Source organism: Rosa chinensis, chromosome 2 (genome assembly GCF_002994745.2).
Source record: "Rosa chinensis cultivar Old Blush chromosome 2, RchiOBHm-V2, whole genome shotgun sequence".
NCBI lineage: Eukaryota > Viridiplantae > Streptophyta > Magnoliopsida > Rosales > Rosaceae > Rosa > Rosa chinensis.
Window position 1 is genome coordinate 78,193,830 of NC_037089.1, and position 69,790 is coordinate 78,263,619.

The window sequence follows — 69,790 nt, forward strand, 5'->3', positions numbered from 1 at the left end:
TATGTTTTTACGTTTTCTTTATTTTATTTATTTTAATTTTAATTTTAAGAATCCTAATCCCCCCTTATTTGTGTTTACTTGTATATATTTATTCTTTATTTTATTTTTGTAAATAATACATTATTATTTTAATTCTTTATTTGTTTATACAATTGTATATATTTTAATTCTTTATTTTATTTTTGTAAATAATACTTTTCTTTATTTGTTACACAATTACAGGTGTACCCTCAATCCCCGGAATAGAACGATCCCTATTTGCTTATACTACTAACGATATTTCAGGGTTAAATTGCGCGCTTGCTCAAAGCGCGTCAATTTTTGGCGCCGTTGCCGGGGAACGAACCCGGGTCACCCGCGTGACAGGCGGGCTTCCCAAGAGCGACATCAATTTTTGGCGCCGTTGCCGGGGAACGAACCCGGGTCACCCGCGTGACAGGCGGGCTTCCCAAGAGCGACATCAATTTTTGGCGCCGTTGCCGGGGATTGAAAAATCACTTGCTAAATTGTGTCATTTATTGTATATATTTGTTGTATATAAATTGTTTAAAACTTAGTTTAAATATTATTTATATTATTGAACACGAATTTTAATTGTAGGTTGTAAATTGAGAGGAATAGGTGAAGTCTCTTTTGTTAATATTGGCCTAAACCCCTTACTGGTACCTAGCTCAGGTCCCTTAAGGTTGAGGGCGGCCTTTATTAACACTTGTTGAACTGTCTTCACACTTATGAACTTTTTCATCTTAGTAAGCATAGCCTATGTGGAATGGTGTCTAGGAAGGGGACAACGTTCATGATGGGTTTTTGAATCCAGAAGTGCTTGCAAATGGGCCTAAACCACTATGTGGGAGTAGCTCATGCCAAAATGGATTTTTCCTCTCATGTTCGTCCTCCCCCACCTGGCCATTTCAGTAAGGTTGCCCAAAAGATTTGAAAGGGAGTTTGTGTCTAGGCGACTATACTTGGGCCGCACGTCCACTTGATTTACCGCTTGGAATTTGATTCGATATCAATAATGTTTATAATAAAAGAAATACCTGTGAATACTCTATACGTGTAAATTATTTTGTTGTTTCACACTTTAAACTTGTAAAAATACTTTTCACGTTTTATACTCACTTGTACTTAACTTGTGTCTTTTGTACAATATACTTGTTAATTATACTTGTAGTTTGTAATTAATAGTTATACTTGTTTTTATTTTGTATTTCTTTGTTAATTATAGTTACTAACTTTATTTAATGTAGGTATCGTCTGGCTGCAAGACGTAAAATACAAGCGCTACTTGGGAGGCAACCCAATTCAGATTATAATCAGATTTGCTTTCTCTTTCCCTATTTCTTTTTATTTTTCAATTTTTCTCTTTAGTTTTTATTTTAGGATTTGTTTTCGTAAATGTCTTCTATCTATGCTTACTTATTTCATTGCATGGTTTTAATTGATTACATTGAGGATAATGCAATATTTAAGTGTGGGGGAAGGGATTTATATTTTTGTCTTTCATTTTGAGTCCTATATATATTTTTGTCTTTTATTTTTTTGAGTCCTATATATTGAAAAAAAAAAAAAACTGCATTCATTCAGTCTTATTAAATTCAGCTATTTACAAAAAAAAAAAAAAAAAAAATTAAAATTAAAATTAAAATTAAAAAAAAAATAATAATAATAATAATAATAATACTCTATACTAAGCCATGTCTGCATCTCCGTAGGAGTTGAGGCTGAGCTCAAGGGAAATGCGAGAGCCACCGCCATAACCGCCACCTCCCTCGGAAGTAGTCTTCATGTTGCCCAAGATGTCCTCACCATGCATGGGGAATAGTGGAAGGGTTTCAATCTCCTGGTGATATTCTCCTCGTTGTTCCATGATCGATCCATCAGCACCATAGCCGACACTTGACCCAAAGTTTAGATCAATGGATCTGTCAGTGGATCTGTCATTACTAGTAGAACCAGTGGAACCAAAATTGAGATCGAGAGATCCACCAACCGGAACGTTCCGAAATTCCTTCAACTTCTGCCTCTCACGAGCCTTGAGGTTCTGGAACCAAAAGAAGACGTTTTTGTCCTCGATCTGCCCATACTGTTTCAGATGAAGGCAGATCTCTTGAATCTGCTCTGGAGTTGGGTACTTAAAACCCTTATCATAGTAAAGGCCCTTGAGGATTCTTAGTTGAGGCGGTGTGGGAGCCCACCGGTTACTACTCCCGGCTGCTTGGATGCTTCCTCCCTCCTCGGTTGGTTGCTGGGCTTGTAATTCCATTTGTTGCTGGGTTTGTAACTCCATTAGTTGCAGAGTTCGTGGTTCCATGTTGATGAAGAAAGGATTGGAGTTTCGAAAGAAAGGCTGAAGGGTTGAGAGAGAAAGGATGGAACTCGGAAGAATTTTCTTTTGGAGTGAATAGTCGCTCCCTCAGAATGCACCTAATTATAGAACGAGTGAGCAGATCTCCACCGTTGGATGGACGACCTCTGAGATTAAATCTACGCGTTGGATTAAAGTCACCCGCAAACACGGAAAAGCTGTTGCCGCGTGGAAGACACGTGGGGGAACCAAACGAATCTCGAGGAGCTGTGACAGACAAGCTACAACCGAAAGCAGGTTTAATTGCCGTGAATCAAGGAAAAGAAGGACGCGTGGGGGAGTCAAACGAATCTCGAGGAGCTATAGCCGAAAGCATGCCATAAATCCAGGAAAAGAAAGGAATATTTACACGTGGGGGAGTTTCTTGGGCCGTGAACTATCATAACTCTTCTCCTTCCCGGAGAAGCTTTGTTAAAACCGTGTGCCTTTTCAAATTCCTTCTACTTCCTCATGGCTCGAACTAAGGTTACCCCTCGCAGGGGCGTCAATCAACGCCGTGTTCTCTCTTTGGAAGAAGAAGGTCGTCAAGCGGCCACTAGAGCTGGACTTACTCGTCCATGGGACCATCGTCCTATCCGTGAGCGTACCCGCAGTCCCCCTCCTCTGCCTCGTCGCTCTCCCAGACTGCATCCCGGAGAGTCTTCTTCCTCACCAGCTGCTCATGCTCCTCGGCCTGTGGCCACCCTGGAAAGCTTGTCGGATTCAATTGATGATTTGCGCTCCTCTCTCCGCGATGGTATTATGGTGACAGATTGGAGAGTCAATTGCATGATCGATTACATCTCTGAGATGAACTGCTCTTTGATCCACTGTCACACTGCAATAAACAAGCTTGCTCAGGAAGTCAATAACTTGCAGAGTTATCCTCCTGGGTTTCCTCGCAAGGACGCTACTGCATCACAACATGAGGACCCGCCTCCGAAGGCTGAAACCAGCAAGAGGGCTGTCACTCGCCCGCATACCGCTCCTCCAAAGGAGTAAATGGAGGTACAAGTCTAGGCTGAAAGACTATAAACATTAAGCGCTGCTTGGGAGGCAACCCAATTCCAACGTAGCTGTGGAGGAGTCGTCAACGCAGATTTGCTTTCTCTTTCCCTTTTACTTCTCCAATTTTCCTTTGTTTTAGTAGTCATTTTCGTAAATTTCATCCCTATATGCTTAAGTGTCTCATTGCATGCTAATAATTGATTACATTGAGGACAATGCAATATTTAAGTGTGGGGGAAGGGATTTACACTTTTATCTTGAGTCATATATATTGAAAAATACAAAAAAAATCGAAAAATGTCAAAAATGTAAAAAAAAATTTGGTTACTTTTGTTTTTGTTTTTGAGTCTTAGGATGCTCCTAACGTCTAGGATGAACATGTCTCCGAATTCATGGCTGAAGGTTTTCACAATCAAAATAGGACTTAATTGAATTCTGTGGTTAATCGACATTGTGATGCTTGTATGAAGATTTGAGATAGGATTGTAACTTGGTTCATTAAGCATGCTAGGATTAAGTCTGATTCATTTGACCCAAATGAGTTGTTGAGCTAAAATACTTTCTTTTCGAGTGCTTAATTGATAATTCCAGAATTTCGTGGCTGTATTTGCAAAACCTCATCATTCTTTGAAAATCCAATGATCATGTGCCATAGATTTTAATGGACTAGAGAGTACTAGAACTCGGTTGTTGTGACTGTCAAAACTTGTATGCCATAATATGCACTGATCCTGGATAGGATAGAAGGCATTAGGGTAACCACCATAGCCAAACAAGCATGTGTCCCCAATTGTGCCCGTCGTGGGACTCCTTAGAATGAACCCCTTTGAGCCTACGTTGAAAACCTTTGTTTCATCACCCTCACTACCCTACCATGAGCTTAGTACAGGATATCTCTACCCTTGTCTTAAGGACTTAGTAGAGCATGACATAGTATGTAGGGGTGACGATGAAAGACAAGTATGGGGTGGGGAAAATCCAAGAAAAAAAAAATTTTGCCTTGAAAAAAAGAAAGAAAGAAAGAAAGAAAAGCGGCAAAAGAGAAGAAAAATTGAAAAGAAAACTCTTGGGAAAATGTTGAAGTATGGTTTTGGACTTGCAAATTTGTAGAAGGCTCAAAGTTGAAAATTATGCCTTTGTCCATTCTCATGTTGGTTAGAGTGAAGGTTTGGCCCAAAACAATGATATTTGGTCTACAAAAATGATGACATAAGGTGGTCCTTATATGCTCTGCTAGGTCCTTAGGATTTTTTGTATCCTTAATCTTCATTTCAAAAACCCTAGCTTAGCCCCATTACAACCTGTTTTAAGTGCTGACTTGATCCTTGAGATGGGCAGTCTTTGGTTAGTGGAGTCAGTTACGCAGTCGAGCTTATGGTTTAGGTCCATTTGTGCACTTAGTCATTTCATGAGGTCTTTAAAAATTCTTCACAAAATGTGTTTATTGATGAAATATGCAAGCTGTTTGTTGCCTTACAATTTGTTCTCTTACATATACTTGAGTGTGAAGCTTTTAAGCATAGCCATTTATGAGAGAAAAATCGAGAGTATGCCCTGTGAGTTTGGATTGGACTTGTTCGAAACATGCTATCATTCACTGTATAACTTAAGTTCTCCATATCTTGCTTAGTCATACGAATGTCACGAGTTTATTAACCATGGAATTCTCTTTGTGATTTTGATTAAGTGTTTAACGTGAAAGCCATGAGTTTGGAGTCTCTGAGACAACAGTTAGGAGCAATAGAGTCATTTACTTGCTTTTTGTCAAGTCTTTGTTCTGTTTTTGATTTTTTTTGTTTTGTTTTGCTAAGGGACTAGCAAAAGCTAAGTGTGGGGGAATTTGATAGGAGCATTTTAATGTGATATTTTAATAGTTAATTCCTCACATTTTGCTTAGTTAATTCCTTAACTAAATCGATTTTTAATTCAATTTCTATTTTTAGGTACATTGGAGTAGATGAAGGTGAAATGAGCGTTAGGTCCATAATTACCTGGAAATGATGGAGAAAAATGGAAATGTACTAAAAGATCAATTTTACACATATTCCTACTCCGGCTAGGAGAAACCAAGCCAAGCAAAGAAGAAGGAGCGGCCGCCTGACCAATTGAACTTCAAATGAGCTGAAACCTTCCAGATCCATTCTAGACACCCAAAGGATCATTTCTTATGAAGAGTGCCAGAGAAAAATATGAGTGGAAGACCTTCAAACAATCAGCCCAATTTTCTACAGAAGCAAAACCAGAAAACTGGACCTGTAAGAGGTCCAGCAGCATTTCCGGCCCAACCACATGGAATAAAGCTCTGAAAATTTGTGAGGATGATCTACACTCATAGTGGAACATTTTTTATGAAGAAGTCGAAGGCATATTCTGAAGTTTTGATGGAGAAATAATTGAAGGAATAAAGGGGAAGAAACTGATCTGAAAACAGCTCAACACCACATATTCATGTTTCCCACCCATATGAAGAAAGCATTTCTTTTTCCTTGGATACATTTTTCTACTCTAAAACATCATCATCACTTCCATATTTCTTCACCTTCATGCTTTGCTTTCATCATTACCTCATCTTTTACATATTTTACAAACCACTTTCATACTCCACTTTCATTATTTTTCTTCATCTCATCATTTCACTCTTCTTTTTCTTCCCTATTTAAACACATTCTCCTCTCACTCTCAATCACATTCCTTCATCCATCTCATCTTCTTTGTCTCTCCATTTCCTTTCCATTTTTCTAAACCAATTCCTTCATCCATCTCATCTTCTTTGTCTCTCCATTTCCTTTCCATTTTTCTCTCCATCCTCTAGTGCATTCAACGTTTCAAGCAAGGGAGAAGAAGAAGAAGAAGGAGCCGTGAGCATCATCATCCATCCTCCACCTTGAAGCTTGCTTTCGAGATTCAAGAATCCATAACGTTTCATCCTTCATCCCCATCTCCATCTCACGGTGTAATTCAACCTCTTTCTTTGTAATCTTGCTTAGTTTCGTGAGAATTGTTTTTAGTTAACATTTATGTTTGAACAAAGTTTATATTCTGAAATTTTATGATTGAATAAAGAATTTCGATTCTTATGTTGTGATTCCAAAGTTGCTTATGTGTGATTGTTCGATTGAATTTGCTTGATAGAAAACTTTTATATGTTTATCTTATTTGGGTCGACACTTATAGGATTTGCATGTAATTGGTGCTAGGTTTAAGAACATGAAATCGACTTTTCGTTTTGTGTAAACTTGAATCAAAGTAGTAAAGGTTTTGGACAAAAATCGAATTCAATTGAAGAGGATTGCAATTAGGTGAACTTATTCATACTAAGTTGTACACTTGAGTTGATAGCCTTTCTCTATGTGTAATGCATTAAACATGACATGATTGACTAGCTTTCTAGGGTTTGATTGCATGTTTAATAGGATTAATCTAGGTGCTTTCGCTTAGATTAATTAGCATTGAAAAGTAAAATATGGGAAATCGTTTGCTTTCGAATGTTTCACATGATCAACTCCTTTCACATGACTTGGAAGAACAATGTAGGGTTAATTCGAATTCAATGATAAACTTGGGTTTAATCTTTGTTTCTTATGTTTCATTCTTGTATATATGTTTTTACGTTTTCTTTATTTTATTTATTTTAATTTTAATTTTAAGAATCCTAATCCCCCCCTTATTTGTGTTTACTTGTATATATTTATTCTTTATTTTATTTTTGTAAATAATACATTATTATTTTAATTCTTTATTTGTTTATACAATTGTATATATTTTAATTCTTTATTTTATTTTTGTAAATAATACTTTTCTTTATTTGTTACACAATTACAGGTGTACCCTCAATCCCCGGAATAGAACGATCCCTATTTGCTTATACTACTAACGATATTTCAGGGTTAAATTGCGCGCTTGCTCAAAGCGCGTCAACGATTAAGTATTTATGTTGGATATGAATCCCCAACAATTATCCGCTATTTGGAACCATTGACAGGCGATCTCTTTACCGCTAGATTTGCGGATTGTCACTTTGATGAGACAGTCTTCCTGTCGTTAGGGGGAGATAGCAAAAATGATTTTCCAAGCGAACGACAGGAATTGTCATGGTTTGTCTCCACTCTATCTCATTTTGATCCCCACACTTCACAATGTGAAAGTGAAGTGAAAAGAATAATCGATCTTTAGAACATAGCAGATTCAATGCCTGATGCGTTTACTGATATCGCAAAAGTGACGAGATCACATATACCAGTTGCAAATGTGCCTGCAAGGTTAGAAGTCCTAACAAGGGGCACAGTGCCTCATATAGAAGCACTGCAACCACACTTAGTGGAGGTGTGGTTGAGGCCGTGGCTCCCCAAAGGAAGAGGGGGAGGCCACTTGGTTCGATTGACACTCACCCAAGGAAGAAGATGGTGAGTAAGGCACAAACCGATCCATTAATCATCAATGTAGAGAATCATTCTCATGAGATTGTCTCTGATTACAGTTATGTCCATGAATCAATATTGGAGGACCCTCCGATGTTTGAAATGATTCTAAAGAATAAAGAAATCTCAATGGATTATGAGAGTGCGTATGAGTTTATAGAAAGATTTTCCATACACATTGATGATGAATTTGCATACACTGTTGCTCAAGAAATCATAGAGCACGATGATATCAAACCATGCTCTGTTGTAGAATGTCAACAAAGAGCAGATATGCCTAAATGAAAAGAAGCAATCCGGGCAGAATTAGATTCTCTGACAAAGAGACAGGTATGTAGTCAGGTAGTGCTAACCCCACCAAGTGTAAAGCCTATAGGACATAAATGAGTATTTGTCCAAAAGCGTAATGAGAAGAATGAAGTCCTGAGGTACAAGGTTCTCCTTGTGGCGTAAGGTTTCTCACAACACCCTGGAATTGACTATGACGAGACATACTCTCCCGTAATGGACGTTATAACGTTCCGCTACTTATTTAGCTTAGCAGTTTCCAAAGGACTGGAAATACAGCTCATGGATGTGGTTACTGCATATCTCTATGGGGATCTAGATTCATATATATATATATATATATATATATATGAAAGTGTCTGATGGCCTTACATTACCCAAGTCAAGTGACTCTAAACCACGGAGTGCGTTTGCAATTAGGTTGAAACGCTCACTTTACGGATTGAAACAATCCGGGTGGATGTGGTATACCCGTCTAAGTGACTACTTGATTGGGAAGGGATATAAGAACGATGAATTATGCCCCTGCGTATTCATAAAGAAAACAAGTTTCGGATTTGCAATTGTAGCAGTATATGTCGATGATATGAACATAATAGGTACTCTTGATGAAATAAGAGAAACCGCGAGCTATTTGAAATCTGAATTTGAGATGAAGGATCTTGGGAAAACTCGATTCTGTCTAGGCCCTGAACTAGAACACCGAGTTTGTGGAATACTATTCCACCAGTCTGCGTATGTCCAAAAGTCAGGCAATTTAACATGGACAAAGCGCATCTTGCTAGCACTCCCATGATCGATCGAAGCTTGGATGCAAGGAAAGATCCATTTCGTCCAAAGGAAGATGACGAAGAGGTATTAGGAGCTGAATTTCCCTATCTAAGTGCAATAGGCGCATTATTATACTTAGCCCAATGTACTCAACCAGACATTGCATTCTCAGTGAACTTGTTAGCTAGATTTAGCTCAACGCCAACGCAGCGTCACTAGAATGGTATCAAGAACAATTTCCAATACCTAAAAAGAACCATTGACTTGAGACTATTCTTTCCCTACAGAGAGACAAGAGGGACCGCAGATGGAACTGCAATCCCTAAAGGAAATGTTGATGGCAAAAACACTACTCACTACACTAAAATGCCAAATGACGTTTTGGTCTGTTTTGCTGATGCTGGATACGTCTTTGACCCACATCAAGATCGTTCCCAAACTGGTTATGTATTTACCAATGGGAACACAGCGATATCTTGGAGATCAACCAAGCAAACCCTTGTGGCTACCTCCTCGAACTACTCAGAGATCATTGCTCTACATGAGGCGTTTCGTGAGTGTGTATGGTTACGAACTATCATTACACATATTCGAGGGACTAGTGGTTTGTGTATGGTTAAGAACTATCATTACACATATTCGAGGGACTAGTGATTTAAGTTCTACCACTGAAGAGCCTACTTGCATTTATGAAGACAATGCAGCTTGCATCGAACAGATGAAGCTAGGTTATATTAAGGGTGATAACACAAAACACATATCGCCAAAGTTGTTCTACAATCAGCAACAATAGGCTCTCCTCAAGATTCAAGTGAATCAAGTAAGGTCTGAGGAGAATGTGGCAGATTTGTTCACCAAATCATTGCTCAATGCCACATTTGAGAAACATGTGAAAAACATAGGAATGCGAAGTCTTTCCAAACTCCCTTGATTAATGCAAGTATTAGGGGGAGGTGTAGACGTCAGGGGAGTCTAACACACACATATCATCCTTAAATGTAGAAGGTGCGTTATGCTCTTTTCCTTCGACCAAGGTGTATTTTTTGTCCCACAAGGTTTTTGTTCTTACTTGGCAAGAGTTTTAGTGAGGCAACAACTCATGCACCATTTTGTCTTTGACTTGGCACAAGGGGGAGTGTTAAAGGAAAAGCACATTATCTGCCTTCGTCAAAGCAACTGACGAGGAGGGAATCAAGAAATTACAATCATAGCTCAATCAGCATTTAGTATCATTAATGTAATCGATATTTTCGTTGTAATTCTATCCCTATATAAAGGGACTATGAAATGAAATGAGTAGACCAATTCCAATTTGCATTTTAATTACTTTTACACATATATTTTTATTAGGGTTTTTTCTATTGTCAAACAATAAAAACTTCTTATTCTTATTTTCGGAAAATAATTTTATTATATTTTGGCATTTACTATTTTTGACCTTTTAGCATTGTTATGGCTATATGTATGTAAGTAGAAGGATTTTATGCCTAAGAACATCGAAAAACTAAAATTTCTTGTAAGACAATAAATTATTTCATTGTTGGACATGTTTAGATGGATAAAATTTCGCGTTTCTCATCTCGTAATATAACAATAAATAATCTTCCGAGCAAAATCCCTTATCCGGCAATACGTCGTAATGACAGCGAATGCAGTAAGTCTATAAATTTGGGAATATGGATGTGATGGTTGACTTTAGAATAGGGCTGTCAATTCCGACATGACCCAATAACATAACTCGAAACCAACACGAAATAAAGCGGGTTGGTCGTGGGTCAACCCGCCATGACCCATTTAATAAATGGCACTACTACAAAAAATGCATCACACAACAGTGGAAATCTGTTGTATGATTTGGGTCATGTCTGTCGTCTATCCCGGTGTTGTGTGATGAGCATCCTCTAACAACAGTGAAACACCGTTGTGTGTATATCATAGACACAACGCTTTAGTTATAACTGTTGCACCGATTTTGCGCATGTCAATGCCATAAATTGGATGCGGAGTATTCAATTGTTGTTTCGATGGTGGTCAGACAACAGAAGTAAGTACACGCTGTTGTGTGAGTACTAATGAGACAACAAAATTTTATAGGGACTGTTGTGTGATTACAAGTGATTTGTTGTGTGATTAACGTATTGTAATTCACTATTGTTTGTTTATTATCGATTTTTTACCTGAAATATTTGCACAATTATAATGCTCAATACATATTATGTAATGAAGTACTCTAATTCAAGCATACAATGTACCAAAAGAGCTATCATTTTCCAATCATCCATAGATTCAAGTATCCATACAATGAAACCAAAAAAGAAAGCAGCGAAATGGCTACTGCATTCTAACAATAAAAAACAGCAACTGGTAATATGGAGGTAGCGGACAATGTTATGAAATCTGAATGGTTCCTACAACAAGAAAACAGAACTTAATTACAGAAGCATATGCATCACACGACCCAAGCAGTTTTATGTGACATTAGAGTGTGATACAGCGGTAAATTAAATTAGGATCTCAGAACCAATTACTTTTCTCTGTTTCAAAAATCTACCTCATCCATCTTGTACTGAAATCCCATCCAGTCTCGGTAGTTGAAGCCACTTCATGGTAATGAGATTAGTCACAATTGCTTTTGTTGTATCATACGTTTTACAGGAATTTTACATGCTAGCAATCCCCTGCAACACAAAATGGAAGAGCCCGTTCATATTTTTTAGTAAAAGGAACAAAATTCTTGCAATTCCTAAATTCTGAGCATTAATTCATAGTATTGCCTATCTCCTACCTTGCCAGAAAAGACAAAACCCCACCATGCATATGTGGTTGGATTAAAATGGCAACATTACTCCTTGATAAACACACCTTTCTAATTAGTGCATTTGATTAATTATTTCATTTTCAGTTCCATCGACCCAACCTAACAGTGCCAAATAGTTCACCATTGCCTGTGGTAGATAGCCCATCTCCCTAAACTGTAAAGTTCTAGTAATTAGATATTTATATCATAGTAATACTTATCAATATTCCCAGCGAGTCTCTTAGAATAACGAAAACCAGTATAAAAAAGAAAAAAGTAAAAAAGAAGACAAAACTGGGGTTGGCCTTCAGGGAAACCAAGGCTGAAACATCTTGTATTCAACCTTTAGCAATGATTAAAAGTGAGTATAATGAAAAAATAACTACCTGGCCCACTGAAGTTGCTCCATGCCTTTTTGATAACTTACTTCTATCAGGTGCAAGAATTAAGGATACATGTGCAAAGTAAGGCATTGGAAATCCAAGTGCTTGTGTAAGAATGGAGTTTAGACAACAAAATCACCTCAACAATGTTGTTGAAAGATATATACTAGAATCCCAAAAACATGGAAAAGCATGACACAAGTCTAAAAAGTTACCTTATATATTAATGCATGCCTTAGAGTATTTGGTAAATGCTCCTCTGTTTTGAATGCAAGTTTTCAAAGAATCAAATGGCATAATATAACAAATGAGCTGAATATGTGTGTGTGGTACACACATATGTATAGATAGGAGAGCACAAATGTTAAAGTGGATATTATTACCTAATAACATGTGAGATAGCCATGCTAGCATCATCAACTGTGACACAAAAATTGTACACTTGTTGCCCATTGCTTCTCATAATTACAAAATCTCCAAGAGTGTCCAAGTTCCAACTGACCTTCAAGATACTATAAAAAGTTAACAGCCTAGAAAACTAGTTACATATTTGATGGTGGTTGTAGTGAATTGGTGAATACTTAAATTTGTAAGCAGCACACTTTACCCTAGTTGAACTATATATGTACAATATTCATATATCTAAATAATGAACTACACTTACCTCCCCTCTAATGAGATCATTGATTTTTAGACTTCTTCCTTTGGAACACAAAACCTATATGTGTAAGGACTTCCTTTTTCCAGTCTTCTTGTACTTCTACATCAGTTGCATTGGCCCACTTTCTTGAGTATACTAGAGGCAGTTGCTTCAGCTTTGCAATCTCCTTCATTTTTTCTAGTTCCTGGAGAGCATAAGGTTAGGAATGCAGAATTACAACAGTTTTTTGCTTACAGTAATTAGCAATGCAAAATGAACAAATAACAGGACTCATTACACTACTAAAAAACCGTAGAGAAAACATGAAACAGTTTGTTTATTGGTCATTTGCACACACAAAACTGACAAATGAATGGTGTTCAAATCAACCTAATTTTGTTTAGCCAATGAAAGTAAAAATTACAAACTTGATTGAAATAAGAGGAAAATTAGGAAAAACAAACTCCCCAAGGTTTCATGACACAGTATGAATCTAATAATACGAGGAACGGCAAATCTCCTATTTATATCCATTCTAAAACCTACTACAATCACAACTTTTCTTTAAGAGTAAGAGGTGATAACAAAAATCACCTCACTAGAGCAAAAGCAGCAATAAACATAACCACACTCTAAAAGCTTCTCAGCATATTGCTTGTACAAAGAATTTTCAAGAGTAACTAGAATAAACACTACCAAATGCACCAAAGTCGAAAACTTTACCTCAGTACCACCTCAGACTAACCCATTATACAAAGTCATTGCAAAGCAATACACAAATGCATTCATATATATATATATATATATATATATATATATATATATATAAGACCATAAAACACATAGTACCTTCATCCCAATCAAGACCAAGCCAAGAGAGATCCTGCAACACAACCTCCTTGGACTCCTTAGTAGACCTCTCCAAATCAGTGTCTTCAATTCTAAAAACAAACTTCCCTCCATTGGACTTGAACCCAACTCATACACTTAATCCTTAAAGCCCCAAACTCACCTTTGGATTGAAAAGAACACAAATAAGATTAGGAACCTGGCAAAGAGGTAATTGAAGAGGCCAGTTCTGGCTCCACCAACGTGGAGATTCCTAGTAGGAGAAGGAGCAAAGCGGATACGTACTTGGTCTTGGGTAGAAGAAGCCGAGACTGATAAGATTAAGCAAATTCAGAAGAGAAATCAGATCTAGAATATGATGGAATTCGCTGGAGATAGGGACTTTACCGGATTGAGAAGCCTTGAATTGATTTGGGTAACGCAAAGCGGAGCTTCAATTATCTATTAGGTAGATAGAATTGTAGGAGGGTTTGGAGAAGTGAAGAACGAGCCCCAATTCGAAGCCTGATTTCTCGCTAGAGACTAAAAACAACCGGTGTATTAGGGTTTCAAGGAGAAGAGTAAATCGGAGTAGAGGATTTAGGTCTGTATATAGAGGAAGAAAGAATTGAAGCGAGGAGCTGGACTGAGAGAGAGGCTTGGCTCAGCATTTTGACAGAGAGACGGGGGAAGGGAAGAGAGAGGAAAGAATGGGTTATGAGTGGTTCTAGCTCCCTTCTTCTTTTGTTTATTTCTTTCTTTCGAACATATGGGTTTGGTGGCCATAATTTTAGTTCATCCCACAACAGATGGTTAAAAAACTGTTGTAAGAGAGCAGGGGTGTAGCTAGGATTCGACAATGGGGTGGGCTAAATTTATTGTGGCAATTTTTTGGGCGAAGCCCAAATTTTGTTGTTGTTGTGACCTGCATAATATCAATGAATCTCATCAACCGATTCAACCCATTCCCAATTATCAATGAATCTCAGGCGGACTGAAACTCTGAAAAGGGGGGGTGGCACGGTGGCTGGAGCCTGGAACTCTGGAAGGTGGAATCAAAATTGAACTGAAGTTCTGAACGGGGAGACGAGGAGAGTGAGAGTAGGAGGTGACTCGATGGACTAAAACTCTGAGATTGGAGGTGGCTCTGTGGCTCGCAGCGATTGGAGCCTTGGAGGTGGCTCCGTGGCTGGAGCCTGGAAGTTGGAAGGTGGAACTCTGGAAGAGTGGAAGGCGGAACCGATCTGAAGTTCTGAAAGGGGAGACGGGGTTGGTGTTTGAGAGTCGGGACCGACTAACCAACAACAGCAACCCAACAACTCTTCGAAGCATTAGTATTTTTTTTTATTTTTTTATTTAGGCTATACCCATACTTGACGCATTTTGGGCGAAATTCTCCCTTGGGCTATAGCCCAAGTAGCCTTATGAGTGGCTACGCCCTTGTAAGAGAGTATACATAAAATGATATGTGTCAAAAAAAGGAAGAAAATTTGTCGCCTGCGTATGTTTGGTGGGAGGATTTCAAATCGATTTGAGACAAAATGAAAACATTGTTGCCGCCTATGTTACTCATTCAGACAATAGAATGACAATACCTGTTGTACAAGATTTTTCATCTTGCACTAGGTATACCTAGTAGAAATTGTCAATTTGTCATACATCGGAAACACCTAGACTATTGTACCATGCAACACATTTCCACAACAAAACATGCATAATTCTGTTGTGTGATAAAATTGGTGAACTTGTCTTCTGAGGGAATTTTGAGTTCAGTGATGGCAGGTTATCTGCCTCTAAATTTTGTAACATTCATACAACAGAACACACATAATTTTGTTGTGTGATAGAACTCTGGAGAAAAAGTTCTCAATTTGGTAGCATTCCCACAACAAAACTTCATTAACACCGTTGTACAATGAAGTTCACGTTATCAGACGACGGTCAACTTTTATTCTCTTGTCTGATGGGTGTTGTGTGATGCACTTTTTGTAGTAGTGTGGGTCGGCCATGGGTCAACCCGCCAACACGAAGCGAACCCGTATAACCCGATTATGCTATACTTCTTGAAATTTTGGAAGTTGGGAGTATTTCAGCTTAGGAATAGACAATTTGAAATATTTTTCTTTATAATTATTGGATTTAATTATTTATGAATTATGTATAATTATTTATATTCTTCGTCTTATAGAGTTTTTAGTGAATTTAATCATTTATGGATTTTTTTAGTTAAATGAGTCACATTGTTAATTCTTAAATTGGTCATTTTGTCTAACACGAAACGACCTATTTATTAAATGGGTTAAGTGGGTTGAAAACGGATAACCCGTTTAATAAATAGATTGGGTTTAGGTTTAAATTTTTGACACGATTATTAAATTGGTTGGGTTGAAATTTGTCTCTTGCGACACGACAAATACCTTAACCGGACACGACCCATTGATAGCCCTACTTCAGAATTGACATCACATCTAGTAGCTATAGCTACGAAACGAGGAACTAAACCAGCTCAGTTCAGAATCACATGCTACTTATTAGTGAAATTACTTAAGCTCACAGCTGAGGACTCCTAAAGTTGATGGTTTGGTATCTGTGAATAGGATTTCCTTCCTTAATCAATCAAAGCATTGCTCGTTATAAACGTGGTAAATCTTCCTTTTCCTGTCTTTTCGATCATTTCTTGTTCTTTTTGTTAAAAGGATGAGAGAATATGACTGGAATTGTCATGATGGCCGGATTCACAACGCACGTTTTGTTTCTGTGTTTATTAAGATCCAATGACAAAGGTTAAAATATCGAACAGAATCCAATGGGAACAACTCACGTAAAGTCATAATGGATTTTTGATGAGACCATGAAAGAGATCTCCCATTGTTTTATGCAGAGACCTTTGAATTCATTGAAATTTTTCCCGAGTCCAAGCACCGCACGTGCTAATGTTTTTCTGTACTACCAAAATGCTACTGGTACAACAGATTATAAGCTGGTAAATCTTGTATTCTCTGAGTATCTTCTAAAGATAGTTCTCTTTCCAACTGTGTCCGCGTTGCTTGCAGAACATCCTGAAGGATTCGAAAGCCCTATGAGTTAGTCATCTGGAGAGCTCATGAGAAGAAACAAAGAATTCAATGTTCACCAAATTTAGGATTCAGGAATGCTAAGTTCTAATAATAATGAGAAAGAGATTGTAAAAAAAAAAAGCTTGCTTTGTGTTAGTTGAGAGGTTACATTAAACTGCATGTAGGATGCATTCATAGCAAGCCATTGAGCATCCACCATTTCAAAAGCTATACAGAATAGTACATCAAAAGCAGCTTCATCTTCTGCATGCAAATCATAAGTATCAGATTCAGGTGGTTGAATTTCACATTATTAAACATAGTCGATCATCACTGTCTAATAGTGTGAGGTGTAAATTTGTTTACCTCCTAATAACTTCACGAAATTTATCCCGGGAAGACACCTTGGTCTTGCTGCAGGGTAACATGATGTCAATAAAACTTTAACCTACAAAGTTGTTTGTGTTATTAACATAATAGGAAACTCTAGGATGATAATTAAACTTGTTTACAAACCTGACCAAAGATCCAGCAATTGAATCAACATAAATGATATGTTTATGCCAGCAACAGCAAATGGGTATTCCCAAGTTGCTCGTCTCCCACCTTGCTTGAACAATAATCTCCGGAAAGATGCCTTCATTTTGAATTTTATAAAATTAGTACCAACTTATTTTTTATGCACTTCAGAAATAAGGAAGGTAAGAGCCACAAAACAGGATAGAGGCATACAGGATAAGTTCTGGCGAAGAAAAGCAAGTTCTCAAGGGCAATAACACCGCAACTCCTGAAGAGATCATTTCACCATAAGACAAAGAAAAAATGTAAAACAGTGCTAGTGTCAAGCGAGGAGTCATGATTTCGATGTCTTTTTGTTCTTCTTTTAGATTTTTCATTTGATCAAAAACTTCAAACGTTCATGTAAATTGTGAGAAATCCTAAAATCCAGGAATTGGACAGAAATTACCATACCTAAAGTCAGTAGATGGGTTAGGACCTTGCCACCCCATCTCTTTCCATTGCTCAGAGATCAAACCACTGATAGCAACATCTGGAAAGGCAGCATACCAGAGTGCTTTCAAGGCTTCCTGATATTTATATAAAATCATAAGTTTAATTAATGATATAACACCAAGCAAGAGAAAAGAGCTAATATTACGCACTTCTATTAAAGAGAGCATGAAAGGTATCAAAGTGATAACAAGATCTTCCTCTAACAACAGCTAAGATTATCAATTGAGAAGAGAGAAATATGACTCCTTTTTTTTGCCAGCAGTAATAAAATGTAAAAGCCTCTATCAGATCAATGATGACAGGTCATCAAATTTAAACATAGCTCAGTAATCGAATTGAAGCAAGATAATAGTGGAAAAAGGAATAAAAAAATGATTTAGAAACAGCATGAAGAATAATATACTTGATGATCAGGGCGAGTCTCGTCAAAAGGTACTTGTAGTCGTTCTTGAAGCCCCAAAAGTCTCTGCTCCTGTTAAGTTAAAAACACATTTTGAATCCCCAATGCTGAAGTCTTCAGTAAATCAATGTTACAACTGATGCTGAAGTCTTCATGACTAAATCAAAGAAGGTGCTAGAAATATTTGTGGTGGTAGTTTATGATAACGGAGTAAAAGACAGCAACATGAATAAATCATGAAACGAATGCCCTTAATCAATATGTCAAAACTTGTACACTAAGGAGTAAGGACAGTTTCAATTTTACATTTATCTATACATGAAGTCCAAATAATGGAAGCTTGCATTCATTAATATGATGAATATCAGAAGCAAAAGTTTAAAAACAGTTTATGTGGGAAGACTGATTACAGAAAAATATACCTGCATAGGACTCAAAGGGTAGTCAACATACTTCCCATTACGTTTGTTGCTTGAGCGGCTAAACAGTCCTGTCCATGATCGTGGTCCAACCATAGCATTAACTACAACCATAAACACTGATTAGTGAAATATAAGATTCTTTTGTCACCCGCAAAGCAATAGGATCAACAAAAAGAACTCCCATGACATAAGAAAAGTGACATTAAAATCTATTAAGTAGGGTTGGGCAAGATGAGGGAGTGTGGAGAACAGAACTAAGCATTGAATGGGTAAAACAAATATCAAGTACTCACTAAAACATTGAACTGACTGTGGTATCACACGAGTTGAACCACGTTGCTCCTTACTGCTTTTGCTCTTCTGTGTCCAATAAATCTCATCCTCATCAACCTACATTTGATATTTGAACATGCCTTTCGGTATTTATAAACTGCCGCATAACGGACACGAGGTAGCAATATAAAGGTTTCCACTCAAGTTTTGCAATCACTCATTTGGAAGCTAAAAGCATGAGGAACACCCTAACAAAAAGAAACATTAGATAACTATATAATGTAACAAATGCAGCACACAATCAAAATAAAAGCTTTCAACCAGTGCAAACACTTGGTAAAGACTCTCAGTAGCAGTCTAACAAACAGACCAGCTATTAATTCCCCTAGAATGAGAAATAGCTCATCATAATGAAACCAGATCGAAATGCAAGACATAGATAATGGCACCATACCTTAATGCTAGATATTAACAATGTTCAAAATCTTATAGCTTCATACACAGATACTCAGATCGAAAGAAAGAAAAACTTTCATAGACATACAGAGTAATTAAGGAGAGAGATGAGAATCATAAGATAGAGTTTACTTGGTGAAGAAAAGCGCACGAAGGAATGCTCTCCTTAATCTCATTAAGGGGGGTCCAAAATCAAGAGAAAGAGAGAATCTTTCACCCTTTTTAACCGAAAGCAAAAGAGTAAAAACCAAAACAAAAAGGGTGGCAAATGATTGCACCCAACTCATGTTCTTATTCCCCTACGATTCAACCTCAAATTTGTTCAACTTTTCTTTTCTTTTTAAGGAGAGACACAAAGAGTCAAAGCAAAGGAAGATAAGAAGAACCTTTTCAAATGGGAAAAGATTAATAGCACAATTAAAGGGTCTTCATTTGCATAATTTATGGTGTAACAGGTTTATGCAATTAAAGAAAGATTGAAAGTTTGATTAGAAAGTGAGGTGGGTGATGCTTCTGCCTCATGAACATTGACATTACTTGCATACAAGACAAATATAACATTACAGCTACCGTAGGAGGATTACCTGCTATGGCAACTGAGGAAACATGTTGGCTTGGGTGGTGGTGTTGTTGGTGATGATGATGGTGGTGGTTTGACGGCGGGGCCCACTTCAAGAAATGGGAGGGAGCAAGATTGATAGAGAAAGAAGAAGAAGACATTATGTGTTCTGAGAATGAAAAAAGTTTGTTTAGGGAAGGAGTGTGGAGTCTCCCTCTATCAATGGCAATGAAACCAGTCAGTTTCCTGCAAACCAGGCTACAACGTAGCTATCGGGTGCTAAAGAAATTTTTGAACCGACCCAAATAAATAAGTGAAAAACTAAAATTTATTTAGAAACACCACAAAAAAATAAACTATAATAATAATATCTGGAAAAATTTAAAAAGTTCCATTGCCGGGAATCGAACCCGGGTCTCCTGGGTGAAAGCCAGATATCCTAACCGCTGGACGACAATGGAATGTTATTCATGTGTCTATCTTATTATATATATCATTAATATCTTTCTATTCAAACTTGGAACTCCTTCGAGAATTTTTTTTTTCCTGCGAGGTTGAATATGCTTAATTTCCACATTTCATGTTTAAGAATAGAAATAATAATTTTTTTGATACTCATTGCATGACACCTTATATTGGAGTAGAAATAATAATTTTTTTGATACTCATTGCATGACACCTTATATTGGAGTGGACATGCACTCGCCTTTCGAGATTTTCTAGTCTCCCATTTTGTCATGTATTGTGCAAGACCAAGGACAAAATAGTGTTAATTACACCCTAGACACCTTAACGGCTAAACCTGATCATTAAAGTTTGGACCATGTTTATGACTTCTACATAAATTCAGCTCCGAGGATTTGGAATTTCTCCCACAAGTGCAAGTTTATGAATATGCATGATTCTTCTTCTTCTTTCTTCTTTACTGTGAAATGAATAGAAAAAACTCCCGGGAAAGAAAAAAAATTTCATCAAAATAGCACTGAGTTGTAGCAATCTAAGTATCATTACTCACAACAAGAAGATGGCATCAAGGATTGACTTCCCCATTAAGGAATAGGCAAATGCATAAGCAATGTACTGAGTTCCTTTCTTGATATATATGTATGAATGAGTTTTGTACATACCTCCAATAATATGGAGTATTTACTACATCACCAAGCATAAGTAACACCTACTTTGGGACATCCACAAAACATGGCAAGGCCCAACCGAGACATGCATCGTGTAGCCCTATGTTCAGGCTACGCAGCGGTATCCGGAAGTCGCAAATCCGCCACCGGGAAGCCACCTTTCCGCCCTTGCCAAGATGCCCCCATAACATAGCTTTCTACATGTTAAATAGACTAGAATAAGTAACTTTGCTTGTCCCACATCGAAGAACAAGTAAATGAGAAGCATTCCTTCATCTATAAAAGGAATGCCTCCTCCCACAACTCAACACATTCATTACATCTCTTGTAATCTTGTTGGGCCGCAAGGCTCGACACACTAGTATAGCTTTCAAGTGGACGTAGTCTCCCGCTCATGCGGAGGCGAACCACTATACATCTTGTGTCGTTCTCTCTCTCTCTTTTACTTATCGTTAATTAGATCCCAACGGATCCAAGCATTAACATTGGCGCCGTCTGTGGGAAGCCAACAAAAAGGCTTCGTCACCTACCACGAACTTTGACCCGAAAATGTCGATTCGACGCTCATTCAACATCAAATTGTGGCTGGTCAACGCCCAGCGGGGCTGGTCAACGCTCGGCAGGGCTGGTCAACGCCCAACTCACAAAAGTCAACGCTGACTGAAAAAAAAAAAAAAATTTGAAAAATTGCCTCCAAAGTTCTCTGGACACCCAGAGATTTGCTCTGGGCACCCAGCCACTTCCGCCAGATCTTCTTCTCCGCTACAACTTCTCCGGTCGATTCCGGAGCTCGGCTCTATGCCGGCTCTCCTCCGCCAGCAGCTCTGCTCAACTGGACAGCTCCGAAGGCTTGCACAGCTCGTCCGCTGGCTGACTGCAGATCCGCCGAACTTCACCGCTGGGGTGGAGCTCATACTCCGCCGGCAACCTCCGCTCCGCCGAACTTCTGCAGCGCCGCTGCGTACCCAAATGCAGCTCCGTCCAACTTCTTCGACCAAACTCGGTCTCCATCACAGCTCCGGCTCCGCCAGGCTTCGGTTCCGCCGAACTCAAATTCCGCTGTACTCTGAGCGCCACTAGCAGTAACCCGCCCAACTCTCAGCTCTGCTCCACCAGCCACAGCAGCCTCCACTGGCCAAGCACCGCTGACAATGCTCATCAGCCACAGTAAAGTGTTCTCCGCCACACTGTGCACCGCTACCAATTCCCAGCGGTCATCCCACCCGGTCATCCCACCCACGCAGACTGCCAGCACCGCTCCGTTAGCCAGTTCCGCGTAGCCCCGCTCCGCTGAACTTGGAGCTCCGCTCCGCCGAGATCGCCAAAACACTCCACTGCGCTCGCAGCACCGCTCCGCTGCACGCTCCGCCAAAACTACTATCAGCGGTACCGCCAAATGCCTACCTCAATGGTAGCACCGCTAGCCCCGGCAGCGATCACCGCTAGCAACCCTCCACCAGCCATTTTGACGCACTGTGCAAACCTCCGCTAGCACCAGCGGCTCCGCTCCGCCCAACTCCATCGAGTGCTCCGCTGGACTCCACTGCCAAGCTTCGGCTCCATAAATGTCTGACGGCCTTGCACCGCCAACCTTCTTCGTCAGCGGGTGGCGAACATGGCAGCGACCCAGCGGTATATATGGTCCGTTAATATTACGCCCTCCGTCAATGACAAGCTCGTCAACTAGCACACCAACGTGCCAGCAGCTTCAGCGGCAACTCACAAACACCACCGCTGACCACAACACCGCTGATCTGATTGACCTCTGCCGACCGCTAGCCATCTTCGTCGGATAATCCTCCGCTGCCATCCAGCTGCCTCCGCTAGGCATCTAGCGAGCTGGTCCGAGCGTTCGATAATACTCCCAGCAATCAAGATAAGTTTTTTTCAAACCTTTAAATATTGCCGCGGTAGAGAGCCAAGCTCGGTATCTATAATTGTTGTCGTTTACAACAGGGTATGGATAAGGCATGCTTGCACGTGGTATCTTTTGCTAAAATATATTTAACGTGGTTTGTTGCCTGTTATGCCAATTATGATGCCACGCATCAAGTGCATGCCACACTTGTCCGTTTAACGCATACTATGATCCCACAGCCCTACACATGCATTCACACTTGATTATAAAACTGTCTCAGTTTTGTCTTCTTCTTAAGAGCAATTCATATGATTACTATATATATTTATATATGTTTATATATGCATCGGGTTCGTGCACCAGTCTTGCCTTATCAACTTATGGACGCATAGCCATGCAATATTGAGATTAATTATCAATTTACACTATTTGAGCACATGCCCATATGTCCTGCATATGATACTCTCACCTAGTCTCCAGGCTACCTATTTTGCTGCCACTTAAGTCTTAAAGAAACAAATGCTAAACTAGCTTGCTGGCTACCTCCTAGTTTACCCATATTAATTTATATTATTGCACATACTTTTGTGGTTACCCACACCCAGCACCGCAATTTTACTTGGTAGATAATTATCTCGTGCACTATGCTCAATCCATTCAACAATATCCTGCATTTGATATCACTAGTTTTCTGTGATATAATACCACGTACCAACCACAAACTAGATCATAGTTCCATGCACTACTTCTTCTGCATCCATGATAATGTTGCAGGCGCCCTGCACATTTATTCAATGACACGGGGTGGGTACATATACATATTAAAACAAACATGCACATTGCCGCTGCACGGCATGCATGTCAAAATGGTTATCTCACTTATGCCATATGATTATTGCATGTGCATATAAATTATGCATTCTCACCATCACCACCATGCTTCAATGGTCATCGCACATAGGGAGAGTTTGTATGTTCCCCGTAAATTCGGCATTCAAATTGACATATATACATTTGTCATCAACCACCACGTTTACTTATACACTTTGCTTATAATTTTATCAAAGTACACATGCAAATTATTGTTGTTGATTTTACAAATCCACATATTAATCATCTATTTTGTTTCAAGGAAATTCAACTATTTCTATTGAGCATTCAACCTCAACTACTAGTTGACGGGTATTATCGGAGTACTTTATCCGCCACAAGCAATGGACCGTCATGCTCGACAACTCCGCTAACCTCCAAATCGGCATAAGATAAGTCATTATATCTTACATTTTATGCTCTTGCAATTAGAGCTACTACCATGCCAATACCATGCTTTTACTACTTCTAAGCATGCCTACAATATATCACACTTGGTATGCTTTTATATACTTCCATAAACTTTTGAGCATGCCCACAACATTTGGTAGATTTGGCAACACTTTCTAGATCTCACATACTAGATATGCCATGCTTCACATACCGATCTCAAACGATCTCTAAGCAAGTTTACAATAATACATAACGTTATTAGCATCCACATTACAAGTACATGCTATACACATATGCCATGCTTCTATTTTAATTGCAAAATTAAATAAGTATGGGACACTCAAACAAAATTTTATTACTTGCTCTATGTGTTTATCATTTTTCAACCAACCGCCAGGCGGTAAGGCAACGCCTCATAATGACAATGACCGCTACGCGGCATTGCAGTCAAGTTTCTCATTTGAGAAAACAGTAAGGGACTAGTTAACACAGCCTACGGCAGCCATTGATCCGGCAGTTAACCCCGACGCTTGGGTACCAAAGATTGGGCTCGCTACCCAACACCCTCTGCTCCGCGCAGCTCCCCTCATCAAACAATTTTCCGACCATCCGGAGGTCTATAGCCAGGAGTGGGGGACTCCTCGCAGGGCCTAGCAGGGGCCCACCCGAAAGGGCAAAAGCATTCGCTCCAACAATTCTAGATGGACGACGCACTCGCACTAATTATGCTTGATATACGGCACAAAGCTACGCTTTGGTATCAACCCGCAAGAACACCCTCCTTGACTGGGGACTTCGGGGACTTGTACATACAGCCCAGCATAATTAGCAACGGCCACGCTCATGCCCCAGGACATCACCATCGAGCTACCCGTTAGTGCCTCAGCGGCACCGCCTAGCTTTTGAGCTCATGCCTTCGCGGCAACCCACGAGCTTCCGCTCATGCGTTCCCGGCATCCCCGAGCTACCGCTCATGCCTTCGCGGCAACCCACGAGCTTCCGCTCATGCCTTCCCGGCACCCCCGAGCTCCCCGCTCATGCCTTCCCGGCAACCCTTGAGCTTCCGCTCATGCCTTCGCGGCACCCTTGAGCTTCCGCTCATGCCTTCGCGGCACCCACGAGCTTCCGCTCATGCCTTCCCGGCACCCCGAGCTTCCCGCTCATGCCTTCCCGGCACCCCCGAGCTTCCCGCTCATGCCTTCCCGGCACCCCCGAGCTTCCCGCTCATGCCTTCCCGGCACCCCCGAGCTTTCCGCTCATGCCTTCCCGGCACCCCGAGCTTCCGCTCATGCCTCCCCGGCAACCCTTGAGCTTCCGCTCACGAGCTTCCCGCTCATGCCTTCCCGGCACCCCCGAGCTTCCCGCTCATGCCTTCCCGGCACCCCGAGCTTTCCGCTCATGCCTTCCCGGCACCCCGAGCTTCCGCTCATGCCTCCCCGGCAACCCTTGAGCTTCCGCTCACGAGCTTCCCGCTCATGCCTTCCCGGCACCCCCGAGCTTCCCGCTCATGCCTTCCCGGCACCCCCGAGCTTCCCGCTCATGCCTTCCCGGCACCCCGAGCTTCCGCTCATGCCTCCCCGGCAACCCTTGAGCTTCCGCTCATGAGCTTCCCGCTCATGCCTACCCGGCACCCCGAGCTTCCGCTCATGCCTTCCCAGCAATCCTCGAGCTTTACGCTCATGTCTACTCGACACACCACACGTTAATGGAACATTGAATTTTTCTACCATTTGTCGTTTACTGACCGCGACAAATCAAATTCTTTTCGCGTTCCATTAATACGAGCGACAACCAAACAAACACAAGCGTTCAAGCACTCACGAATTACAAACGCTTACCTCCGCGGCCCTCATGCAACTTGCATCTCGCGAGCATAACCCCGTCAAAATCGACCTCGTTCGTCTCCTTGCGCGCGTCACGCATTTATCATATGCAATTCATTTTCTCACACGACCATATGCGCACTATTACGTTCATATATGCCAACGCATATCAGCGCAACTCACATTTGTTGCCCAATGCAACGAGCATTCTACATATGCCTATTTTTTGTCTTTGTTGTGCAGGTTAACGAGTCCCTTCTTGCTTACGGAGTTCGGGGACTTGTAGGGGCTCCGTGCCGCCCGGTTACTTATGCTTGATGACTTCGTGGTTATAACTCCCCAACCAAGAAGCTACTCTTACTCGGGGACTTCGGGGACTTGTACATACCTCCAATAATATGGAGTATTTACTACATCACCAAGCATAAGTAACACCTACTTTGGGACATCCACAAAACATGGCAAGGCCCAACCGAGACATGCATCGTGTAGCCCTATGTTCAGGCTACGCAGCGGTATCCGGAAGTCGCAAATCCGCCACCGGGAAGCCACCTTTCCGCCCTTGCCAAGATGCCCCCATAACATAGCTTTCTACATGTTAAATAGACTAGAATAAGTAACTTTGCTTGTCCCACATCGAAGAACAAGTAAATGAGAAGCATTCCTTCATCTATAAAAGGAATGCCTCCTCCCACAACTCAACACATTCATTACATCTCTTGTAATCTTGTTGGGCCGCAAGGCTCGACACACTAGTATAGCTTTCAAGTGGACGTAGTCTCCCGCTCATGCGGAGGCGAACCACTATACATCTTGTGTCGTTCTCTCTCTCTCTTTTACTTATCGTTAATTAGATCCCAACGGATCCAAGCATTAACAAGTTTCGAACTCCATTAGTCCTTACTCCTTAGGAGAGCTTGATACGCCTCAGTATGCACGACCACTATTTGATTGATCAAGACTATTGAATGTATTGATAGACTAGGAAACTAGACATACTAAGACAATGGCAACCTCGTTAATTTGACCCTAATTTGTAAGTTATACGCACGCCTAGCTAATTAATTGAAGAAATTAAAGGAGCAAAGACATGTTAATTTCAGAAGATCAATCTGAGGCGAGTAAAAATGTCCACGGTAATTGATGATTTCAAATGCAGTAAATTAAATTTGAACCATTGATTAGTATAAGAAGAGAAGCTCTCTGATTACACAGAGGAGCTAGCAAAGAAACTGGACGTCCAAAAAGAAAGCCTATAAGCAAACACATATGTTAGTGTTTACTAGTCTAACTAGCTAGCTAATTAAACTGCCTACAATTGACATTGGATCAATCAGTTCATTAATGAAGATCACGTTTACGGAACGGGGTAAGACTTGTTATTACACATGCACTTGTAAGCCATGGGGCAAGTCTCAGCTTCCTCTATCGACGCGCAAACGAAGCTCACCATCACCAGTCTACAGGGCGTGCAAGATCCGCAGGCGTGTGAACAATCCGGTAGCGAAGAGCCTGCCACTTGGAGTGTGTCCGGCCCCTTTCTGAGGAATTTTCCTGCAGCCACATGAGTACTCCGATGATCTTTTGTTGCGGTCATAGTAGTACTTGTTGGTACCGCAGATGAAGAACGCAGATTACGTACTTGACCTGCATTATGAATATTATTCATTAAGAAATTGTTAAAAATCACAAAATTCAAACTAGGAATGTTTTCTAAACTTCTTATAAAATTGTCCTCCTCGAAATTTTTTTGCATAGTTTTCCCTTCTAACTTTTCAAAAACTTAATGACAATATCTCTATTCACCTACTTTTTGGGTTTACATCCATCGTTCTGTTACATACAAGTAATGGAATACAGGCAAGATAGGATAGCTTTGAATTGGTTTTTTTTTTTCTTTGGTTTGTTTCCTGCAAAGTATATTGACAATGCGGTTAAAAATTTGGAACTTATTTTAACTATATACAAATTTGGGCACACTATGTACCTCTTTACACATGTGACTTGTAGAGATAAAAAGAGTAGAATAGTTGAGAGTTAAAAAGGAAGTAGGGTATTGTTGCCTAGATACATACGTGAGTGAGGGCGAGCTATATGCCTAGCAGACATGGCAGCTGGAACTAAAAGAAGAACAAGGAGAACTGCGATGACAGTAACATTGCAACCCTTCATGGCTTTTTCTTTCTGTGAACAACTAAGCTTAATTAACTATGCAAAGCTGGAAAAAGCTCTGTGAGAAGTATGGATAATGGTAAAAATAAAAGGATGAAGAAGATGAATATATAAAGGACGAGGAAGAAGCTAGCAAATAAAGGAAGAAAGAAAGTAGTATTGAAGCAAATCACAGGAGTGAGTAGTGTGAGAGAAGGGAGGGTTCACATGAAATACAAGATTCCTGGATTTCACATGAGACGCAGACAGAAGTCACAGGACTCAAGCTCTTAGCTTTTGTGGTTCCATGGAAGAAAGGGTGAGTATGCAGAAGCTCGAACAATATTTACTGAATTAATAATGCCTCTTTTACGTGAACACTGCTCTGTAAAGCCATAAATCATAAATGCGCGAGCTCTGTTATTTATTTTGTAAGAGTTAAGCTAATAAATTTGGGAGTGATAGAGGAGGGTACGTCTACATGCTGTGACTGCCATTAATAATATCCACTAGCTAGCTGCTAGGCCGGTAATACCAGGTCCTTCATGGACCGTATGTCTTAAATGTCAATTACGCCCCAGTGTTTGGTGGTCACTGGCTACTTACTGCACTGAATATATGATATATATATATGGATTCAATTATTTTACGAACTAATATATAGAGATGAATATGATCGATCACTAGCGCCGCAAGTATATAGCTTTGGAATTTAGTGGTGGTCCTCCTCTTCTCGTATGAGTCATAAAACCAGAATTTTCAGGTGATCAATGTTAATTATGAATAATTATGTATGTTTACTTGGGAATTAATTAAGTAAAAATCTAGTAACTTATTGTGAATCTAGAGTAAGAAATATCGGGATTCATATTACTTCTTATATTAATCCGATACGTATCGAGAATTTAAGTAGAAGTTTAGCTGGATTCTATATTAGGATTGTCTTTAACAACATATCTATAGAAGGTTGAGGTCTCTACAGACTTCATAGTAATTCCGGATTGGCCATAAAAAAAAGTCTTGCTGCAAAAGAGAAGACTCAAGGTGCACTTAAACATTAGATTTCTTATGATCATATAATGATTATTGTTGTGATCTGTTAAATTTTTACAAGATACTACTTTTCATTCTCAGTTATTGTATATATTGGATACATATAGCTCAACTGGTGAAGAGAGTTGAGAATTGGGATTAGGGCCAAGTTAAGGGATTCGATTCTTCTCCAATAGTGATGCAATAAGATTAAAACGAGTAGTTGGACTATTGAGTTATTATCTTAACTTTGAACTAATTGCATGTTGGCAAACTTGTTGCTTATGTCTTCGTATTTAACAAATTGTATTTTGTTTAGTGATAAGATATCATAATGATAACCTATTAGGCATTTTGATCAAGGGTATTGACATTTATGTTGCCATGATTTTTTTTTTTCAAAGAACGAATGTTACCATAATAGTTTAGAACGCATTAATACCATGATCAAAATATAATTAGTGGTATTGAAGCTGATATTGCAGTATTTGTATAGTCAGGTGACTGAAGTCATATAGCAAATGTTCCTACGAATAATTAATGATTGAGGACTTTTAAAAGGATTTATAATGTTATCGATTACGCTTAAACAGCATACTCAGAGAGGTAGTCAAACTTAACCCCACCTTTTCCACATTGAGCACGAAATGATGTCGATGTACAAATTGTTTAATGGGCACAAGCTGGCGGATTTATTAGTTTTTCTTTTCCAGGGGGCTTCCAGATACATATCACTATCCAGAAAGCAACTTACTTATTAGTATACATATGCTCCCCCTCCTCTTCAAAACTAAAATATTTTGCCTAAAAACTCATCAATGGTCAATACTTCGAACTACTAGATTTATCCGTTGCTTGTAGTTAACCTTCTTCCTTAATGGGTAGGTTTTAGAGAATTAAACACCCTCTTACTTTTTCTCATTCACTTTTATGTACAGCGCGCACCTAAGAGTGTGTTTTTCATTAGGTTAGTGCATGTAGTATGTTTGTTTTGGGCTCGTGATGTTTTTGAAAATGATATAATGAATAATTACTTTAGTGAAATTTTGACAAATCGTGAGTTTCCCATTCAAAAATTAAATCTGATTAGTAATTACAAGTTTCTTTTCAGAATTTAAATTTTTTATTTTTTATTTTTTATTTTATTTTTGGATTTGTTTTGGAATTACTTTCTTACCAAGAAAAGTTTTTAAGATTCCAATCCTAAGCAGATTTAGTTTGGGGCTTAATTAGCTATATAAGGACTGATCATGTTTTATATTACGTAGTTCAATCACAGAGTTTTCTCTTGTTACTAGAAGTACGTGTTTATCTTTCTAGGGTTTTGCTACTCCCAATCTTCTTTACCTGCTTTGCTGCGTCGATAAGGTGGATTACAAGCAACGGGTGCATGCCACATACATAAGCTAGTAGGATAGTGTATGCAGAATTAAGGAGCCTCTTCTCTAATCGGAAGTCGGAACGCTCCTGGTTGTTGAGCATATTTGACTTGCTTAACTGTTCAACTTCAAACGTACACTACTTGCTAGTTGCCACAGTTAAGGGGCCGCCAACAAAGACCAGAAAGAAAACAATAAAAATAACGGTCAACGGCCACCCAAATTTTCAAGCAAACCAACAAGAAAACGTGCAGAGGACAAGAGTTCTACAATTAATTATATAAAAGAGCTCAGATTGAGCAACTCAAAAGGTACTTCTTCTCCAACTTCATTTTACCAGTGTGCATAAGCTAGCTCATAGAGAAGCAGAGCCATGAATGGTCTAGCCCAAAACACCACCGTTAAGCGTCTGAGCAGGCGGTTCAATGGCTATGAGCCTTTGGATGAAGCGATGGGAAGCGAAAACGTGCAAGACCCGCCGCAGAGATCGATGTCGTTTAAGCGCAAGAAAGTGGCGGCTTTTCCTTTGAGGACTAGAGAGGATGAAGCCAAGCAACGACGGCAGATATTCCTCAACTCCTACAAGTTTGAAACGGCGGATAAAAAGCAGCGGTCGGTGTGTAGTCGGAAGATGAACAAGGTGGTTTGTAAGGTCAAGACATCAGCAGCGAAGCTCCTGTCATCGTTTTTGGGAGCTGGTGCTTTCAGATCTTGTAATTGTCGTTTGGCCATTCAAGCTTTCTCTCCTAGACCCCGTAGCAAGCGGTTTTGACGAGTATATCTTGCTCTTCTGGTTTATCAATGATTTTGATCACATCTGATATGTATCGCCATTCGAGTATAAATATTCATTAGTTCATACCCACCGAATCGTAACGGAACATACTGTCTTGTAAGAGAAAATTTTTAGAGTAAGAGCAACAAAATGGTAATTGTAAAGCACTAGTTATTTTTGCATATTTAATAATCAAAATAGATTATAAGTTTAATTTGCATTAAGAAAGTGCGCAGTTGATATCAATGGCGGATCCAGGATTGAAATCTTGGGCGGGCTTGGATTTCTCAAACACAAATATATATATATATATATATATATATATATATTATGGAGAATCTCGACGGTGCGACTGGAGACCCAAATTTGCTGTTTGAGGGTCTAAGCCCTTCGAATGAGGCCAAGCTCCTGACCGAGATAGCACAAAAATTGTCAATTGATAAGTATTGAAATAATTGCATATTTGCAGAACAAGCTCACGCATTTAGATTTGCAGAACAAGCTCACCAGATTTCCAGAGGCCAGAGCAAGAGAATTTGATGTCTTGATTCTTGAATCTTGATGTCTTGATCTGTTCTCTGAGAGAAGTGGAGAACTGGAGGACCGAGGACGACTGGAGAGTGGAGCAGAGACTCCAGTTCCTGTCGCTGGGTGTTTACAAATGGACTGGAGGAGGACGACTGGGTATTCTTTCTCAGTGCAGTCCCTCACTGAGTCTGTCGCTGGGCGCTTGGGCTATCCTCTGTTGCAGAGAAGGCGAGAGGAGGACTGGAGGAGGACGACTGGAGAGTGGAGGAGAGATGCAGATCAAACAGGCGAACAGCCCGAAGTGACGAAGTCGAGCTCTGGAGTCGGGCTAGGACACTCTAGGAGGGTACTTCGGGCGGGCTTCAAATGGACAACACCCATTTAAAAATATATATATATATATATATATATATATGTATACATCTAATTTTTTTTTTTAGGCCAAAATTCTCAGACTGGCTGGAGCTCGCCCAACCTTGTACCTGGATCCGCCAGTGGTTGATATGATATTAGGATATCGGGAAAAAAAAAAAAAAAGCCTCCTTTCTCTCTCCTAGCGCTAGGGTTTTCTTCGAAAAATTTTCTTCTCCATCTGTCGGCGTGTCCATGGACGCTGTTGTCGGACGGGCTTTGTTGGCAAGTGCATGTGGTAGGAGAGTTTAAGATCACTAGAGGGTTGGGTTTCGAATATGGCATGCCAAGGTTGTAGATCAAACTTGCATCGGAAGATCTCAGTCACTAGCTAGCTAGTTTGGGTTTGGAGGAGACAGCAGGCTGTGGGGCGAGGATTCGAGAAGGGTTTTTGACGGCAAAAGATTTTCGGTGCTAAACCCTACATTACACAAGGTCCACTGCTTGTCGTTGCTTAGCAGTGGGCCGGCCTCTGGCCAGAGCCGGCTTAGAGGCTATGCAAAGTGTGCGATAGAACAAGGCCCCCAAATTTTGGGGCCCTATATATACTTCTTTGTACATCTATATTATTTATGAAGGGGCCCTCACTACTTGAAAGATTTGTAGTTTAGTTGGCAATTAGCTCTTTTTCCAACTTAGTAGTACAAATTCGATTCTCATTGCAACTGTAAAAAGTTTCTTTTTTGGGCCCCTTTTCCTCATTGCAGGCGATTTGCTTTTTATTTCTTCTTTTTTTGGGCCCCTTTTTCTGCTTCCATTTTCTTGTTCTGGTATATATTACATTTATCCTTGATCCTTGTTTCATTTATTTATGTCTTTTGAATAGTATTGTATTTATCTTCGTTAATAATTCATAATTCAATTGTAATTTTGTCTGTAAATGGATTTTTGTTAACAAGTTTTAGTCCTCTTTCTCTCTAATTTTTTTTTAAAGAAGTGGAATAATAATATAAGATAAGAGGGCCAAACAAAAAAACTAAAGTAATTAATTATGTATTTATATTTGTTTGTACATAACAAAAATTTTCAATGATATATTCGTGTATAATCGCATAAAGAGGGCCATATTTTATATCTCGCACAGGGCCTCCAAAACTTTTGAGATGGCTCTGCCTCTGGCTGGTGCAAGGAAGACTGCAACACGATGGTGGTTGTTCAACCGAACTAGTGCTGCAGTAGAGGTGTTAGTGGCAGCTTTTTTTGGATCTAGGCCTGGCTTGTCTAGTGGGCTTGAGCATTCTCCTTGTGCCCTTTTTTTTTGGGCTTGGGCCTGGGATTTACTTTAGGGTGCTTGGGCTTAGGATTTTACTTTGGGTCTAGGTTGCTTAGGTTACTTTGTTGTTTATCTGATTTGGTGTTAACTTTGATCAGGTTGTGGCTTTATGTCCTAATAAGGAGATGTGGGTTTTGTCCCAGTTTGTGCACCTTGGGTATCTTATATGCTCTTGTTAGGAGGCGAATTCCTTACTTCGTCAAACCGTCGCAACCTCCCAGTAGCAGGATGAAACTCAATGCCATCGGGTTGTTTTTCTGGTGGCAACATAATAGGAATAATATTAGTAACTTATGGTTTCGCGTAAGCAAAATCTTTTCAGTACGTATGTCACCACAATTGTTAAGTAAATGAAGTATTTAGTAGAGCATTCTTCGCTAGTTAGTACTCATTAGAATACATGTATTTAGTTGAGACTCCTGTTATTATCTCGAGATATTCACTTAATACTTATTGTAATTTGAAATTTAATCTCTTTGTTCTATCCGTCCCCCACCTAAATGTATTCTGCAGATTATTTATGATATTAAGGTCGGATTTGGCCCTTCTCTAAAAAAAAAAAAGCGCAGTGAATATAATCTTTTTTGATTATTGGATCCATGAACCACCTGTATGATGTTGAACCACCTAAAATATAGAAAATTGAGGCAAATAAGGATAAACCACAAAACCCAGTTTGGAAATAAGAATATGTGCCACACATACGTATCGGAATCCTATTTTCTTGGCCTAATGTAACAAAACTTTCTGCTAGTCTTAATGTGCTATAGCCATTAGCAATATCTGTAGATTTCACATCTAGATTTCTGCTTAGGATTTCACGTCTTGTAAAAGAAGAAGAAGAAGAAAGAAAAGCATTTACAGAGTTCGAATTTCTCATCCTAGCTTTACAACTTGTAACGAAAGAAAAAGAAAAAAAAAAAGGCTTTCCCCTTTTTCTTCTATGCATGCACACCTTTTTATTTCAGAGAGGTTTAAGTACTCATCCTTCTATTAATTTGAGGGTTGAGGCTTACTTATCAATCCACTTAGTTTCCTAGGTTATCGTCAGCGACGATAATCCAACGTCCTGGCCCTAACCTATCCTCATATATGATGGTCCAAGATCAGCAGTTCCCAGGTCCCCACGGGCGTAACGCTCCTCGGTACGCTCCAGCCGGAGCTCACCGCTCAAGACATCCTTGCCTAAAATGCTATTGTTGGTGCTGTTGTGGCCTTTTTGTCCTCCTATTGCTATTCGCAGGCGTCGTTGCCGCTGGCTTTGCAATAATCAATCCCAGCTATCCCAAATACGTCATTTCTGACCTCACCTCCAATGCCTTCAACCTGACAGAGGATTTCAACCTCCACGCTCGCTTTGTGGTCACGGTCGTAGCCAACAACCCTAACAAATATATCAGCATTGTCTACGGGAAGGACAGCTCCCTAGACCTCTCTTTTAGAAACGAAACGTTTAGAAACGGATCGTCATCCTTTGTCAAGCTTTGTTCTGGGATGATCCCGGAGTTCAAGCAACCCACAACCAATATCACATCGATGAAAATTGACCTCAAAGGTGACTTAACCAAGGGTGACTTTACCACCGGTAAAAATAATTCCGTCGCCGCTGCTAACTTCAATGACAAGGTGAAGAGCAACAGCATCCCTTTGGTCGTTGCAGTCAAGACACGTTTAAACTTGATCATTTTAGGCAAGGAAATCAATCACATGCAGGTTGGGATTGCAACCAACTGCTCCATGGACGTTAATACTTTGTCTGCAGGCAAGGAAATAAAGATGTCAAACATCACATATTACTCGGTTGTTTTAAATTCTCATCCCTAACTGCATTGCAGGATTAAAGTGGTTCTTAATTACGCATACAAACATTTAATTTTTTTTCCAAATGTAAACAAAAATATTGCGTCCCTAACATTATTATAGTAGTTTGATTTTCCGAAGAGCGTTATGGATTTATCTGATAAAAATAACTTCCTGTACAGATGAATGTATACATAGATTTTTTTTGGAAATCTGTTGTTTGTCGATGTACTTTGTACTTTCAGAATCACTAACCAACTAAGAACAGTCGCATCGATCCATCGAGGAATATCATGTTGATCAAGAAAGAGAGGTCATCATTGGTATAAGCCTTCTTTAGAACTATTAATACTACCCCTTGGTTTTAACAGCCAAAGTTAGCGACAAAACTAATAATCTGATAATTCTATCATGTTTTAAACTTCTCCTAATTAATTACGGAATATGGATCCTAATTAGTAAAGAAATATTGACAGATTACTCCAACACTCCCCTCAAGTTGGTGGATAGATGTCAATCATGCCCAACTTGTCAAGTGAGCTATTAAATATTGTCCCTTATCTTGAGACACTTTTGAGGTAGCCATAGCAGCTTTGCTTCCAAGATTCTTCCGAGACTTCTTGGCGAAAATTTTAGGTTATACAACGATTTCCTCAAACTACAAACCTTACCCACATTAAAAGGGTTGCACTAGTTTCACGGGCATAGCTAGGGGTGATCGAGGAGGGTCAATTGACCCCTATCGCTTTAGCTTTTAAGATCAGTTATTTGATATTTCTAGTTTCACATAACTTGTAAAGTCTTCGTTGACCTCTCTACTTCTTTTCAAATTTTGTGACTTTCCATTATTTTTCGTTTACTTTTTAGTAAACCATCCAAGTTCCAACAAATTAAGCCACAAACATATAAAAAAAAACCATAAAACTATAATTTATTGTTTACCATGAAAATTCAATTCTTTTGTATGTAAGGTTAGTGAGCTATTTTGATCATGTTCTTTACCCACGCCACTGACTGGCTTCCTGGCCAGCGGCATGTCCATGTGGACTTCTTCTTCTAGTTCTCCGTGTAGGAATGCATTCTTAACATCAAACTGTTGTAATAACCAGTCATAGATGGCCGCCAAAGACATAAATACTCTAATGGTATTAATGATCTCTTTGATGCATCAATCTTTCTTCTACTTCTTTGATTTCAAAGAAAACATCCTGAGAATTCTCTTCTAGACACCCATTCTTCTCCTGAAGAGAAGAATCACATACTTTTCCTTTAAAGTATGCTTCATCTTCATGAAAAGAAACTGGTGAATTATTCTTATGGTATTGAACATGAACAGTTGGAACTGGAAGGACTGATTCTTATGTGGATGATGTTGATGGAAGTGTTTTTGGAGGAATGATGGAGTTTCCGTTAGCATCCATGATTGAACAAACTTCGAAATTCGGGTTAAGCCAACTGGTTGAATGGTCATTTTTGACTAGTCGAATTTAGGGGATTCAATCATTTTTTTTTTTTTTTGGGTTTTGGTTTTGGGATTTGTTTGATATTCGATATTTGTGTTTGCAGCAGAATGTAATGAGATTTTCTAACTTCAGAATATGCGATATGGAATTCAAAATTCGGAATTTAGGATTTGTATTTGATGAGATTTTCTAACTTCGAAATACGGGATTCGGAATCAGGGAATTGAGATCCGGGATTCAGAATTTGTGATTCGAAATTCGGGTAGGAGAGTGGTGTCTTGTGAGTCAGCATTAACCACGCTCTGATACCATGAAAAGTTAATCTAATAATTTTGTAGTGTTTTATTCTTTTTTTTTTTTTGAATAAGAGGCTACGGAGTTTTATTGAGAAATTAAGTAGCATGAGCTAGGTTATACTGGAGTACATCAGTAATAGAGTTTGGCGGTACATGAAACCAGACCTCACACTGGTTTGATTCAAAAGCAATAATAGCTAATCTATGTGCCACATTGTTACAAGTACCAGAGGCATGCTTAATCTCTACACCTGGAAGTGCAGTCATAAGGACAACAATGTCAGCCAACACAGCTCTTTGCTAGTCACAGTCATGGTCCTCACGAGTGATCAATTGTACTGCTTCCAAACAGTCACTTTCTAAAGTGACATTCTGCAGATTTAGTGATCGAACTATATCAAGACCCTCCCTAATAACTAAGAGCTCTGACTATTTTGTCGAGGCTACATGGGGCATAGTACGAGCAAAAGTTGCAGTAAAGAGACCTCGCTCAGCTCGAATGACACCGCATGTACCTCCTCTTTGCATGCCTGGAATGAAAGATCCATCCACATTCAACTTAACTTGGACCTCAGTTACCCGTTTCCAAGGCTGCTTGATACTTCTACTACCCGTGTTATTGTGCACATCATGAGCTTTGTGGAACTCTTCCAACCAAGCCATGGAGTATAGAAGAATATTAGGTGCTGTTTGAGCCACACCATCCCAAAGTTTACTGTTTGGATTCTTCCACACAAACCATAAGACCATCATCAACTTTTCAAAGGTAGCAAGATTCAGATTCAGTGCACAATCCAATAGCCATTCTTTGAAGTTTATAGAAGGTAGCAAGGGCTGCTGGAGATTAAGAAGAGGGGAAGATAGGAGCTCAACTACAATAGGGCATTTGCACAGTATATGAGATACATCTTCTAACCTCTAACTACAAAGGACGCAGCTAGTGTCACATGTGTGTATCCCTTTGTTGTTAGCCAGGCTCTTGTTAGAAAGAGATTGTTTGCAGCTCGCCAAATGCATATATGCACTTTACCAGGAACCTTTGCTCTCTATATAGTCTTCCAAAACATACTAAAAGGATTTCCACTCGAAGTACTAGTCAGAACATTTTCGAGTACAGATTCACGAGCAATCCAATATGCTGTCTTCACCTTAAAACAACCTTTCTTTTCTGGACTCTAACACATCTATCATGGATGGCATGTCGACTCAGCAGTGTAGCTAAGATACGACTATCAATATCCGGGCTGAAAAGAGAATGCACAATCGAAGGGATCCATGTACGATGATGAGAATTGATTAAGTCTGCAACCATGTCACAATCCGTGTGGTCAAGTCGCTATAGCAAAGAACCATTTTGTAGCCATCTATCCGTCCAAATGTTCACACAAGTGCCATCCCTAATTCTCCACATCACACACGCTTGCAACAGCGGTCTACCATTCATAATCCGCAAGAAGGATAGAGCATCTCCCATTTCAGCCTCCCTTAAACTGTAATGGGAAAATAACTAGCTTTGTACAACTATACAATGAGAGAATCCGGATTTGTAACAATTCTCCAACCTTGTTTCGCAAGCATGGCAAGATTGTAAGCATATAGATTCTTAAACTCCATGCCACCTTCTTGTTTCGTAAGGCATAATCCCTCCCAACTACACCAATGAATCTTTTTTTTTCTCTCATTCATATCACCCCAAAAGAAAGATGCACACAATTGATGCAACTCATCACACAAACCTTTAGGCAATAGATAACAATTCATAGTATATAACATCATTGTTTGAGCCAATGGCTTGATAAGAGTCTCCTTACCCGTCGAGCTAAGGATTTTGGTTTTCCACCCAATAAGCTTCTTACTGAGTTTCTCCTTCAGGTAAAAAAAAAAGGATTAACCTACCCGAAGTGGGAGACCCAAGTATCGATCATGTTCCTCTACACATTGCACTTCCAAAATTCTGACAAATTAGCCTAAACAAAAGCAGGTACATTTCTGCTGAAAACCATACTGCTTTTCTGGAAATTGACTTTCTGTCCTGAAGCTTGCTCATAGAGATTTAGCAGTTGTCTAACTTGTAAGCATTCAGTGGCAGTAGCAGCTTCAAAAAAGAAACTATCATCAACAAAAAATAAATGGTGCAAAGTAGGGGTCAGCACATTTTCAAACCTTTAATAAGGCTTTGATTAACATATTGATTCATCAGAGCTGAGAGTCCCTCGGCACAAAGAATGAAGAGGTAGTGTGATAAGGGATCACCCTGCCTAATGCCTCTTGTTGGAAGAATTTTCTGCGTCACCTCACCATTAACCAAAACTGCAGCAACTGTTGAACAGATTCTGTAAATAACATTACAGAGTGCTATGGGCCTATAGTGAGCTTCTTCAGTAGTGTTTTGAATTTTATGAATCAAACACAGGTGCGTAAAATTTGAATCAGCCCAGGCTTCATCTTTCTCCAAAAATATTTTGATAGCAACACAAACATCTATACCCACAATATGCCAATATTTTTGAAAGAAGAACAGAGACATACCATCAAGTCCCATGCTTTTTGTAGGGTGCATCTGAAACAATGTAGCTTTGATCTCATCCTCAATTTATGGTTGAAGAAGGGCTTCATTCATTTCCGTAGTAAACTTTGGAGTAGTGGCCGAAATCACCTCATTAATGACCTCCAAATTGGCAAGGGTGCTAGTGAATACATACTTGTAGTAATTCAATGATAGCCTATGTACAATGACAGGGTCGATTTTTGCCACTCACCTTGATTATCCTTCAAGCCCTTAATAGCATTCCTAATACGTCTATTAGTGGCCTTTCTATGAAAGAAAGCTGAATTACGATCTCCATCTTTGAGCCACATAGCTCTACTACATTGTCTCCAATATTTTTCTTACTGAGCCAGAAGCTAGCTCAGTTTGACATGGAGGATTCTTTGTTCCTCATATTGTTCAAGAGAATATAGTGTTTTCATTATGTCATTGTGCTTTTCTTGCACAACACGCAATTCAACCTTCTGCTTCTCAAACTCCACACTATGCCATTCAAATAACCTCTCACTAGTATATTGAATTTTCTGTCCCAACTATTGAAGAGCATTACCAGTGAGAGGACGCAACCAATTTTGCTTGATAATGTCCATACATTGATAGTTTCCATGCAACATCTCATCAAAACGAAAGCGTTTTTGTGCCCGTTTGGAGTTCTTTTTCTCTTCCCTCACCTCAACTAGAAGCGGACAGAGGGATTCAAGGTAATAACCCTGCTGTATAGGAACCCTGCAAGGTAATAACCCTGCAAGGTAATAACCCTGCTGTATAGGAACCTCGATCCAACCTTTCCTTAGTGAACTTATTTGACCAAGTGAATCTGCTTCCCACAAAACGCTTGTCTATCATACCACAATTGGCCATTATTTGCGTGAACATCAACATAGGAGCAGCAGCTCTAGGCACACCCCCAGACTTATCTGCATTGCTTAAAATCTCGTTGAAATCTTTCACCATAAGCCATGGTAGGTTACACTCCTCAGCAGCAAGGGTTTCAAATAGGTTCCAAGTTTGACGTCGTTCTGTTCTAGCTGCGACCCCATATATGCCTGTAAATCTCCATATTGCAGGTGCACCCACATGTTCAGAAATATCAGCATCAATGTGATTGGATGAGTATGTGCGTAGACTAACATGTAAATATGCATTCCAAAGTAAGGCAATACCCTGTTACCCATCTTCTTGAGGAAAACATAAGTTACCCTGGAAACCTAATCTGCCTTGGAGACAATCAATGATGTCCTGTTGAGCAAGGGTCTCAGCAAGAAAGATAAAAATCGGCCTCTTAGCTGGCACCAAATCAATGAGAGCGTGCTGCATTTCACCGTTAACCACACCTCTGTAATTCCACACCAGAATATTGCCATGTACCATGACTGGAGAAGATGATTTAGGATGACACAATGGTACTTATTACAGCGGCACACACCGGCTGGAGACCAACGACGTTGGTCACTACTGATGACGACACTTAAGGTAGGGAAGTTGTTTAATTCTTCTTCTTGTAGAGGTATATATAAAGATACATCATTCCTGCAAATCAACTAAATATAATAAGAAACAAAATTCTACTAATTAAACTACAAAATATTAAGGACTAAATACTGTTTAGTATCTTGTAGTTTGAGCCCAACATCGATTCAGTCCCTCGACTTTCAATTTCATCAAAAACACCCATGCATCATCAAATCTCATCTAATAGGTCATTCCGTCAATAATCCATCAATTGGAGCAGTTAACTCGCTAATGAGGCATGCCATGTCAGATCATGTGGGTCTCACCTATCAGGCAAAATTCTAAAATTGCCCATACCCTGCCCCTTTCCCAGCTCCAGAAGAACTCGGCTTTGGCTCGAAACTCTGCACTTTTCTCTTTGTCTCTGTATAATTTGGCTTGAAATTAGTAGTGTTGAAATCAGAAGCTAGCTTGATGAAAAAGAGAACAACTAACGATGTAGTAAATACTAATCAGAACATATATCTATTCTTACCCAATCTCTTACAGTCGTCTCAAGAATGTACCACTTTGAAAATCATGATCTCCTCTTTGCTGGAAGTCTCTGCTGAAAGACAAGAGATGGCACAAAGCTCGAGAAAAAGAAACAAAACCAAAAGAGGAAGTTTGTCATCAATTGGATATAAGAACCCACACATGAATGTTTAATTTGGTTAAACTAAAAGGACCACAACAACCCAATTCAATGTGCGGGTATGCAAAAAGCCAACGAGTCAGTCCTCTTAGAAACATAAATAGAAAGATTGGACCTTTTATTCTTGGGAATGAAGAAGGTCTTCTCCAAATGTGCGGCCAGTAATCCTTTCTTCTTTATAATCTTGAACTCCATCAACATCTGAATTGCAACATCCCAAGATTTCAAAGAAGAAGAAGAAGCCCTTGTGTTGGAATCAAAGCCAGCAAGATCTGTAACCTCCGAGAGGAAATTCAACCAGAAAATCAAACCCAGAATCGCTCATTGTTTCCGTCAAAAAAGTCAACGCAGATCAATCCCTAAATTCCTTATGGGTTGGGAATTAGGGTTTTCTGGATTGGGGAAATTTAAGTAGAGAGAGTAGTGCAGTGGGAAGTTGGGTTGGGTTACTTTATACACGACTAGCTAATTGTGGCCGTCGGTTCTCCGGCATCGTTTAAGAAGAACTTCTCCGACTGCGTGATGTAGCCGTCGACTTAGCCTAGGAGATTGTGAGCTTTGAATATGGTGGTCATCAGAAACTTCCAGATGGTGAAGTAGGAGGAGTCGAGTCTTATGGGTATAAGACTGGAGATGGAGGCGTAGAGAACGTCCGGCGTCTTGGGATAGCCAGAGGTCGGAGACGGAGTGGCAGACATTGCAGGAGAGGTGGAGGTTCTCTCTTTGTGGACTGGGCCTTGGCGGGGCAAGCCGAGTTCTTCTGGAGCTGGGAGAGAGGCACGAGCAATTTAAAATTATGCCTGATAGGTGGGGCCCACATGATCTGACAGGGGGGTCATGCCTCGTCAACGAGTTAACGGCTCCAATTGACAGATTATTGACTGAATGACCTATTAGATGAGATTTGATAATGCAAAGGTGTTTTTGATGAAATTGAAAATCAATGGACTGAATCGATGTTAGGCTCAAACCACAAGGTACTAAATAGTATCTAGCCCAAATATTAAATATTAATTATGGAATACGGAATATTAAATCTTAATTAATAAAAGAATATTGACAGTTCATTCCAACGGTTCAATAATACCAAACCCACTTAAGAGGCTCGACAAATATACCTTATGTAATCATTGTGATTGTGATCGATCAATAATACATGTCTTTCTCTGGAATCTACTATTCTAGCTCTTCCATCACCAATTTGGGTGGCTTATAGTTTTTTGAATTTGTGTAAGCTAACTTCTTCTTTTGTTGTAAGTAGTCCAACCCTTTCAGGCAAATGAAAAACTAATCATTTCAACGTAGGGTTCTAATATCTGATAATGCATATAAATTTTTTTTTTTTTAGGAAAAATTGTCAACTCTTTATTCAAGACTTAGCGAAATTACTATCAGAATAAAGAATAAAATTTGGGGGAATGTTTTCCCAAACTAGAGAAGATCTAATAACATTAGCAATAGTATGACTTCTCTATGGAGGCTCATCAGAAAGTATGAGGGTAGAGTTTCGAGTGTAGAAAGAGGCTGATAGTAAAGTGATTATGCATGTTGAGAAAAAGAATTGTTTAAATTTGGCAAGGAGAAACACAAGGCTGCAAATTGTATATTCCAATAAAATATTGAAGAATATATATTGTGATTGTTGGATTGCTTCAGTTCCATACCTGAAATTTTAAAGACCCAAGGCGAATTACAAATATGAGCTCCATGTTATAAATATGAGCTCCATGTTATAACAAGGACATAATTTTAAAGACCCAAGGCGAATTACAAATCTAGAATTTTATCTAAACAGTGCAAAAGAAAAAAAAAAGAGGAAAAAAATAAAGAAGAGAAAACAAGAAGAAAGAAACCAGCTTCTCCTTCATTTCGGATTCAAATTTGCTCACCATTTTTATTTTGTGGTGATATCACCGCCCAAGTAAAACTTGCCACGTCATGTAAAATTAATTTAATACTTAAAATTTATCTTTTTAATAAAACATTATGATTAACTATAATTATGTTTTATAACACATGGCAGTTTTATATTGAGTGGTGGTATCACCACCAAAATATTGGTGGTGAGCAAATTTGAATCCCTTCATTTCCTTCATACATGTCTTCAGGGAAGCTAACTTTGTAGCTGATGCAATAGCACATTAAGGACATTCCTCTTTGGACGGTTTTTCGTGGACTAATTCAATTCCGAGAAATGCGTCAAATGATTTGCTGTTTGATGTTGTAAATCACGGTTGCCATAGAGGTTTCCGTCTTTAATTATACTCTTTTCATATAAAAAAAAAATTAAGTGGAATTTAGTGTTGACCATATGGGGAACCCCAGATGTCAGTCGGTAAGCATTATACAACACCAATATTGGGCTACACTACCATTATGTTTTGGGCATTCACCACATTATATAAATATATTTAAAGCAATTTATCAGGCCTTTACATACATGGGGAGTGCTAGGCTCACACTCAGCTGAGTGTGTGTGAGCCACACTCGGACAAGTGGCGAGTTCTCACAATTTTCTAATATTAAATTACACAATAATTAAGAAAGCTGTTTTTAATTTATATGGTTCCATTTCTACCCTTAATCAATTTCCACAACATCATGAACTACTCTCATAATTGAGCCTCAGTCCCGGTACCATCTCGACGATTAGCTCCCACCGATCCGACAAGTCCTCGGAGAAGCTCACCCACGCGGCCACACCTACTCGAATAGCTTGTCCTCCGATGAAGTCCACCCAGCCAACGACTAAGTCCAATCAATTGAATCCAATCAATGGCGGCACCCTCCGATTCCGCGTCGTCGTTCAAGTCGCCGTCGCCTCTGCCGAGGGCAATGGGCTCAGGCAACTAGACTGAAACCCAATGCAAAGCTATGATCTTTGATCTTCATAAGTGGTTATGTTTGAAATTTGATAACATGGGTTTTGTGGGAAAAGAGAGGAGGATATATATGGTTTGATTGAGAGAGAAATGGGTGCCCAGAATTGGTGAGATGTTAATGTTTTTTTTTTTTTTTGATTATGAAAAAAAAATTACAACTTTGTGGTTAGATGTTAGTGTTGGTGAGCAGAATATGCTGGATTTGGTTTATGAAATGGTGGAGGAGGTGAGTCTCAGGTGGAAACATAATTAAGTTGCTTTTGTTTCAAGGGATTTTACTGTTTTTAGGTATCTGACTGAGACCTAGACCCACTCACCCACAATTCCCACTCATCAAAGCTCGGACCTTTCACCTCAATTCAGTTTAAGATTTCCATAATTTTACATGATCTGTGCGGAGTTTAAACAGTATAAGAGGAATCAATTTTAGGTTTTGCATCCTTTCTTAGAAATTCACAGTGTTTGTTATCATGGGATTGATCTTAAGGTTCCAGGATGAACGTGATGGGTTCATTTCGTGACTGCGGGATGAGAAAGACGTGGGTTTGGGAAGAGACAGATGCGAGGAGGGAAGAGAGGGTGAAAGAAAATTGAGGGCAAAAAGGGAATAATCTATATATAAAAAAAGAAACTGACATGTTTTGCTTTCCCTATGCTATTTTAATATCAGGAAACTATTAGAGATCGCCACTTGTCCGAGTGTGGCTCACACACACTCAGCTGAGTGTGAGCCTAGCACTCCCCTTACATACATATAGGCACGAGGCAATGGTCTCATGGAAAAAAATAAAAAATAAAAAATAAATAAAAAATTGGAGCTGGTTTAGGTTGCCATACCATAGCTTTGTCTCCTTGCTTTAGATATTTTGTCTCATTTCATAAAAAAATGTTATTCTTGAATTTCTTTTGTGCTTTTTTCTTTTTTTGTGCGAGAATATAATTATAACCGGTCATAACCAGGATTATTGGCAACCAGTTTTTTGCTTTTTCTTTTGAAAGTCCAAAAAGGTCTGTCCAAGACTTTTGGCTTTGTTAGCTTGTGCAAATTTTAAAATCATGTTTCATTATTCAGAGCTGTGTTGGAACAATTCAAGAAAAATGGGATTTGAAACGGCTTAGGCATATTTTGGTCGTGTTTATTGAATATTGGCTTTATTACATTGGTGGGCAAAATCCAATTTGAATGGCCCATGGTGATCACGTGGGCAAGGCACCCCTAGGTTAATTAGGAGAGGACATATATGTATGTATGTCTAGATTAATTAGGCAATACACATATATGCCGCCAGTATTGCAGAGAGAGAGACAGAGAGAGTTAATTAGGCATTGGTGTATTGGGATTTTGGGTACGTAGAGAGTTTATCATCAAACTCTAATTGTATTCTCTCCAATTGATTATAGTGGAATTTCTCGCCGGCTCCGAAAGTGGACGTAGCTCAATCACATTGATTGAGTGTACCACTATAAATTCTTGTGTTCTTGTGTTTGCTTTTTTTTTTTGTTGCTTGGTTGCTCATCTATTTCCATATCAATATTGTGTTTGTTACGCTTCCGCACAACAAACTAGCATCAGAGCTCTGGTTCTGAATTGAGAATTCATTGATTGGAAATCATGGTTGATTAGAAAAGGAAAGGGGCTGAGTCTTCAGGTTCTTCGCGTTGGTCGACTTCCAGGCCATCATTTGGTAATGCCAAATTTGAAGTTGAAAAGTTTAATGGCACCAACAATTTTGGCATGTGGCAGTGTGAGATGATGGATGTCTTGTGTCAACAAGAATTGGATATAGCTCTGGAAGATAACCCTGTAGACATAGATGATGTGGAGTGGGCAAGAATTAACAAGTGGGCTTGTGGTTCTATCAGAATGTGCCTTGCTAAAGATCAGAAATTCTTTGTCATGAAAGAAACTTCTGCAAAAGAGTTGTGGAAGAAATTAGAAGACCAATATATGATCAAGAGTGCTGAAAACCGGTTTCACCTGAAGAGGTTGCTTTTCCGATTTAATTATCGACAGTGTGTTTCTGTTTCTGAACACATCAGTGATTTCAATAAGATACTTGCAGATTTGGCTAATTTGGATGTGCACATTAGTGATGAGGATAAAGCTTTGTGTTTGCTAAATTCTCTTCCTGACGAGTATGAGCATTTGATTACAACTTTGTTGCATGGAAAGAATGATGTGAAATTTGATGATGTGTCTAATTCATTGATAAATAATGAGTGCCGAAAGAAAGAGAAGCAACTTCAGAATGTGTCAGGTGAAGCACTTCTAGTAAGGGGTAGATATGATGAGAGAAAACCTACTGGAAAAAGAGGTAAATCTCGTTTCAAGTCAAGAAGTAAATTTCCTGCAAAAGATGAGTGTGCTTTTTGTCGCAACAAACGTCATTGGAAGAAAGATTGTCCTAAGTTGAAGAATAAAGACAAGAAGGGTTCTGAAGTGAATGTTGTAAGAGATGATGAAGATGTCGACTTTGATTTTGCTTTGAGTTGTTCATCAGCTTTGGAAGATTTTGAAGAAGATGAGATTGAGTTTGCTTTGGCTAATTCATCTGCAGTTGGTTATTCTGACAAGTGGATTATGGATTCAGGTTGTTCACATCATATGTGTCCTAATAGGGAATGATTCTCTACTTTCAATGAGTTGAATGGTGGAGTAGTTTTGATGGGAGACAACAGTCCTTGCAGAACAAGAGGGATTGGTACAATTCGTCTCAAGATGCATGATTGAGTAGTCAGAGAGTTAACTAATGTCAGGTATGTTCCAAATTTGAAGAAAAATCTTATCTCTTTGGGAACTTTATAATCAAAAGGGCACATAATTACATTGAAAAGTGGAGTTGCTAAAGTTGTCTTTAGTTCACTTGTGATGATGAGAGGCGAAAGATTTAGAAATTTGTATTTTCTACAAGGGAGCACAGTGACAGGTGAAACAGCAATATCTGAGACTACAGATGATGATGATGCAGACAATACAAAATTATGGCATATGCGTCTTGGACATGCTGGTGAGAAAGCAAGGCAGGGATTAGTGAAGCAAGGTCTATTGAAAGGTGTAAAGACAGGAAAATTAGAATTTTGTGAACATTGTGTCTTGGGTAAACAGACTAGAGTTAAATTTGGCACCGCAGTTCATCAGACTAAAGGTACTCTATATTATGTTCACACTGATGTATGGGGACCTACCAAAACTGCATCTTTGGGAGGTAAGCATTATTATGTCTCTTTTGTTGATGACTTCTCTAGAAGAGTATGGGTGTACACCATGAAGCATAAAGATGAAGTCTTAGATATATTTGTGAAGTGGAAGAAGATGATTGAGACTCAGACCGGTCGAAAAATTAAGAGACTCAGGTCAGATAATGGTGGTGAATACAAATTTGATCAGTTCTTGAAACTATGTCAAGATGAGGGCATTGTGAGACACTTCATAGTTAGAGAGACGCCACAACAGAATGGGGTGACAGAGCGCATGAATCGGACTTTATTGGATAAAATTCGGTGTATGTTGTCTAATGCTGGATTAGGCAAAGAATTTTGGGCTGAGGCAGTTGTGTATGCAAGCCATCTCATTAATAGGCTACCTACTGCTGCACTTGAGGGAAAAACTCCCATGGAGGTATGGTCTGGTAAACATGCTACTGATTATCATTATTTACATATTTTTGGTTGTCCTGCTTATTTTCATGTTAGGGAAAGCAAGCTTAATCTAAGGGCCAAGAAAGCTATATTCTTGGGATTTAATGAGGGTGTTAAGGGATTTAAGCTTTGGTGTTCAGATGTGAAGAAAGTTGTTGTAAGCAGAGATGTGACTTTTGATGAGGCTATTATGGTTGATCAAAACAAGTAGAAAAATTCTGAAGAGCAAAGAATGACCGTAGAGAGTTTGCAGCAGGTGGAGTTAAAGAAAAAAATTGTTGAAACTCCAATTGATCCAATGAGTCCTAATGTTGATTCAGATGATTTAAATATTGAGGACATGAGTATTGAAGTAGAGGCTCCAACCCAAGAGCCTACACAGCAAGATGGACCAATTGCAACTACAAAGGGAAAAAAGAATGCTCAAAAGCCAGCTTGGCTTAATGATATGGTGACTTATGCACTTCCAGTTACTGAAGAATAAATTTCTAATACTTATGAAGAAGCTGTCATACATGCAGATTGTTTAGAGTGGGAAAATGCTATGGGTGAGGAGATGAAGTCTCTTCACAAGAATAAAACATGGGAGGTGGTTCAGTTACCGCATGGGAAGAGAGCAATTGGTTGCAAGTGGGTGTTTGCTAAAAAGGAAGGATCACGGTATAAGGTTAGATTGGTAGCTAAAGGCTATGCACAAAAAGAAGGAATTGACTACAATGAGGTATTTTCTCCTGTTGTTAAGCATTCTTCTATTCGTATTTTATTGGCCTTGGTTGCACAGTTTGATCTTGAGTTTGCACATCTTGATGTAAAAACTGCTTTCTTACATGGTGAATTAAAAGAAGAGATATATATGACTCAACCAGAAGGGTTTTAAATTGCTAGTAAAGAAAATTGGGTCTGCAAATTGCATAAATCATTATATGGTTTGAAACAATCTCCAAGGCAGTGGTACAAGCGGTTTGATACATTTATGTTCGGTTAGAAGTACACTAGGAGTCTTTATGATCCATGTGTTTATTTTCGCAAGCTACAAGATGGGACCTTCATTTATTTGCTCTTATATGTTGATGATATGTTAATTGCATCTAAGAGCAAGGTGGAGATAAATAAATTGAAATCACAATTGAGTGGTGAATTTGAGATGAAGGACTTGGGAGAAGCTAAAAAGATTTTGGGCATGGAAATTGAAAGAGATAAATTAAGAGGCAAAGTTTGTTTGTCACAGAAGCAATATTTGAAGAAGGTACTACATCGGTTTGGCATGAATGATAAATCTAAACATGTAAGTACACCTCTTGCTTCTCACTTTAAGCTTAAATCTACTATGTCTCCTAGCACAGATGATGATATGAAATATATGGCCAAAGTTCCTTATGCTAGTGTTGTTGGTAGCTTGATGTATTGTATGGTGTGTACTAGACCGGATATTTCACAGGCCTTAAGTGTGGTGAGCAGATATATGCATAACCCAGGTAAACGTCATTGGCAAGCAATGAAGTGGATTCTACGGTATATTCTTGGTACTGTGGATGTTGGATTAGTTTTTCAGCAGGATAAGACGAGTCAATGTGTTGTTGGATATGTGGACTCTGATTTCGCAGGTGATTTGGATAATTGCCGATCTACTACAGCTTATGTGTTTACTCTAACTAGTGGACCGGTGAGTTGGAAGTCGAATTTGCAATCTACAATTGCTTTGTCGACTACAGAAGCTGAATATATGGCAGTAACAGAGGATACAAAAGAAGCAGTTTGGTTTCGTGGTTTTCTTGAGGACTTGGGAATTATTCAAGAATATGTGGATATTTTTTGTGACAGTCAAAGTCTATTCATTTAGCAGAGAACCAAGTTACTCATGCTCGTACTAAACATATCAATGTCAAATTTCACAAGATTCGTCAGATGGTGGAGGATGGTGATGTTCAACTCCTCAAAATTGGAACTGCAAATAATCCTGCTGATATGTTGACAAAGTCGGTTCCATTGAGAATGCTTGAACTTGATTGGTATTTGTAGAATTTGAAATTCCCTACGAGGATGTCGAAGCAGTGATTGGTTTTGAAGTTCTACTTTGGAGAATTTACATCAAGTAAAGCCAAGGTGGAGATTATTGAATATTGGCTTTATTATATTGGTGGGCAAAATCCAATTTGAATGGCCCATGGTGATCACGTGGGCAAGGCACCCCTAGGTTAATTATGTAACACCCCAAGCTGCACCTCACCAGCTTAAGCACGTCACAGTGCCGCGAGACTCTAAAACATAAACCGAACGCTCGATTTACCTTCTAGAGAACCGCTAGGCATTTTGTTTGAAAAACTTTTTGTAAAACACAGCGGAAGCTACAAATATTTTTGGAGGTGAAAACTTGAATTGCTAGCAACTACTTTGTTTGTTCAAAACTTGGATAAAGACGTACACGGGGTACGGATTTCAATGAAAGAGAATCCAACTGAGTTTAACCCGAGGCTAGATAACAACAAGCTCCCAAGCACAAAGTTTGAGAAATAAGATCTAGCACAACTCCAGACAAGGGTTTACCGAACTTGTTATGCACACCCAGCTCCGTCCGCTAATGTCCCGTCACCAGTGCACAGTACCTGCATCCACACTGTTATAGGGGTGAGCTTTCGTCCTCGCTGCTCAACAGGAACTCTATCTCGACTAGATTTGAAACCAATAAATAGATTTTGGAGCTCCAGTATGAAAATAGGCTTAAACCAAGTATTTGAAAATGAACGACAAACTACAATCTTTTCAATTTGAAAACCGATGCATGATGCTTAAATAAATACGGCGCCAAATCCAAGTGTTACCTGATGGCCGATCCCATAGACCCACTACACGACCTTACCTCAAATTTATTCATCACCAGGTAAGCGTAGCGAGAACGTCCACTACCTAGCTACACACACGTACCGAGTCTGTGATTGCAGATACTCGGACGACCGGTATAGCTAACCCTCCGGAGGTTTAGGGGATTGAACCCAAGGAAGTCAGTGCCCCTTTCGCTCTCAAGCCATCACATCTCTCACAATTTGGTTAGTATGCATTGCATTTTAACATAACCAAACCGTATCACCCATCATGCATCATTTTAACACAAGATATAAGAAAACAACTAACCGAGGGGAGTCCTGAATCCCTACCTGGATTCCGATGCTTTCTCTCACGTACTCCGAGAGTCGCGAACCTTCTATTCCTCGGGTAACTGGAGTCCTAGATTCCGACATTTCGATAACTAATACTTTTTGAACAATTATTGGAAATCTCGACGATTAATAAATCGTCCAAACCAACTTTTCCGGTTTTGACCAACCTTTCCTGGTTTGACCAGGATTGACTATTTTGACCACGTTTGACCAAGATTGACCAAACATATATTCAGTGTACCCGATTACTAAGGCCACCCAATATATACAAATAGTTAATTTCTTTTCTTTACTTAACATTTGTGTCGCATAATAATTCAACGGAATTCTTAAGGACACCCAATATTTTCCCAACATAATTTCGACTCAATATGGGTGTACCTAATTTACTCTGGACACCCACATTAGGCAAAGCATAAACCATCAGTACCAAATCAATTACTCCTCTCTTTACGAGACTCAAAGATCCAGCCACCATAATCAAGACTCCTTATATAAATACATCACCTAAACATCAATTACCATTCTTAACGAGAAACGGGAATCAAGCTAACCCAATTTAATTCAAGTATTGACAACAACATGGTTCAAAGACCTTTACGTTTTTCTGCCAAAAGCTATCAAACAAGGAGTGGCTATACTCCCAGACAATGCTTATGGCTAATACCCATCCATGATTAAATCAACTCATAGCACTATAATTGTCAACAAGCAGACCCACTCATCTTTCTTTAGTCATTAGAGAATCAAAGTTATCAAACCAACCAGGCATGCTTCATGAATTTCATAAGTACGTTATCCATGAACCAAAAACCACAAATAATTATACCATTCATTGCCAGCTTACCTTCCTTGACCAATTTAGTGAATGGGTTCACTGATGCCCAACACCCGAAGTCCTCTTAACTCCAATTTCAGCACTGAACACTTGAACCCACTTCTCCAATTCTTATCTCCTCTTTCGTACAACCTCAATTTCCAACAAGACCAATATTATCAAAGTTGTACAACCTGATTTCAAATTCACCAAGAACATATATGGGCTCAAGGAAGCTTACCTTAATTGATTCCAAATCCAAGCTTAAGACGGTCCTCCTCAAATAATGGGTTAGACACCCCTATTTTCCTTCAGGTAGTAACCATCATAGCTGGTAGTACGGTGGTTGCAGGGGCGGATCCAGGATTGAAACTTTGGACGGGCTGGAATTTCTTCAACAAAAAAAAAAAAAATATATATATATATATATATATATTATAGAAAATCTCGACGGTGCGAGAGAATTTTATTAATTTAAGAAAAATATACACCTAGTCAAGGGAAGACGTAGTGGGCCTTACCCTTCAAATGCATATCTATACAAAACTAAAAAACCAAAATCAATAACAAAATAAATGTGCAATGCAATACAAAAACCTAAACTAACTAAATCTAACTCTACGAGTTCCACAAACTTCAAACTCTTTGATCACCGATTCATTGTCAATAGATTCAGCATATTCCTTCCCAATATGAAGGACCATACAATCACCAAGAAACTCATCTTCCATCTTGTTTCTAAGTCTATTCTTAATGATGTTCATAGCTGAAAATGCTCTTTCAGTGGTCGCCATAGAAACAAGAATAGTCAAAACTAGACAAATCAATCTATAAAGCATAGGGAAAAATTCTGACTTCCTTGTTTGAACCAACATTCTGCACAAATCAGAAATGGATTCCAAATTCTGGAACTTTGGATCACTAAGCAACTCAGATTCTCGTGAAACCGCTTGACAGTTAATCAATTAATCAACTTAATCAAACATTCAAACCCAATTCATCAACACATTATCTCCAGTCCGATCATCCACTTAATCTCCAGTCAGATCATCCACTTAATCAATTAATCAAACATTCAAACCCACTTACCCACATCACATTTAACCCACAGTCCACAACAATTAAACAATAAAATGTTAAATTGAATCATTGCATACCAGACGATGAGACGATGAGACGAAGATGAGTTCAATCCATGAAATCTTCATTCTTCAATGAGTTCAATCCATGAAATCTTCACCTGAATACAACCCAGGAACATGAATTTCACATCAATCCTTAAACCCTATAAATTGCCCCAAATTGGATTGATTCAATTAATTAAACAAAATCTTACATTGAATCATTGCCTCAAATTGATGTTGATGTCTTGGAGAAGCCGAGAATTCCAGAGCCCAGAGGCCAGAGCTGCAGATTTGCAGAAGTTTAGAAGAGGAGGAGGACTGGAATCGAAGTGATGAGGAGCTGCAATCGAAGTGATGAGGATTGAGGAGCCGAAGTGCAGTCGAAGAATCGAACTCCCAGAGGCCAGAGCTGCAATCGAAGTGATGAGGAGCCGAGGAGGAGGAGGCTGGGAGCCTGGGAGCCGAAGTGAGATGAGGAGGAGAGGGACTGACGAAGACACAAAGTGATGAAGGGCGAGTTAGTCGAATACTCGAACGGGCTGGAATTGTCTATAATACACTAATACCCAACTAAAATATATATATATATACATCTAGTTTTTTTTTTTGTCCAAAATCTTCGGACGGGCTATAGCCCGCCCCACTTACATACTAGATCCGCCCCTGGGTGGTTGGCGATGATTACACAAGTAGAGGAGTGAGATTGGTGAAACTTTTAATGGAACGCAAGGGAGAGTAAACCGATTCGATGAAGGAATCCAGACCCAAAGCGTTTAGCTTTTGCTCTCAGTGCATGGTTTTGCGGCAGACTAGAAGAGAGGAAGATGAAATAGGTGAGAGTGGGTCAGTGGTTAGGCGGGTAACCAGAAGTCTGGACGCGTGCTTCATTCCCAGATACACACCTCAACTATCTCATGCACTCTAACGTGTGTTTCATTCCCAGATACACACCTAAGCTTTCTCAATCTTTCAGGTTTTAATCTCACTGTTCACAGGCCTATAAAGTTGTCCAATTAACAGTGAACGGCCACGATCAAGCGGTGGATGGATGGCTGGCCACGATTGCACCGCAGAAATTTCTTTTTATTTAAATGAATTTCCATAATTTCCAAACTTCGGAAATTCATTATAAACACTTCGGGTGTCCGAAAAATCTTCCGAAAATTTCCACGAACTCGTCGTGTCGTGTACTTTATTATCCAACTCTTAAATCGAGGATTTCACTTTATGAAAATTTCGGAAAATTTCCTCGAGCATCTTGACATTTATCGAGGTCGTTGAAAAATTTCACGTATGATCTCCATTAAGCTCGATAAACTTTTCCGGGGCTCACAAATTAGGAGAGAACATATATGTATGTATGTCTAGATTAATTAGGCAATACACATATATGCCACCAGTATTGCAGAGAGAGAGAGAGTTAACTAGGTATTGGTGTATTGGGATTTTGGGTAGAGAGTTTATCATCAAACTCTAATTGTATTCTCTCCAATTGATTATAGTGGAATTTCTCGCCGGCTCCGAAAGTGGACGTAACTCAATCACATTGATTGAGTGAACCACTATAAATTCTTGTGTTCTTGTGTTTGCTTTTTTTTTTCGTTGCTTGGTTGCTCATCTAGTTCCATATTAATATTGTGTTTGTTACGCTTCCGCACAATAGTGTTGTGTTCAGGTCAGGAGCAAATTAAAGGGATGCCAAACAGTTGGTTTTTCCGAATGCAGGGCTTATAGGATTGTGTGATTAATACTAGATCGATGGATTGTACCGAAGATTCATTTCAATATATGGGAGCCTAATCTTGAGAGTCGAGCGAGTAAAACTCGGGTTGACGTACAATTACAATACCCCAAATGCATACATTGCCAGTGGTTTGTAGCTAGCAAGTCAATGTTTGACGATACCCGCACATATGTAACAAATTAAGTCCTCAATAAATGGAAACTTAATCCATCATATATCCCCATATGCATCACAATACCCCCCGTGATCTCGAATTAAGCTGATCATCACCCACACCCAAGAGGAGGAAGAAAGGAGGAGTCTAAATTTCTTTCTTCTTCTTCACGTACGTTTAAACCTACAGACGTACGTACTTATATCGACTAATAAGTTAATAACATATCATTACCGATCCGTCATCATGCACCCAGGGCCTTACAACCCGCCACCAGGTGCCTACCCGCCTCCTGGACCCTATGGCCGTAACGTTCCTCGCTATGGCCATCCTGGAGCAGGCAGTCGTAGAGGTGGCTGCAGTTGCTTAAAGGTGTATTGTTGTTGTTGCTGCTGCTTGTTCATAACCCTAGTTCTGATTATCGGTGGCATCGTTCTTGCCTACTTTATAATCAAGCCTCACACACCCAAATTCAGCATCGATAAGTTTGAAGTCAAATCCTTCAACATTAGCGACGATTTCAGCCTCAAGTCACACCTTGAGATCACTGCAAAAGCTGACAATCCCAACAAGTACATCGAAATCACATACGGAGAAGGAAAGGAGCCGAAGGACAACTCGGTCCAAGTCTTGTACTCAAATGTCACGCTTTGTTCCGGGACCATCCCAAATATCTTTCAACCCAAAAAGAACGTGACAATGATTAAAATCGATCTCAAAGGGGACTTGAAAAAAGAAGATTGGGCAGCAGGCTCCGGTGAATCACTTGCATCGAAATTGAAGAACAACGACAAGATCCCTTTGCTTGTTGCAATAAAAGCACCAGTTAAGGTAAAGCTTGGAAGTTGGTGGGTAGGGAAGGATGAGCCGTTGGTTGTTAGTATCAACGCCACCATGAACGTCAAGAATCTTGCTGAAGGCAAGAACCCAGAGATTTCAGACAAAAACTATTCTATAGGTCTTTTATTCGGCAAAACTTATACTAAGCTTTCCTAAAATGTATACACAAACTAATATTGCAGCTGTTATATTTATGACATCAGTGGTAACTTTTTTTCCCGACGAACAGATGTACTGCTTGTTTGTGCAATCATTATTCAAATTGAACATCAATGAAGGAAAGTTTCTGTTTTGGAATAGTTCAAGTTATCCAACTCTTATTGATCAGTACATATCATAATCCTACTCCTTTTTTATATCCTTTCTCAATTTACACCACCTCAACTGTCCCATGGCGGAAAAGAGATGAGTGATTAGCATGTAATTAAGCTGTCTATATTAGTCTTAAATCAGGTTGCCTCATAAAATGATATTAAATTAAAGAGTTGCAAAACTCAAAACAGGATTTTGGGTGGACGTACTCAGGTTCTGGGCTTCTATTTTTATTTTTAGTTTTATAATGGGCCTTCTTCAATTTTTTAAGAAATGATGATGGGCCTAGTTTTTTTTTTTTTTTCAATGAAGAGATTAGCAGGAAAAATAGACAACAGTTGTCTCATTTTATCCTCTTCGGAGATTGAGTTTTCCTTGTTTTGCACTTAATTTTAAAAGGTAGGTGTGTTAGGTAGTTTGCTCCTTTTGTTAAGGGTGAACTTTGTAGTGTACTCTTCGTAACGATTTTGATTGTCGTACTATATTTGTAATGAACTAGTGAAAGGACAATTATATATGCACTTGTGTAGTACTAAAAAATTATTGGGCGTAAAAATATGTGAATGCTCTATCTACTAAGAAATTATGCACTTACATAATATCTATCTACTTATATTTATAAAGAAAAACATTCAGATTTCACTAAAATATGGATCACTCAAAATACTCTTACTAAAATAAATAAATAGAACAAAAAAACATATATATAATTTAAAATAAATAAATAACTAAATGAGTGACAGTTGAAGGGACTTTACCAAACAGATGTACACCCCATGAGTATAACTGTATAAGGCTAGTATTATCTTTTTTTTTCTTTTTTTTTTAGAATAAGGCTAGTATTATCTTTAAAATAAAAGTTTTTTTATTAGAACCTTCAAATTTACTCACTTGACCTCCTATACTTTTTACACCTCCAATTAAATTTTCAAATACTAAATTTACTCACTAAACCTCACTAAAGTTCTTCAAATGACCTCACTCATATAATTTGCAAACAAACTATTATCTATAAAATAAAAAACTTAGTTATTTCGATGATATAATTACTCTATAAATCTTAATTATATATTCATTCCTTAATCAGACAACATAAATCTCTTTTTCAACAAAAAAAAATCAAACACAAGGTATTGAGTTTCAAAAATTATTTTCTAATCAACAAGAAAATAACATGAACTATTCTGTGATTTATTTTTCAACTTTTTTTTTTTAGCTGTGAAAAAAAATGAAGATTAATCATTATTTCCTTTTCCTTATGATTAATTATTAAAAAAAAAATTAATTGCTAGCTCTTTTTTATCACACAACTCTATCGGAGATAGAGAGCTGAGAGCCACAAGCGACAAAACCTAGTTTCCTCCTAGCCGTCTGGAGACGCGCTTTCGGGCTGACGTCGTCGGACGGACCTATCTACCTTGCGAGAGGAGCAGTGGGTTAGATGGGCGTGGGACAAGATCTTGACTGGCTTTTGGATGGACAGTGAGGGCTTCTTACTATTTCTGATATGGTTTTGTGCAGTGGTAGGTGATCGACAGGTCGGAGGACTAGGAAACTGGTGGCTGGACTCTATTTGTTGATTGGTGAGTGTTGGTGGCAAGTTGGCTGGGCGAGTGGAGACGTCTTTCTAGCTACCGATTTCTAATGTGGTTGCATCGTCCACAGAGGCAGCAGTCTCTTATCAGTGATGGTCATAGTGTTGCCTATTCTAGTTCGTCAGCCTTGTCTTCTAAGTTTTATGGCTATGGAAGGGAGTCGTCGTCGGAGCGGGGCAACAGTGTTGGATGGTTGCAACGCAGATCTGTGGTGGTGGTCTCTTGGTTTGGGGCCTGTGGATCTCCTTGATGGGTTGGGTTATGATTTTGGGCCATGGGCCGTTTGTTGTGCTTCTTGCAAGTCTTTAGTTTAGTTTTTAGCTATTTTTGTCTAGGTGGGCTTTCCCCCGTTCAACGCACTTGTGTGCATTATTTGGTCTAGTCTTTTTTGTCCTAGTTCTTAGGCTATCAATTGGGCTTGGTCTTTATCGGCTTAATTCTTGGTTTCTCTAGTTGTACACCAATTGAGGTCTCTAGGCAACTAGTTTTACTATGAAGGATAGTTAGGTTGTGAAGGTTTGGGTCCTTTTGGTTTTTAGGCTCAAATAAGTGAGCGCATTTTGTTAGCAATGAGAGTCATTACCTGTCAATTTGCTTGGCAGCTTGTATCAAATGTGATTTTGGTATAAGACAACATTTGATGTACATGTCTTATGGCTATGGATAAGTAATGAAATTATCTATTCTTAAAAAAAAAAACAAACAAACAAACATGTATATCATACATTTTTATGTCACATGATCTTAATCATAGTTTTAATTCTTATATATGCATATATATATATATATATATATATATATATATATATATATATACAGATCCTATCTAGAACGAGGCCTCGCTCTGAAATTAAAGTGCGAGGTTAGAGTTTAGGGTCAATTTTCGGTCGCATATCCACATCTCGACCGTTTAGTTGTTAGGTACTAATATATAGATCATCTCTGCAAAATTTCAGCCAAATTGATGATCTTTAAAGTATCTAACTCGCTTGAACAAATGGGCGATCTGAATCTGTCAAACCTAAACCGTACTAGCTTTAAGGTAGTTATCAATGTCTTAACGACTATCAATTTAATTAGCTGAAATTTTGCAGAGATGATCTATACATTAGTACCTAAACACTGAACGGTCGAGATGTGGATATGCGACCGAAAAGTGACCCTAAACTCTAACCTCGCACTTTAATTTCAGAGCGACGCCTCGCTCTGGATAGGATCTGTATATATATATATATATATATATATATATATATATATATATAATAATTAAAACTATAATTAAGATCATGTGACATAAAAATGTATGATATACATGTTTGCTTTTTTTTTTTTAAGAATAGATAATTTCATTACTTATCCATAACGAGGCCTCGCTCTCGATAGGATCTGTGTGTGTCTATATATATATATATATATATATATATATAAATGCTTTAATGAGTATATAGTGAAATTGAAAAATGAAAATAGATAAGGAAAATAATAAATAATGCAATCTAATATTATTGAATTGAAAAGTCTAGAGAAAATCAATATAATATCTTTTTGGTATAATTATTGTCCTTAATAGTTATTTTATAGTAGGTTAAATATGTCATTTAATAATTCGAAATAGAGTAGCTCAAATGAGCAAATTTGGAGTTTCCAATAGAAACTCTCTTAAAATAACTAGATTGGACAAAGTAGAAACATTAACAGGTGTGTACCATATATAAATTTAATATTTGAGGGGTACATTATGCTAAATAACAAAATAATTTTAATAAAAAAATTAAAAAAAAACCCTTAGTCCACTGTCCACCACATCCTTACATATGTCAGTAAGAATTGAACTTATAACATTTTCAATGTTAAAATTATAACTTACCAACAGGTCACAAACTCACAGCTCACCGACAATTAACAAAATAAAATTAAAAAAAGGGTATGATAATATATTTGTGTTAATTATTTACCTGCAATTAAATTTTCACATTTTTTTCTCTCAAATAACTTGCCACTACATATTTTAGATAATGTGATTGCAGTTCACACCATTAGGGTTCAGAGGAATACGGCTTCACCAAAATAAATTGTAGGTAAAATATGTAAAATATGTAGTGGGAATACTTTTCACATTTGTTTGGTTTCTGCACCGGAGTCTGTTTTGATTCTGATTGACTATTCGGGCGAGATGGTACTCGGGTGCATCGGACACCGACTAGGTCTTCAAGCGTGCTCGATCTAATTTGCTTTAGCCACTACATCTGTCAAGCGGTGGTGTAAAGCGTTGAGGTGCAAAGAAAGCCCATAGGTATAACGTGCGGCGACGGTTTATCGGCAGACGAAGATGGTACACTGGTCTGGGTGCCCAGATCAGTTCCAGGGGGCCTGGTTTTCATTTTTTCTTTTTGTTGAGTCCGGTTTAGGTTGTGGCCTTCAGGCCCATTCACTATTGGACCCGTATTTAGGACCCAGGAGATTTTGTATTAGTGTGAGTTTGTTCCCACTGTATTAGTGACTTCGTAGTCAGCCTCTGTACACTCTGACTCTGTTACATCAATACACACTAATTGACTTACATCTTTAACAAAATAAATAAATAAATAATTCTAACAAATGAACAAAAAATATAAATCTAATGATTTTATTGGATAAACAAATACAAAAGATTTGAAGCACCTGGCGGATATTTTATACTAGAAAAACCTTCCCTTTACCAAATGGACCATTCTCAATGATATACAAGCATGTTGTGAGAGTCTGCTAGTCACCTTTGTTTTCTCCCAGGGATCATCATCATTACAGTTCTAAGCATGCCATATATGAATACAACCTCAGCATGCCTGCACAATCAGTTGGTCACCCGCCCAATACCTAGTCCTTCCACTCCTTTGAGTATTAACCCACGCAGCCATTTGTGTTTTAGGTCACTTCTCTCCGACAAGGAGGAGAATGAGGCAGGTGGGTTTTATTCTACAGTGTCGGTGCGTGTGCCCCAAACTTCCATTCGAATATAATGGCCATCTTAGGCAGATTACAAGAGCATCAAATATTGTAGTGATCCAAAGGGCCAAGCACAAAGTTACAAACTTGATAATGAAATTCACTTTCTACTATTCAATTTTCATAACCACTTTGTCTTTTCTGTTGTAAATAGTGATGGTTAATATCATGTAAATAGATGGAGGGTCATGTATGTTTTTCACTATAGATTAGTGATTGATAGGATTGTGAATAGGAGTAATTGACGTTGCTATTAAACGTTGTCTATTTGTTTACATCATGTACTCCTATATAAACCCCCTTACGGTGAGATGAATAGACACACAATCTGATTCTCTGTGTCCAATCTCTCTCTCTCAAAATTTTTCTGTTTTACAACACGTTATCAGCACGAACCTCTAACCCAAGCCCTAGCCAGAGAAAAAAAAAAACCCCTGCTGCAACCTGTTTTCACGCCCCGAAACCTCTTGATCGGGACCTCAGATCAAAACCTTTCCTTCATCAAAATTGTTCGTCTCTGCCTCTTCTATCTGCCTCCAAATCCCAGCCCTATTGGAGTCATTTTGAGACCTGTACACCATTCGAAGTGGGAGCTGTCCAAAAGAGACGAATAGCTCTTGGATTGGCTGAGAAGACAACCTTCTCAGTTCTGCACATATAAACTGAAGATTCATCCGCTCTTCATCAAGTAATGTTTTCCAAAATCTAATTTTATATTCATGCTTCTTGCTTATTGAAACCTATTGATTGAACATGAAAAATCCTCCATGATGCATGAACCCTAAATTCTGATTGTTTTATTTGGAATATATATACATGTTCATGTTTTGAATTGTTTGATTGGAAAAGAAAAAAATTAGGATACTTTGGCTGCACTTGGTCCAGTAGCACCAATTCATAACTAGAGAGCATCAATCAATCATGCAAAAATAAATTCTGGTATTTCTGGGATTCAAACCCAGCCACAGTGTGTGCGTACCATCCTAGCATGTTGTCCACTGTGCCATTATGGCTAATTGATAATTATCATCACCATTTAATATTAATACTGCCAGAAGCAGATTCAACTCCATTTAATTGGTGATTGATCAATTGATTCAATTCATGTTTTGGTTTTGATTGACATTTATCCAAAACAATTGCCATAATAATTTCACAATATATCTTTTATTACTACATCTGAATATTGTGTATTGCGTGAATTATGGGCTTAATTTTTTGTTACACAAATTTGAATCTGTCATTATAATTCTTTATGCTAGAAGCATTATGGGCTAAATTATTACGCGATTATTACATAAACATTGTGCCAGAAGCATTTGCCAAATTTATTACCTGTACTTAATGCCAGAAGCATAAATGGGATTTGAACCCATTTCCTTAGGTATATAACCGCTGCATTAATTTATTTATGTTACGATTTAATAACATATATTGAATTTGGTTATGTTATAATTGTGAATATTAAGAGAGGCTGAGTCAGAAGCTCAAATCAAGTCCAAAGTCATAACAACAAATTCGAGCCAGAAGCTCAGGCCCAAGTTGCAAGGCCAGAATAGAAGCTCACTACATGTTACCATGGCAAAAGTTATGAATCTTCTCAAACTAGGCTCATCTAGTTGGATGCGATGTCTAGGAAAGGTTCAGATGAGGTGGTGTACTTAAGCGAGCCTCGCTCCACCTAAACCTCATCTTTCATTACATGATCGTATTTAATTGGAGTTACCGAAATGGTTGAGTAATAACTTTTCATTCCTTGGCAGACTAGCCTGAACCCAGCAGGCCCACTTTCCCTCTGCAGGACCTAGCAGCCCAGCAAGCCTTACATACTCTTTGACTAGCACATGAAAGCCTAGGTCACGAGCCCGCAGACTAAGCCCGATAGGCTTTACTATCAAGCCCACTCCTTTGGTCCAGCAGAATCAAATAAAAGGAAAAATGATTTGATATTGTAAATAGATTCATCATATTTAATATGTGTAATTAATTTCCAGAAGCATTTATTCACATAATTGTGTGATAATTAATCTATTATATTACTAGCATGCAATTAATATCTCAATTGATTTGTGATTTCCATTTAGCCAATTTGTGAGATATTATTATAATTTGCTCTATTCAATATCATTTTGTTACTTGCCAAACTTTCGCATTAGAATATATGTGTAGAAAATGTAGGTATCTAATGAATCAGTAGTTCATACATAAATCGAACTTGTAGTTTCGATAATGCCGTTTAAGAAACTTGAAGTTTCCCTTCATAAATTCACCACACATGATAAAACCAGTAGATTTTACATGTCTAATCCGATTTTTCATACCATGTTATAGAACCTGAAGTTCTCATTACTTTCTTATGGATGATATTACCCAGAGCACTAATATTATTTGTTCCTTTCCTGTAAGAAATGTCAAATCTCAACATGTTTGACTTCGTTGCTTTGGAGGTCTCCAGAAGAAACTATCTAAAGTGAACTCAAGGTGTGAAAATTCATCTGACTATAAAGAAGATGAGATCAACAATCAATGCTAACAATGTCGTCATTGAGGCTTTTAATATGAGTGCCATAATTTTCAAAAAGGAAACATATGGAGTAAACACTCCAAGTTGATTATCCAATGAAGAGGATATACAGACTCTTTGGGTCACTCTGGAAGAGCACTTTCACCATCAGATGACCATTTCTTGCTTGAATCAAGACATGATTGGCAGAACGAAATTAACCCATATGATCGTCCGCCACTTGGCCAAAGTCCAAGAGGCCACGTAATTAGGCTCCACGTGGTAGGAACCATGATGTCATAACTCAGCAAGCCCAAGTTGAAAGGAACACTGGTCCTGCCTGTCGTGATCAGCATAATCTTTGTTATCGATGTGGAGGAATTGACTGCTGGTCCCGCACCTGTTGTGCAATAGCCGAAGCAGTAGATGAGTATTACGCCGGTCGCGGAACTCGAAATACCAACTTTATTGAAGGGTAATTTTCCATCAATTCCATACTAGAGATCATGGATTTTCAGGCAGTTACTGAACATACCGAGTATTAGAACTCGAAGACATAGGTATAATTGGTCCCTTATGTCATATCTATTTCATCTTAATGAATGAAACATCTTCGGATTATTTTTGGTGATTTATGTTTTCAATCATTTTGGATTATGAAAATGTGGTTATGTTCGAATGTATTTTGTAATAACCCCATTTCTTTAATCAAAGCAAACAGTGTGCTTTACTTTCATGATTCGATTACTTTAACTTTAATGATTATGCTGGGTTAATTGTTTGTGTTGATCGACATTGCCGACACTCTCTCTCTCCCTCACTCACACTCTCCCTCTCTCCCACTCACACTCTCACCCTCTCTATCAGCCGAACACAGCAAGAAAAAAAACAGAGCAACCATTTACCTGCAGACCTCTCCCTCCAGTAGCTTCTCCTAGACCTTGCGCAGCCGCCGGTGGCATCCTTGCGCCGCAACATGGACTGTAGTGACGGCGGAGGACCTAGCTCCGTTTGAGCCGATTTCGAATCAATCTCAATATCTTGAGCTACAAGCCACCAATACTCTTGATTCTGGGCTCATATGATTCGCATAAACTTTTTGAACAAGCACCAGGAAGGATCGGACCTGGATAGAGCGATTTCACGTTCGTCGGAGCTCGACCGGTTTTCGATCGAAAACCAAACCTTTCGATCGAGATATCTCGAGCTACAGACCATCATTTCTTGTGATTCTTGCGCTGGTAAACTCATATTGAAGTTCTGAACAACTTTCATGAAGAGATCGAAGCCAGTTATTGACGTTTTTACGTCGAAATTCAAGCTCGCCGGATTCTGGAATTTTTCCGGCCACCGAAGCTTTCGATCGTGATATCTCGAGTTGTAGAACTTCGTTTTGGGTGATTCTTGAACCAGTGAGTTCACCTTGATGTTCTTAACAACTCTCCAGAAGGAATCGAGGCCAAAAGATGAAGTTTTTACGTGGAAAAATCGGTTGGACGGTTTCTGCAAATTTCGCCGGTTTCTGGAAATTTTCCGGCCATCACGACTGTTTTAGGTAATTTCTCCTACTTCCGTTCATTTTCAGACTTTGTGCTAGTTATGAAAGTTGTTAAGCTTGATGAGATGAAGAGGAACAGCCCGGCCCCGACACCATTGGCGGTGGTCGGCGGCGGCTCTGTCCAAATTCCGGCGGCCCTTTTCCGGCCACCTCCGGGGGTCAAAAATGTGTTTTCTTTACATTTTTAGGTTCTACGTTTCAATATGATCGTATGCATATATAATTCATAATTTTTGGATATCGTATGATTTAGTTATGAACTTTACGATTTCGATCGTTCGATTTGTGATCTGTGAAGATCGGACCGTTCGATGGACTTGTAGTTTTGATATGTTGATCGTATGATTGTCCCAGTGACTTTGTGTGGTCACGGGCGAAGATCCGACCGTTGGATCTTCGTATAATTGTGAAATAGTGGTTTGAAGGGCGATTCGTGAGAATCCGACCGTCAGATTTTCGTATAAATTTGTGAAGATGATTGTAAGGACGATTCAGGAGGATCCGACCGTTGGATCATCATTTAATTTCAATCCGACCGTTGGATTGTCGTTTGAGTATGTTTTGAGTTATTGGCTAAGTTAAGGTCATATTGATTAGGTGATTGGCGGTCTTCCTAGGGTGAGCTGTTTCAGTGTGTTTTGTGTTAAAGTGAAGACGCAGCGGGAATATCAAGGTGAGTAAACCTCACATGGTTCATATTACGAACCAAATGTCTTTAATTACCTTGTTTACATTGTGAGTAAAGTGAAAATGCGTATGGAAATACAATATATCATGTTATTGTTGATTTTATTGTGAGAAAGCATAAGTGAGTCGAGGTGTAACATTTGAGTCATATAGGATGACCTTTAAAATGTTTTGGTCTACGGTTTGGTCACCAGTGGTGACAGAGGCAAGGTCTTCGTAAGCGTGAACCTTGGCCCAGGTGACACATTACGAATGATTCAGTTAGAGCTCTAGTCTGTCTGCCGTGGTATGACATGAAAGCAGCGAGTAGTAGAATTACTCGTGATCATGAATACAGTATGACATGAAAGCAGCGAGTAGTAGAATTACTCGTGATCATGAATACACATTTGAAATTTGACGTATGACATGAAAGCAGCGAGTTGAATTACTCGTGATCATGAATACAGTATGACATGAAAGCAGCGAGTTGAATTACTCGTGATCATGAATACATAATTATTATTTAAAGTGTGTCGAGTGGTGAGTGATGAGATTGTTGGTTGCTACTTGAGTTAAAGGAGTTGAAATTTAATTAATGAACAGTTCATTCTTGTTTACTCATACGAGCTGTAAAGCTTACCGGGTTTGGTGTTGTTGCAATCCCGGTACACTATTCAAATTGTGTAGCGGGTAATCCTACAGGTCCGAAGAATCGAGAAGGTGATCAGGCTGCTTAGAGTAGTGGTATTTGAGTTACAGCATTATTGTGAGGTTGTTATACTCTTTTGAGCTTACATTTAAATTTGGAGAGAGTGTGCTGTAATATTAAACTCTTGAGGATTTGGTTTATGTATTATTGAGTGATGTGAGGTGTGTTTATTTCTGAGAAAAAAATTCAGAACGTTTATTTGTAATTGTTATTATTCATGTTTCGGATTTTGAATTGGTTATTCAAAATTTGGGGCGTGACATATTTAATTCAATAAACTTATTTATACATGTGATCCATTGAATTAAATAAATGAATAGACATATTCTGTGGGGAAGTTTGTTGTCTGGTTAAAAGTGCTATTACAACACGTCATACTCCCAGATCGGAGATGTTTTTCAAACTTATTGTCTATTCATACCTCTGTGACAACCGTATCAGGGCAATCCAACCTGATAGAGGGCTATGACAAAGCCTACTTTATGTTGTCCAATGGTACTGAACTTACCATTAATGAGGCCTTATATTCTTCACGTTCTAGAAGAACATTATTGAGTATTAAGGATATTCGAACCAATAGTTACCACGTTGAAACCACTGAGAAAAAATTAGTGGAATATCTTTGCATAACCTCCGAGTGTGCGGCCAGAAGCATACATTGGAGAAATTGAAATTTGTTAGCTAGAAACTAACTAATTCAAGCAACTACTTGCTATGGCATGACCTTTTGGGACACCCAAGTCAAAGTATGATGTACTGTATCCTCAACTCATCACAGGTGCATCCCCTTCTGAATAAGGGTCATGTATATAATGACACACTATGCCATACTCATTAAGAATATTTAATACTAGACCATCATATGCAAAGACTAGTACATACACCACCATTTTTCTGTACAAAATGCAAGGGAAATTTGTGGACATATCCAACCACCATGTGGACCAGTTAAATATTAATGGTTTTGGTTGATTTATCGACAAAGTGATCACATGTTATACTATTGTCCGCAAGAAAACGCTGCTTTTGCTAAACTCTCACTCAGATCATGAAATTGAGGGTTCACCACTCAGATTATCCCATAAAGTCTACAAGACTTGATAATACCGGAGAGTTTACATCGAAGTCTTTCGATGATAATTGCATATCCTTTGGGATTGATGCTGAACATTTAGTTCCCAATGTTCACACCCAAGATGGTCTCGCAGATAGAATCTTGGTAATGTGCACCAAGCTTCTAATTTATGCATGGAGCAATGCAATCTTTCATGCAGCTATGTTGGTCCCGTTGAGGCCCACTGCTACCAACCTTACTTCGCGTTACAGCTAGTGACTGGGTACGAACCTGATGTTTCGCACTTACGTGCATTTGGGTATGCAGTCCTCGTGCCAATTGTGCCGTCACAACTTACAAAATTGGGTCCTCAACAAAGGATGGGCATACCTGTCGATTATGAATCTCATCCATTATGTGCTCTTTCGAGCCCTTGACAGGCGATCTCTTTACCGCTAGATTTGCGGATTGTCACTTTGATGAAACAGTCTTCCCGCCGTTAGGGGGAGATAAGAACGTTACCGTTCTTGATGAACGACGTGAATTGACGTGGAATGTCCCCACTATGTCTCATCTTGATCCCCGAACTGCACAATGTGATAATGAAGTGCGGAGAATTATAGATCTACAGAGTGCAGCCCAAAATATGCCAGTCGCTTTCTCTGATCTAGCTAAAGTGACGAGATCATATATATCTGCTGCAAATGTGCCTACAAGGATAGACGTCCCTGTAGGATGTGTCGTCCCAGATGGATGAGGTACGACCATGGCGGCTAACCAGTCATATGTCCCTGCCCTGAAGTGAGGTAGACCATTGGGTTCGAAGGATTCTTATCCCTAAAAGAGGGTAAACTTGGCACAAACGAATCCTCTTGACATCGCAATCTCAAACCGATTCATCTCACGAGATAAATCCGGATTATGGGTATGTCCTAGAAGAGACTATGTTGGGGGACGCTCCAACATTTGAACCCACTCCCGAGAATAGAGAAATCTCGTTAAATTTAGTGAGATTTGAAATTTGAATGAGATCATCATCGATGATGTGTTTGTATTTGCGGTGGCCACCGAAACTATAACAAGCAATCAAATTGAACCTTGCTTTGTTGATCAATATCAATGAAGAAAACGACTGGCTAAAAAGGGAAATAAGCAATCCAGATCGAATTAGATTCCTTAACAAAGAGAAATTGATTACGAGGAGACGTATTCTCCTGTAATGGACGTCAAAACGTTCCACTACATTTCCAGTTTGGTAATTTCCGAAAAACTGAATATGCAGCTTATGAATGTGGTCGTAACTTATCTCTATGGGGATCACAATACAGAGATATACATGAAAGCTCCTGAAGGACTTATGATACCCGATGCAAATAGTTCTAGACCACTGAACACGCTCGCCATTAGTTTTGAGGCATTCACTTTATAGATTGAAAAAATCTAGACGGAGGTGGTATAACCGTCTAAGTGAATATTTGATCGGGATGGGATATGTAAATAATAAACTATGCCCATGCGTGTTTATTAAGGAAACAAGTTTCGAGTTTGCAATTGTGTGGTCTATGTCAAAGACATGAATTTGATTGATATTTCTGAAGAGATCAAGGAAACCACAAAGCACCTGAAGTAGGATCGAATTTGAGATGAAAGGCCTTGGGAGAACAAATTATTGTCTCCACCTGGAGCTCGAGCACAGTGCAGATGAAAAATTTGGTCCATCAACCAAATTACAATCCAGAAGATGTTAAGACGCTTTAATGAGGATAAAAGCAAGCACACCTATGGTCGTCTGAAGTCTAGAAAGAACCGTATCATCTTGCAGATGATAACGAAGAGATATTGGTGCCAGAAGTCTCATATCTAAGTGCAATAGGCGCATTATTGTACTTGGCTTAATGCCCTAGACAGGACATCTCATTCGATGTGAACTTGTTAGCTAGATATAGCTCTGAGCCAACACGCTACCACTGGAATGGCATAAAAGACATTTTTCGCTACCTTAGAGGTAAGGCGGATATGGGCTTATTCTATCCCTACGCATCAAGGAATGGATCAAACCCCCTTGATCCTCAAAATGATGCTTGCCTTGTTGGATATGCTGATATAGACTATCTATCAGACCCGCACAAGGCACGTTCCCAAACTGGTTATGTCTTTACCATTGGGAATACTGCAATTTCCTAGAGGTCTACAAAACAGACTATTGTTGCTACCTCTTCTAATCATGCTGAGATTCTAGCTCTTCACGAAGCAGTATGTGAATGTATATGGTTGAGAGCCATCACAAAGCATGTTCGAAGCACATGTGGACTGTATTCCACTACTGATGAACCAACCACTATCCACGAAGATAATGCTGCTTGTATTGAGAAAATGAAGACGGGTTTCATCAAGGAGACAACACCAAACATATTGCACCGAAGTTCTCCTTCAATTAACAACAACAGGAGCATCAGAAGATTGAAGTTAAGCAGATTTGATCTGACGACAATCATGCAGACCTCTTTACCA

General features: G+C 39.0%; 3 protein-coding genes, 1 long non-coding RNA gene and 1 other non-coding gene across 12 annotated transcripts; 2 read left to right on the forward strand and 3 right to left on the reverse strand.

Annotated features, from left to right (window-relative positions):
* Window positions 1-16,296: 16,296 nt before the first annotated feature.
* Window positions 16,297-19,839, reverse strand: LOC112190576 (ELMO domain-containing protein A). Of its 8 annotated transcripts, none has more exons than XM_024330020.2 (10): window positions 19,686-19,823; window positions 18,666-18,893; window positions 18,373-18,473; window positions 17,954-18,022; window positions 17,509-17,624; window positions 17,269-17,323; window positions 17,053-17,173; window positions 16,903-16,950; window positions 16,706-16,800; window positions 16,297-16,539 (listed from the first exon to the last, which is right to left on the reverse strand). In XM_024330020.2, the coding sequence occupies exons 3-10, from the start codon at window positions 18,463-18,465 to the stop codon at window positions 16,438-16,440; spliced, it is 699 nt and encodes a 232-aa protein (XP_024185788.1). In that variant the 5' UTR covers window positions 18,466-18,473; window positions 18,666-18,893; window positions 19,686-19,823; the 3' UTR covers window positions 16,297-16,437. The 8 variants fall into 8 exon arrangements, with proteins under 8 accessions (XP_024185788.1, XP_024185789.1, XP_040371388.1 ...); XM_024330021.2 differs by having other exon boundaries at window positions 18,666-18,762; window positions 19,686-19,819; XM_040515454.1 differs by lacking the exon at window positions 19,686-19,823 and adding an exon at window positions 19,234-19,677 and having other exon boundaries at window positions 18,666-18,762.
* Window positions 19,840-20,049: 210 nt separating this feature from the next.
* Window positions 20,050-20,121, reverse strand: TRNAE-UUC. The gene has a single exon. It is a non-coding gene; the product is annotated as a tRNA-Glu (tRNA).
* A 6,791-nt stretch (window positions 20,122-26,912) lies between these two features.
* LOC112185398 (protein EPIDERMAL PATTERNING FACTOR 1) lies at window positions 26,913-27,960 on the reverse strand. Its single transcript, XM_024323640.2, has 2 exons — window positions 27,813-27,960; window positions 26,913-27,384 (listed from the first exon to the last, which is right to left on the reverse strand). Exons 1-2 carry the CDS (start codon window positions 27,907-27,909, stop codon window positions 27,095-27,097), a joined length of 387 nt encoding a protein of 128 aa, XP_024179408.1. The 5' UTR covers window positions 27,910-27,960; the 3' UTR covers window positions 26,913-27,094.
* Window positions 27,961-55,126: 27,166 nt separating this feature from the next.
* Window positions 55,127-56,193, forward strand: LOC112185093 (NDR1/HIN1-like protein 13). The gene has a single exon (XM_024323305.2). The coding sequence runs from the start codon at window positions 55,301-55,303 to the stop codon at window positions 56,048-56,050; it is 750 nt and encodes a 249-aa protein (XP_024179073.1). The 5' UTR covers window positions 55,127-55,300; the 3' UTR covers window positions 56,051-56,193.
* Window positions 56,194-64,065: 7,872 nt separating this feature from the next.
* Window positions 64,066-66,513, forward strand: LOC112189578. Its single transcript, XR_005807685.1, has 2 exons — window positions 64,066-64,844; window positions 66,204-66,513. It is a non-coding gene; the product is annotated as an uncharacterized LOC112189578 (long non-coding RNA).
* The last annotated feature ends 3,277 nt before the right edge of the window (window positions 66,514-69,790 follow it).

Bases quoted from the DNA above. Each gene is read 5' to 3' on its own strand.
- LOC112190576 (XM_040515451.1), bottom strand. From the start codon at position 19,821: ATGTCTTCTTCTTCTTTCTCTATCAATCTTGCTCCCTCCCATTTCTTG. The intron at 17,324-17,508 runs GTATGGTAATTT...TGATCTCTTCAG, and splicing joins AACCCATCTACTGACTTTAG to GAGTTGCGGTGTTATTGCCC. The intron at 16,951-17,052 runs GTTTGTAAACAA...GTTACCCTGCAG, and splicing joins ATTGCTGGATCTTTGGTCAG to CAAGACCAAGGTGTCTTCCC.
- LOC112185093 (XM_024323305.2), top strand. From the start codon at position 55,301: ATGCACCCAGGGCCTTACAACCCGCCACCAGGTGCCTACCCGCCTCCT.
- LOC112185398 (XM_024323640.2), bottom strand. From the start codon at position 27,909: ATGAAGGGTTGCAATGTTACTGTCATCGCAGTTCTCCTTGTTCTTCTT. The intron at 27,385-27,812 runs GTATGTATCTAG...TTCATAATGCAG, and splicing joins TATAGCTCGCCCTCACTCAC to GTCAAGTACGTAATCTGCGT.